The sequence below is a fragment of the Haliotis rubra genome, unplaced genomic scaffold (assembly GCF_003918875.1).
Source record: "Haliotis rubra isolate DU_JTF1 unplaced genomic scaffold, ASM391887v1 Scf791, whole genome shotgun sequence".
NCBI classification, from domain to species: domain Eukaryota; kingdom Metazoa; phylum Mollusca; class Gastropoda; order Lepetellida; family Haliotidae; genus Haliotis; species Haliotis rubra.
Genome location: NW_025767514.1, coordinates 232,478 through 289,359, shown reverse-complemented (window position 1 = coordinate 289,359; position 56,882 = coordinate 232,478). Strand labels below are relative to the sequence as shown.

The 56,882-nt window shown below is 40.6% G+C and overlaps 4 protein-coding genes across 4 annotated transcripts; all 4 read left to right on the top strand.

Annotated features, from left to right (window-relative positions):
* The first annotated feature begins 8,491 nt into the window (after positions 1-8,491).
* LOC124261224 (mucin-5AC-like) lies at positions 8,492-11,253 on the top strand. Its single transcript, XM_046695549.1, has 4 exons — positions 8,492-8,790; positions 9,541-9,706; positions 9,985-10,191; positions 10,620-11,253. Exons 1-4 carry the CDS (start codon positions 8,620-8,622, stop codon positions 11,078-11,080), a joined length of 1,005 nt encoding a protein of 334 aa, XP_046551505.1. The 5' UTR covers positions 8,492-8,619; the 3' UTR covers positions 11,081-11,253.
* Positions 11,254-16,700: 5,447 nt separating this feature from the next.
* LOC124261220 lies at positions 16,701-29,173 on the top strand. Its single transcript, XM_046695543.1, has 4 exons — positions 16,701-16,824; positions 18,259-19,381; positions 25,265-28,420; positions 28,890-29,173. Exons 2-3 carry the CDS (start codon positions 18,270-18,272, stop codon positions 27,912-27,914), a joined length of 3,762 nt encoding a protein of 1,253 aa, XP_046551499.1. The 5' UTR covers positions 16,701-16,824; positions 18,259-18,269; the 3' UTR covers positions 27,915-28,420; positions 28,890-29,173.
* Positions 29,174-40,540: 11,367 nt separating this feature from the next.
* Positions 40,541-51,184, top strand: LOC124261226. The gene is made up of 4 exons (XM_046695551.1): positions 40,541-40,717; positions 43,283-43,312; positions 46,164-46,238; positions 48,663-51,184. Exons 1-4 carry the CDS (start codon positions 40,542-40,544, stop codon positions 48,994-48,996), a joined length of 615 nt encoding a protein of 204 aa, XP_046551507.1. The 5' UTR covers position 40,541; the 3' UTR covers positions 48,997-51,184.
* LOC124261215 (RE1-silencing transcription factor B-like) lies at positions 49,018-51,321 on the top strand. Its single transcript, XM_046695539.1, has 3 exons — positions 49,018-50,152; positions 50,304-50,435; positions 50,483-51,321. The coding sequence occupies exons 1-3, from the start codon at positions 49,018-49,020 to the stop codon at positions 51,319-51,321; spliced, it is 2,106 nt and encodes a 701-aa protein (XP_046551495.1).
* Positions 51,322-56,882: the final 5,561 nt, after the last annotated feature.

The following is a 56,882-nucleotide window of genomic DNA, read 5'->3' as shown; positions in this document are numbered from 1 at the left end:
ACTCTAATTTCGTCTCTCGTTGTACAAGAGTTGTGTCCCCTAGGGAAATGAGCGTATTAAGCAAATGGTTTACAGTATTTACAGTTACACCCCTTTGACCATCAACGGGACGGCTCCTCAGGTCCAGTGAGTTATACAGAAGTAGTATGTAAGAAATGAAGTACACCGACTGAACAAAAATAACATCATCGTACGTGCGCAGCCTGTGAAACCATACCCTTTCCACTCTGAACACATACTAAAATACATAACATAAGTGCATTGAGTTATCTCCCTTAGACCGTAACCCGAACAAGCAAAATAGGTCCACGTCATGTGTTGTTACCACCCTTCAACCATTGTCGCTTACACAGCTGATACCACTGACTTGTCTCCCTTTGACCAAACAAGCACCTTCCATGAGTCGCACCTTCGTTTTCTCTTCGGAAGTTTGAGGGAGTCTTTATCATATAAGTCAGTACTTACATATATCCGAGGTAGAGTTCATTATACAGAAAAGAGATAACAATGGGTTTCTCTAACCCACGTTCCGAAACCAGTTTAAGTTTAAACTCTCAGGAAATTTAACTGTTAGAAAAGATTGTCTTCAGCAACCCATGGTTGTCGTAAAAGGCGACTAACGGGACCGGGTGGTCAGGTTCGCTGACTTGGTTGATGTATGTCTGGACCAGACAATCAAGTGAATGATAGCATGACCATAGATCTACTTAAATGGGATACGATGACATGTGTCAACCAAGTCAGCGAGCCTGACCACTCGATCCCGTTAGTCGCCTCTTACGACAAGCATGGGTTACTGAAGATCAATTCTAACTCGGATCTTCACGGGTCTTCATTTTAGCTTTGCAGAAAGAGTTTGGACGGAAGTGCCGCTGTTCAGGGACTGTGAGACAGACCAAATAAGCCAATACTCCCTGGTGTATTTGGTGCAGAACACAAGAAGGCAGGAAGCAGCTGTTTCCAATATTAATTTGTCACATCTGTGTGTTTCAAATGCACAAATGCTTTTGTAACAATGTTTCATATTATAATATATTTGTTTGGTTATTATGTAGTTCACGTCATCTGACAGACAGTTCTGGTTATGTGCTATACCCACAACACGACCAAAGGTCAATTGATCAACACTCGAACAGTAGACTTCGTGGGTATAGGTAACAGGACAGGAAAGGTGAGGTGAGGTGAAATTGGGTTTAACGTCGTGCTTGAGAATATTTCGCTCATATGACGACGTGCATGCGTGTGTATGTGTATGTGCGGCTGCTTGTACTAGCCCAGACTGTAGCTGGTTTTATAGTGCTAGCCCACTGAGATACCATGCCGCAGTGAAGCATGAATACCCCACTCAGACACATTATACTGACTCCGAGCCGACCAGTCCTTGTTGTACCCATTAATGCCGAACGCCAGGCTGAAAGGAAAGGATGAAGAAGAAGAGAACCCTCTCATGAACATCTGGTGTCACCACTGATATGATCTTCAGGCACGTGATCAACGCCCACATTCGTTTGTAGAATTAGTCTCCAGCAACTCACGCAACTCACGCTTTAACACTAGGGTAGCCTAGTGGTTAAAGCGTTAGGTCGTCACGCCGGAGACCCGGGTTCCATTCCCCACATAGGTACAATGTGTGATGTGGCATGTCTGGTGTCCCCGCCGTGATATTGCTGGAATGTTCCTCAACATGAGGCCGATTCTTGGGACATGGGTTTAAACACCCCTCACTGCCCCGTAGATTTAATGCAGGGAAGTATTTAAAGGGCACATCTGATTTATCTCCAAAACGAACATAAAGGGTTCCGAATGGAAATGAGAAAGTCCATGCTATTATTATATGTTGGCTGCTCAATACACCTTGTCGTTTCTGAGCGTTATGGCATCCAAGAGAGAGTACCATCGAAGGAATGTTCTGTATTAAGATAGACTTTGTCATTTCTAGAGTTAGCATTTATGTACAGTGAATATTGATGGGTTATAGAAAAATTAAAAAGAAGTTCTTTTCACTCTTTCGAACGCATTTTCGATCTTTCTACTTTTGCAATTCGTTCATACATACAGTATTACCAAGTTATATAAATTTGATTTTTAATTGGTAGGTTGGTCTGTTGTTTAACGCCGCACTCAGCAATATTCCAGCTATATGGCGGCGGTCTGTAAATGATCGAGCCTGGACCAGACAATCCAGTGATCAACAGCATGAGCATCGATCTACGCAATTTGGATACGATGACTTGCGTCAACCAAGTCAGCGAGTCTGACCATATATAAATTTGAAATGAAAGACGTCTTTCAAGATAAAATAAGCCCCTAAAATATAATTTACTCATACACATGTGTATAGACATTAGAAACGCGTGTGCATGGGTCAATTAGATTTTAGGGTCTACTTTTCTCTGGGAGCGTTTTGACCAACAGTAAACCATATTTAGAACGGATACGCTTATCTTAATATGAAACTGACGGATGTAACTAACAATGTTTGGCCCCGGTCTCTTGCTGTATATTTTATTGAAATGCGTATAACGAACTACGGTTAAAACGAACTGCGATTAGTGTCCTTTTGTGTTCGACATATCCGTAGTTTACTGTATTATGGTTCATCACAACGAAAACAACAATTGTTCACGAAATTTTGTATCAGATAGATTTGGTTCCACAAACATCTGCGAAAGTTTAAATGTCATTGCTTTTATCTCATGTGATTCTTCAAGGGGCGGAGGGGTAGCCTAGTGGTTACAGCGTCCGCTCGTCATGCCGAAGGCCCGGGGTCGATTCCCCACATTGGTTCAAAGTGTAAAGCCCATTTCTGGTGTCCCCCGCCGTGATGTTGCTATATTAGTGCTAAAAGCAACGTAAAGCCATACTCACTCACTCTTCCAGATCGTATGACATGCACTCGTCACCTCCTGACTTATCCTGTATCGTAATCATCTTGATAGATATTGTATAATTACTCATCTTTGGGTTATTATCATCACAGTAAGCATCCTACTTTCCTGTCGACGTGTTATAATTGCCTGCTCTATCACCGAGAAGCACCCACTCAACTCTTAACTTGAAAACGATCCCACCGTATCAGATTGTACGCATGCTCTCCCATGTGACCTAACTGTCATTGTACTTCCGGCGTCATCACATTATCTCAATAGAGTTGGACAAAGAAGAAGACCTGTCTCACGTCTACAGGTAGTCCCTGTGTTCGACAGACAGTTCGTCAAAATACTTTCATTTTTTAGCACAGTCTGGTTTCCGTGGAGGTGTAAACACCGGTATCCCACAACGCTCTCGGAATGTGACTGTGAAATGTGATCACATGCCCCTTTTGAACTGATATGGCAAATATTTATGGTGTGTGTACCTTGGAGACGTGATATCTCGTAATTTGGAGTGTGATCGTGGTTAATTTACAGTCGTTATGGTGTGCGTAGACTAACGCTTAGTCCCTGAGGTGAGGTGAGGTGAAATTGGGTTTTACGTCGTGCTGGAGAATATTTCGCTCATATGACGACCTGCATGCGTGTGTATGTGTGTGTGCGGCTGCTTGTACTAGCCCAGACTGAAGCTGGTTTTATAGTGCTAGCCCACTGAGAAACCATGCCGCAGTGAAGCATGAATACCCCACTCAGACACAGTATACTGACTCCGAGCCGACCAGTCCTTGTTGTACCCTTTAATGCCGAGCGCCAGGCAGGGACCAACAAGTACCATATTTTAACGTCTTTTGGTATGACGCGGTCGGGGATTGAACCCGCGACCTTCCGCTCTCCGGGCGGACGCTCTAACCACTACACCACGGAGGCGGTCCTTAGTCCCTGAATATATATGATATTGATAGTAACAAATAAACACATTCAAATTGAAAAGGAGCCCCTGTGAGTTGGTAGATTCAGGGAACCTGAACCTGTGGAAATCTAGACTTGCTTCATTTAGGGCTTAAGCATTGCAGGGAGAACTGTGTGGAAGGGAAAATGTGGTTCAGGGACTGCGAGACAGACTATTGAGTGTTCTGTGTATGAAAGTGGGACATTGTCTTTGCTCGCGGTATCTGTATGTTTCTAGTTTATTCTTGATGTACCCTACAGCAATAAAATAATCAGCAACGAACTGCACTTTCTACCAAAGTGTAGCAATAAGTATCTGAAGCAAATATTCAGTCTTGAAAGGAAGATTATGTATGTGATGCATGTAATAACAACTTTTGGCCCTATTTAGAATATGTTTTTCTGGTTTCACCTTAGACTTACGCTCAGTCCCTGAAAATATATAATTTTGATAGTAAATTGAATTGACTAGTAAATTTAAATTGAAAAAGGAGTTGGGAGATTCGCGGGAACTTGGGGAAATCTAGACTTGCTAAGCATTGCAGGGAGGGCAAGGCAGTAGGGGAAAATGTGGTTCAGGGACTGTGAGTCAGACTAATTTCACCTGGGTATTCGGGCTGTTAGGACATTCGATTAACTGACAGAATCTAAAGCCTGTGCTTCTTTAATTAAACATGAATTTGCATTATTGGTTTAGTGACCTAGATAATATAACACTGGGGTAACAGACAGACAAGGTATGTTGAAAGGGCTTTATTTGTGACGTCGTCTATGACGTTGGCTGGTTTGTCTTTAAGACGACCTACCTGTGTATTAAGAGTCATTGATTACCACGATTTACAAACAAGTCAACATGACCATCGTTGCCTGTGAATACACATATATATCTATTGACATATTCAGCAAAACTCCATTAGTCCAGACACTTGACATTACGAAAACCCCGTTAGTCCGGGAACCTGTAAGTCCGTACTATTGCTGATAAGAACGTGTTTATTGTGATGGAACATTACCATATGTCAATGATTAGTTCATCAGTCATATTTAAACACGGATTTACACATAACATATTACAGTTTATAAAGAATACGCTTATAACGATCTGGCGGATTTAGTGAGCTGTTTTGGGAGGTCCCGGTTATTACTTATCTATTTGTCGAAATACGTATAACGAACGAGTTCGCCTTAACCGTCGTCTACTATACTTAACAAAGATAAATAAGCAACAGACACATTTCATGCATATTGACCTCTACGTCGTGGCAAAACGAGTTGTCTGTCTTCTTGTGTTCGAAATATATTGAAGGTAAATGTAACTTTACGATATCAACTTAGTTAGCACAGTGATCTGATATGTCGACTCTCCGCATTTCTCGAATTACGGACAACTCGATGTATTGTTGATTCGACTAAACCATAGTGTGATTACGTTTTCAGTATATATAAAGTAAACTATGTTTAGAAGAAACAGATAAATGTCGACTCTCCGCTTGTCTCGAATTAAACTAAACCATAGTGTGGTTACGTTTTCAGTATATAAAAAGTAAACTATTGTTTGAAGAAACAAAGATAATGACGACTCTTCGCTTGTCACAAATTAAACTAAACCATAGTGTGGTTACGTTTTCAGTATATAAAAAGTAAACTATATTTTGAAGAAATAACTGTGACAAGTCATTTCCTATGAGTGGGGGGATTGTAACATGTTAATTCCAAAAGTAATTCAAACCTTTATTTCCCTCACTGTGAAATATGTTGATTTAATGATATTTCTTAACTTTGACAGATGGGTGCGCTTGGCATTGTGAATAGGTTTTAGTGTTTACCTGTATATGGAATCTAAGATGTTGATTCATGACAAAAGTGGTGTGATTAAACCAGACCTGAAACACACCTGTATTTTGGTGTGGAAACGTGCGGAGGAAGGAATAGAAACCAGACCTTTCTCTGAGTAATTGTAAACAAAGGCCGTATTCTGTATTTCCGCTGTTGACAAACATTGTGCGACATACGTTACTCATCTTGTGGTCGGACTGCAACACGTCGTGGAGACAGATACCTCATTAAGTGTAACCAGGCGTCAGGGCATACTTCTCAGTTTACCACAGAGGGTCACGGTGATCGTGTACCTGATGCTTTGTCGTTGTTAGATTATACTCTCCCCCGACCCCATCCCCACTCGCCCTCTCCTGACTCTCCTCCCTCTTTGACTCCTCATTGCTCTCTCCCTCCTTCTGACTGTCTTCCTTCCTTCTCTCCTCTGTCTCTTTCCCCTGGTTCCTTCCTGGCTCTCTCTCGTTTTCTCTCCCTTTTATTTCTGCTCCTGTCTTTCTCTCCCTTTTCTTTCTCCTCCTGGCTCTCTCCTGTCTTTCTCACCCTTTTCTTTCTCTCCCTTTTCTTTCTCCTGGCTCCCTGTCTTTCTCTCCCTTTTCTTCTCGCTCTCTCCTGTCTTTCTCTCACTTTATTTCTCCTCACTCTCCTGTCTTTCTCTCCCTTTTCTTTCCCCTGGCTCCCTCCTGTCTTTCTCTCCTTTTTCTTCTCGCTCTCTCCCGTCTTTCCCTCCTTAGTGTGTATTACAGACCCCGAAACAAACATATCGAAGAAGGCCCAAGCAAGTCTAGATAATGTGGCAAGTCTAGATTTCCAGTTTCAGGCTGAAAATGATGAAAGTCTCAGGGTTACTTTTCATTATATTCAATTTTTTATTATGAACTTTTTTTTTCTGTAAAATATGTTCATTTCAGAGACTAATTTTTAGTCTATTCCCTCCTCTGCCTGTCTTCCTTTTTCTCTCCTCTGTCTCCCTGCCCACTTTCCTTCCTCCTGGCTCTCTCCCGTCTTTCTCTCCCTCTTCTCTCTCGCGTCTTCCTTCTTTCTCTCCCCTGTCTCCGTCTCCTCTTTTCTTCCTCTTGGCTCTCTCTCGTCTTTCTCCCCCTTTTCTCTCTCCTCTGACTCTTTCCCTTCTTTCTCTCCTCACACTCATCTGACTCTCCCTAGTCTCCGTTTGACTCCCACACCCTGTTGTTCCTACTGGGGCGGTGGGGTAGCCTAGTGGTTAAAGCGTTCGCTCGTCACGCCGAAGACCCAGGTTCGATTCCCCACATGGGTACAATATGCGAAGCCCATTTCTATGTCCCCCGCCGTGATATTGCTGGAATATTGCTAAAAGCGGTGTAAAACCATACTCACTCACTCACTCTTGTTCCTACTTTCCTTTTTCAGTCCTCCTGGTTCTCTCCTTTATTCTCTCCGTCTGACTCTCTCCCATCTCTCTCGACTTTTTGCCTCCTATTGGCTCTCTCATCACTTTGTCTTCCTTCTGAAGAGAGATAGACATAGTCTGTTAGATAGTCAGTAGAAAGAAGAGCTAGGGGGCAAAAAGGCCAAAGAAGTGAGAAAGGAAGAACTGCGTGCGGTTGCTTGTATGGGGGTCGGGTCGGGGACGCTCCGCATTCATTACGATTTAATGATATACTCTCCTAATATTTCAGGCAGCATCGTCAAAGAATACTGTCCTAAAATAATTATTAGTCATAATAAATTCTATAATTGAAACATACATAAGTATATATATATAGTATGATATAACTACGTGCACTTTTAGCTTGGATTAAACTTTGTACTTAGTTCATGATGACCGTCTTCACAGAAAGGTGATAATGAAAAGATGGGAGGTGTGCCGTGCGAATAGGAAGGGGGAGGGAAGGGTAGCGTCCCAACATTGTGAACGTCCACCCTGGCGACAACAGGTAATCATCAACGCTTCTCCAATTTCACAGGCTTGGGTTTTATCACCGATAAACAAGGGAGGGCACATTGCTCCGATATCACTCATATGTTGCGTTGTTAAACATGAAATACGCATTCTAATGAAAATGTCATACCCATAACAGCGTTAAACCGAGTGCTCTTCTGTTTACTGAGTTGGAACAAGTAGTGCACCCGATGTAGATATAAAAGAGCACACAGTTTGTTTGGTATGACTGTGTGCAGGCAAATCTTGTCTTTGATTTTTACACAATTATCGAATTGTCTTCAAAATAGTTATGCTTTATCGCGTCCACTGCTTTCGAAGTCTACGTGCAATCTTCTTTCATTCAATACCATGGCGTATGTGTACTGACTTGAGTCTATGAAAATTAGATGGATATCAGTATTTAGTTTCAGGGCAGAACAGATGACAACCAATATCATTTCTGTTTACGTGAAGAAAGACACAGTAATTGTTGAAGAAAAAACGAAAGGCAGACGTGATTTCCCATGCATAGTGCTGCGATATCGTTAGAACACAACAGTCGACCAGATACGATCTTCATGCATAACATGTGGCTAAGAAACACAACACCACGCGATCACGGAACGACCTCTGCTCGAGTCGATTCCCAGGATTTGAAGTATGATCCTTAAGCTTTGACAGGTCCGTGAGTGGACAAACATATCTGGTTTATTGGACGGAGAGCGGAGGGTGTTACCTATGTAAATTGCCGTATCGAGGGAAGTCAGGTGCGTACGAGCTCTCGAGTTTGAACCTATGACGTCACGTGAGTCATAATTCCGGAAAAAAGAAATCACTGATATTGTCTTTCGTGATGCACATCTGTAATCAGATACGATCTGGGCGTGGCGCTTCGGAGTATATATGGACCCCATTTCCAGTCCTGATTACAATATCTCACCGGACTCCGAAGAGAACGATCCAGTACATCAAAGTAACACCACCAGAGTTTCCAGACACACTGAACGTAACGTTTTATCTTGACCCAGACGACAGTTTCATTGCCGCAGACGACATCTCAACATGCTTCCCACTGTCATCACTCTGGTCTTCTGCATTTGTCTGATGGTTCTTCCCGACGTTCAAGGGCACGGGCGTTTGGTAGAACCCCCTTCTCGCTCTAGTATGTGGCGGTACGGCTTTGACAACCCCCGCAACTACAACGACAACGAACTCTACTGCGGAGGATTTCAGGTGAGCTGGATGTGATTGTTGTGTAGCGATTAATTTTGTTAACTTAGTTTTCCAGTTATTGTTTTATATTTATTTACTTATTCTTGTCAAATTGCTGTGCAGAGTTCAGTCGCTTGTGCATTTCAGGATCCTATGATAACGATTTCCAATATCAGACTCGACCTAATACTAACCATTAACTAATATTCTACACACTAAGACATTCACGTAGTTCTTGAAATGATGTTTTTCGTGTCAATTTATCTGAAAGTAAAGTTTGCCTTTGTGGTGCTCTGGTGGAAGATGCCAATCATTTCTTTTAAAATGCTACCGGTTTCATTTGATACAAGGCTTTAATATCCTTAAAGTTAGCTTAGATATTAAGAGCATACTGCACGGCAGCCTTAGTCTGTCACAAACTATAAAGGAAAGTTCATAAATTCATTGTACGTAGTAAGCGTTTCAATTAATGTGTAATATGTCTTGCTTCTGTTCAGTGTCCATTACATGTATTTTCTCCATGTAATTTTCGGGAGCGGGCGTTAATAAGCTGAATATCTTGTGTCCAATCCCTTTCGATACTGAATAAAATATAATCAAACAAACCATTGGTTTGTCAATACGAACCGTGTTCTACCGCTACCTGTGGGATAACTGAATCTTGCAATTATACTTATAGTAAAACACAGGTTTTCATGAAAGTATATATCTGTATGTCGTGTTTTCTCCTGATAACATACATCTGACTGTGAAGGTTTTTCGGATTTCTAGACACAGTGGGGTGTAAACGGTGGGAAGTGTGGTGTTTGCGGTGATCCTTGGAACGCAAAACGCGAAAACGAGGCTGGAGGAAAATATGCCAATGGCATTATTGTCCGGAAGTACAAAAAAGGGGAGACAATCACCATCAACATTGATCTTACAGCCAATCATTTGGGTAGGTTTTATATGGACTTCCGGTCTCTAACCTCTTCAAGAAATACTATATTTGCATAAATAAGATATTAAGATAAATGCATAATACAAAAAGAGAATTAAAATAACCCCACTCATATTTCTTTAGATTCTTTTTAGTCTAGTATGACATTTACCTGTGGTAATTTATCACATCCAATTTCTACACCAACTCAAGATTCTTAATCAAAACTGGCATATATTTTTGAGCGGGTCATTTCATTACAATTATAATGACATGATTTTTTTTCATTTTGTTAGGGTACTTCCAGTTCCGCTTGTGCCCTCACAATAGCCCACAGACTCCAGTTAAACAGGAATGTTTGGACAGGCATCTTCTCAGGCTAACAGACGGAACTGCCCGCTTCAAAGTCACCACTGCACGACGGGGAATATACACCATGACGGTCGTACTTCCAGAGAATGTCACATGCTCTCAGTGTGTCCTTCAGTGGAAATACAATACAGGTACTAACATGTTTTATCATAAATGAACTACCCGTGAAGATCAGGGTTAGAATTGGTCTTCAGTAACTCATGCTTGTCGTAAGAGGCGAATAACGGGATCGGGTGGTAAGGCTCGCTGTCTTGCTTGACACATGTCATCGTATCCCAATTGTGTAGATCGATGTTAATGCTCTTAATCACTGGATTGTCTGGTCCAGACGCGATTATTTACAGACCGCTCACTCATGAATGAACATACGCCGAATGTCTAGACTGGACATGTAAATAGGGACATGCGTGTTTCGGCGAGTGTTTTTAGCCAACGTTTGTAAATATTTTCCACATTTTAAATGTATACTTTCGTTTGTCCGACGTTTTACGTTACATGTGCCCTTTGCACAGTGAAAATGCCGTGATGATAGCCGCTTTAACGTCTGATTTGATTGCAGGTAACTCTTGGGGATGTGAGGGCCCAACTTGTTGCGTTGGTTGCGGGCCCCAGGAACAGTTCTACGGCTGCGCAGATGTCGCAATCTCTGCAGACGACAAAGACCAGACGACATCGCCACCCTCTACAAGCAAGACCTCTCCGTGTCAGGAGACTACGAAACCCGTCGTCGAACAGACGACATCTGAATCACGAAATATCACAAAACCATCAACCGACACTACAACGACTTCTACCTCAGCGACAACAGTCACTTCTTCCCCATCATCAGCTGCGACGTCTGACACCACCACAAGCATTACCGACAGCACAACGGACAAGAGCGATGAAAATAGCGACGACTGTAAGGCCACGGGGGTTTGGGAAGGAAACCCAAAAATCACTGTCTGGTGTCTTGGCAACTGTGCACGTGGCTACTGTCCTGAGGATTATTGCTCAGAAGCCTGCCGCCAGTTGAAGTGAACTGAGGAGAAACTGTTGTCATTACACCAATCAGACAAGTTTGCGAAAAACGTGTGCTCAATCATCTATGTTTGCGTTTTGTAGTCTTTTTGTTCAAACACCTTTGAGATATTTTATTTTATATTTTTATATAAATATTTATTTTTACACCGAATAAAGAGCAGTTTTTGCTTTACACTAATGAGTTTGTTATCTTTAATATGTGTTGCAACTTGCTTATTTGGTCTTCTCAGAACATGGCTAAACACGACTGTTCCTCTTGCCTCAGAATTGGTCACGGTTCATCCAGGCGTAACAGTAGCGTTAGAAAAGCGTAGGTCGATGCTCGTGATGGCAATCACTGGATTGTCTGGGTTTACTCCCACTTTTGGAAATGGGCAGTGTTAAAACAACAGATGGATTAGGGTATAGTCAGTATCAGGCTAGTGGGCAGTGGTATATAGTATAGACTACTTAACTCTTAAGTCATAAACTACATACGTAATTCATGAACTAGTATGTAACTGGCATTAACTCAGCAAGACATAAGTGTAATGAGTTTGAAATAATAATTTATCTAGGATCTATCCTGTCGAACAAGGTCCTTGATATGAGTCAAGAACTTGTCAGCAGAAAGTCTGTTTGGATCGACCTCCAGGTAATGAATGTTGTTGTACTTAGTGACAAGTCCTTCAGTCATATTCAGTGTCGCTCGGCAGTCTTTGACACAGCATCTCCGGTAGACTCTATTATTCTTTCGGTTGTTAACCCAAAACTTATACTAGTAGTTGTCATAAATCAGTTTTTGTCCACCCTGTGCATTATCAATGTACTGGACGTCAACTTGAGTATTAGCCATGATGATGAATGATGAAGTAGGGGGTTCGTTTTATTATATATATACATGACTGTGACATTTGTTAGTGTTCACCAATTTGTTCTGAAATGTGTTCACCTATGTATTCAGACTTGTGGTCACGGTGTCACCAGATTTACCTTGAAACAGACTATAACTAATCCCTCTATTGTTCTACGGGTGACTGCATTTTGTTGTTTTAAGAAAAGTGGGCACAGTGGGGGTACACCGATTGTCTGTTCCAGACTCGATTATTTCAAACCGTCGTCATACAGCTGGAAGTAGACTAATGCTTAGTCTCTGAATATATATAATTTTGATAGTAACAAACAAGCCCATTTAAATGGAAAATGAGCCCCAGGGAGACCAGAGATTCAGAACCTGAGGAAATCTAAACTTGCTGTATTTAGGGCTTTGGCACTGCAGAGAGGCTTGGCAGTAGGGAAAATAATGTGGTTCAGGGACTGTGAGACAGACTAAGCTGGAAGGTATCCTACCATTTGTCAGACAGGATAAAACAACAAACTATCTGGTTCAGTGAACAGCTAATCCCCTGCCTGTTACCTCCTAATGAAATAGGAATGGCCCATAAAACAAATAACAGAATTCAGAAATGTAATTAATCAAGTAAGCCCTTTTTAATAATAATGATAATGCTGAGTGTGGCGTTAAACAAAACCAATTGCATATGATAGTCACTGGTTTGTCTGATCCTAACTCGACCTTGTGACCGATTTCAGGATACTACGGAATTACACAACATTACTGCACCCCTCATTTAACACTTAAAGTTTCAAAGTTTTAGTAATATCTGTTTATTTGAAAGAGTTAGTCCAACATTGTCAAATGAATGTAAGGCTGAAATTTACGAGTTAAATACTGCAGAAAATTTAAAGGCACGCAAGATCAGGGACTGGTCATTAATTACAGGGAATATCCTGCAATAAATGGGCGATCCCTCAGAATAACTCTTCGTTTACCATGACGAACGGCTGATCACATACACCCCTTAACCTCGACCACGATGTCAAACTCTTAACGTCTTTTTTGTAAGTACTAGGGGCGGTGGGGGAAGCCTATTGGTTAAAGCGTTAACGAAGAACGAAAACGTGGTTTTGCGAATGGGATACATACACAATTTTCAATATACAATTTATGCTTTGTCTTACACCGAGCGAGATTAGGCTGCCAAAAGATCATGTGGCCGGTTTGAGTTGTCTGTCTTACCACAACGCGGTACGCCGACGACGTCCTTCACAGGTTTGTCAGCCCCAGACTTGATCAGGCATTTACCAACCGCAGTAATACAGCTTGATAATTGCAGAGTAGGGCGTTAAACAACAAACAAACTTCTTAATGTTGTTTCTCAATCGTTGGTTTCACCTATGTTGTAAAAATGCCTGTACCACTTGGGAATTTCTTCCAGCTGAAACACTGTTGCGATTAAACCAACATACAAACTCATTCACACTCTCGGTCAGTCAAAACAACACATTCAAATATGTTTGGCATATTTACACACGAGATTGAAAACTACGGCACACAACACACCGACGCCCCATGGAAATATGAGTCAATGACCCTGCTGGTTTAGCAGAATGAAAAGAGTCAATATTTATGACTACTATCAAGTGTTTACCATGACGAACGGCTGATCAGACGGCTGATCACATACACCCCTTAACCTCGACCACGATGTCAAACGCTTAAGGTCTTTTTTTGTAAGTACTGGGGCCGGGGGGAGCCTATTGGTTAAAGTGTTAATGAAGTACGAAGCCGAAAAACCTGCTTCCATTCCCCACATGGGCACAATGTGTGAAGCCCATTTCTGGTGTCAATATTGCTGGTATATTGCTAAATGCGGCGTAAAACTAAAGTCACTCATTCATTCTTAAGTATTTCCCAACGAGCTATAATTTGTCAGTTTTGTTTGAGCGTTAGAATTTAAATGTGCCTTATTACAAATACTTATACATGTAAATACAAATACATATATTCATCGCAAAAGTAAGGTCGAAAAGTTTACTTACCTAAATTCTAATTATTTTCGAGAGATTAGGGATTGACTTAACTAAAATAGTCAGGCTGTGGTATGTCTGTTGCCAAGACATGTTTTAAGAATTATTGATTGTATAGTTTATATGTTTCAATTTTAAGTATTTGTATATAGTGGTTGGATAGTTTATAGGTTTCAGCTTTTAATCCTACGCTAAGACAGTCAGACTGTGTTATGCTTGATACCCTACACAGTCTGGCTATGGTATGATAACGATCCCACAAAAAGACAGCAATAGTATGTTGCTGTAACGTGTTGGTTCCGAAGTTGAAACTAATACAGCAGTTAACTGGAAGTCAGTCCGCAAAAGAGTGAGTGAGTTGGGATTTACGTCGCTTTTAGCAATATTCCAGCAATATTACGGCGGGGGACACCAGAAATGGGCTTCACACATTGCACCTTATGGGGCATCGAACCCGGGTCTTCCGCGTGACGAGTCAACGCTTTAACCACTAGGCTACCCCACCGCCCCCGTCCGCAAAACACTCGGTGTGAAACCAACATAAAACAAAGAGACAGGATGTAATTAACAATTGTTTTCTAAAATGAACTTAGTTAATTTTTAACAAATTAATGAAAATCACAACAACGGTATTACGGTGGCAGTACAAAATGGAGAGGCATTGCCAATTCAAAGTTAGTAGAATACAATAGCAGTGACTACAGCAGTAAAGACACCAATGCACCAATGGCTGGGTATCAAGGGTGCTGCTGCACTTGTGACTTGAGATGAAATGTGGGGTGAAAAGCAAGAGTTAGCTCCCCTTATATGCCAGAGAACAATACTACAAATGTGGTTTGGTTGGTTTGCTGTTTAACGACGCATCATGTATCTGCTGTAATAGAAAAGGCCGCAAAAATTGTTTCCTCATTACGGACGCTAAAGTACGTATTACCTAGATATATCCTTTCTAGTATGTACGAAATGTATATTAGGCCTATTTTAGAATATGCATCTGAGGTCTGGGATAATTGCCCTAGCTATATTTGTGATAAACTTGAAATGTTACAACTTGAAGCAGCAAGAATTGTAACCGGATTGCCTAAATTCGCTTCAAGGTATAGTTTATACAGTGAAACTGGTTGGTTACCATTGAAAGTTAGATGAACACAAAGAAAACTCTGTACATTCTACAAAATTGTTAATATGCAAGCTCCTGATTACCTGATAGATTTACTTCCACCTTTTACTGAAACTATTTCCGGATACAACTTGCGTAACAAATCAGATTTGGCTGTTCCTAAATTTCGCACCTCAATTCTCCAAAAGTCATTTATTTATGATTCTGCAAGTTTATGGAATGCTCTCTCCTCTACAACAAAATGTACAAATTCATTATCATCGTTTAAATCAAAGTTATCTGGAAATAATGACAAGGTTCCAAAATATTTTCTATTTGGTGAAAGAAAGACAAATATACTACACACGAAGTTAAGACATTCGTGTAGTTCATTACAAGCAGATGTGTTTCGTGTTAATCTATCAGAGAGTAGAGCTTGCAATTATGGTGCTCCGGTGGAAAATGCTAACCATTTCTTCTTAAAATGTCCAAAATTTGTCAGTTGCCGTTTGGATCTGAAGAAAGACTTTGAACTATCAAAAGTTCAGTTAGACATTAATACCATTCTTTATGGCAACCCTGCTCTGCCAAATACTATCAATAAAATATCTTTAGACATGTGCATAAATACATTGTACGAAGTAAGCGCTTCAATTAATCAATAATATGTCTCAATATTATTATGTCCATCCATTACGTCCAATCATTATTGTTCATGTTTTTGATGGTAGCGGGCGGTAATAAGTTACATAACTTGTGCCCAATCCATTTCAACACTGAATAAAATATGTTCAAACAAACTCAGCAATATTCCAGCTATATGGAGGCGGTCTCTAAATAATCGAGTCTGGACCAGACAATCCAGTGATCAGCATCATGAGCATCGACCTACGCAATTGGGATACGATATTACACGTGTCAGGCTCCTGAAAATTATTCAACTCCCTTGGTCAGAAAACAGTGGAAAGACCAATGGGGTGGCGTAGTAGAACGCTGTAGAACCTTCCGTCTTATATATCACACCACTGTCCTTCGCTGACTATCCATAAAGACAATGTATTACACTTGGAACATTCTTACATAATAAACACTGTCACATATCAAAATGAACCTACCCTAAGATAGCGAAACTATTGTAATATAGTGATCTTATACTCTGACCAGAGACCATATAATAGATCTATTATATGGTCTCTGCTGTGACTAAGACAGCCTGGCTATGATTGTGATACTATACATTAAGGCAGCCAGATTATGGTACGTCAGGCTATGGTGTGATGACGATCCTATTCTGGCTATGACAGACTGAATATTACGACATATAATTATGTGTTTGAAACTCATCGAAACAGTAAAACAGCTGTTCGGTTGTTGAAGCTCACCAATCGATCTACGTTTATCTTATTTTCGTATGAAATCAATCGTTATTAGGTAATTATTTCTTAAATGGAAAATAAAAATCTTCACTGCTGCCCACACTCTGATTATAGTAACAGTTTCAACGATACAAGAGTTTGTGTAATGTGTAATTCAGACCCTGTTTGTGTAATGTGTATACACATTACAATAATCGATTTGTTATGTTTCTGACGTCCTGAGCCAAACACGAAAGTTGAAATCCGTGTTCATTACTTTTTCGTTCCTACTTTTACTCACCCAGCACTTCCGTCTACATACTTCCTGTTAATATAAGATATGTAAACAAACAAGGGAGATTGGCGTTCCTCGTCCAGAAATGTTTTTGTGCCACCGCACATTCTGATGATATCAGTCACTTGGACCTAAGCAGAAGGTAAATAATTACGGTTTAACTTCGGAGCTTTTAACAAAATGTGACTTAAGTCCCCCCAACGGACTCGTTTTGTGGGAGGGGCTGTGATCAACGAATGTGAATCAAAACGGACTGCTGCAGACCGTGATTAGAATTAAATATGGCGCGCCAGTCGATTTATGTCATATCCGGTGTTGAATTTCGCCGATTGTTTGTCCATATTACTTTTCAGAAATATGTCAGGAAACGCTTCAGTAATATAACATTTTTGTCTATATCACGAAATGGCTTGTCGCTGATCACCTTGGAGATTTTTATTGATTACTTTCCATAAATCGGGGACATTATGAAATCAGTAAAATCGGTAAGTGAACATTCCCAAATGCACATACATGTTGACACACCTTCCCTTTCCCATTCCTCGTTCGTAATAACAAAGTTCCTGATGCAGTATCTGATGTTTCCCAAGTGCAGTGTTGGTAGTATGTGGTGATCAGGTAATCAATATTAAGATATTATATATGTTTAACACTGGCTCTCTCAGCAATATTCCAGGTGTGCTGGCAGTCTCCTATTATCAAATCCAGAACAGACAATCCAGTGATTGACATCATGAGCATAAATGCAATGACTGACTGAGTTTGGTTTTACGCCGCTTTTAGCAATATTCCAGCAACATCACGGCGGGAAACACCAGAAATGGGCTTCACACATTGTACCCATGTGGGGATTCGAACCCGGGTCTTCGGCATGACAAGCCAACACTTTAACCACTAGGGTACCCCACCGCCCCATAAATGCAATGTAATGTTTCACTGAGACTGATGACATGATCCATTCACCTCTTTAGACAATCATGGGTTGCAGGGTACCTTAAATCCCCATGTGTGAATATCAGTTGTAAACAATGTAACATTCTCTTATGTAGAAACCCTAATTCAGACCCTGTTAATTCACAAACAACAGAAAGCTTCCTTGTTTACATTGTAGATATATTGTAACATGAACAAAAAAACTGTCTCATATATTTGGTGGTAGGTTGGATGGTTATTTAATGCCCCAATATTACAGATATATGTAGGCAGTCTGTAAATAGTCAAGTCTAGACCAGACTATCCAGTGATCAATAGCACGAGCATGTACCTACGCAATTGGGATACAATAACATGGGTCAACCAAGTCAGTGAGCCTGACCACCAGATCCCATTAGTCGTGACCATGGCTGCTGAAGACCAATTCTAACCCAGATCTTTTTTGGTGTTGCCATGATTTAATTCTTTATGTCAGGGAGACATAAAATGTTCAAAATATATATATGCTTTCATATATTCATTTGATGACAGCTAACTTTGAAAATCTTCATTAATATATATCAGTGTAAGTTCTAACTCATTCTTTACTATTTGTAATCCTTGTATACACAGTATTTAATTTGTATTCTATTAATTATTTCAGGTTCTAAAAGAATGGACACACACAAAAAGCAGTTGGACAGTATCTTGGCAAAATGTCAGAATGGAAGAAATATGCTTCTAATATCAAAGAACAAATATGAAAAAATTGTCCAGTATTTGAAGTTAGGCACAGGAGCTTCCTATCGGTTCAAGAGTTGGATCCAGCGCCAACGCTTCCAGCTCTTGCAGCTGCCTGATGAAGACCAAACTGAGGTACTTGTGGTGCCTAAGGAAGGGAGCACATCCAAGGGTTATGTCAGGGTCTTGCATGAGAATCAGATCTATGGGAAAGTACAAGATATTCATGTGTATGTGCTAAATCATGGAAACTACACTCAAACACTTCAGTCTGTGTCTGACCTTTATTATGACATTTCAAAAGATTATATTTCTGAATTTGTGAAAAGATGTGACTGCTGTCAAGCCGATTCTACAAGTGATAGCATTTCAGACAGTCATCTTCAGACTTCTTCCAAAATGAAGGCATCAGCCAGACCCATAAAAGTGATCAACAAAGCTGATTCTTGCTTCTTGCAGGATGTGTCTGTCAACATCATAGATATGAGACTGAAACCTTCAAATGAATTTTACTTCATTGGTCATGTTGAGGATCAATTTTCAAACTTTAGTGTCTTGTTTCCTTTGAAGAATGACAGTTCAAGGGAAATAGCCAAAAATTTAAAGAGATATTTTTTAAGTTATTTTGGTCCCCCTAAGAATTTTTCCAGCGTTGATACACCAAATATTACCAAGGTGCTTGATGAAGTTTCAGACTCCTGTAAAGGTAGCAGTCTTTCGTTTGTGCTTGATGGCATCAAGATTAAAACTCAAGATTCAGAAACAGAAGAAAATGATGAGGTAGCGACTTTTATACATGACAGCATTTGCCTTATTGCAGCTGAAGGCTATAATGAGAGAGAGTGGTCAGATTGGCTCCCAGAAATCATGTTGAAATTGAATGTGGCAAGGAGGCCTTCAGCTTTTCAAGATCCTTACACTGTTGTGTTTGGTCAGCCAGCATTGGTTTTGTCTGAATTTGATGAGTTTCTACCTGGTCGAGATGGCAGTGATCTGTCTGCGCAGGAAAACCCTCATGAAACTATGAAGAATACAGAAAGTAATAGGTAAGGAAATACATCTTTACATATAAACGGTAATCACAGTAATACTTTTGAAAAGGGGAAAGAATGACTATGAAATTACTGTTGTAAATAAATTATATGTTAACTGAAGTGCTTTGGGCCATCGAATGTATGTCAAGTGGTGATGTTTGACTGAAGTGCTGATACTAATTATGGGGATACACTTGAATCATGTAAGGAGATTTTTTGTAGCAGACAATTTTTTCACTGTACAATACCAGTACAATACCGAAACAACTTGATGTTTGGCATGCTAAGTTCAATGTTGCAGTTTTAATGAAGAGGATACCTATTTTACATGAAATATAATAATTATTTTTCCTTATCCTGACTCATGCTTATTGCTTGTCTTCTTCCTCTTGCGAACTTAGTGGAACACTTGTATCTCCTATTGAAGCTCCCTTCAATAAAACAGACGTAAAATCACTACTCACCAGAGTTGTCTCTATCTCAGTTTTGGCGGGAAACTGTGGCGCCACCGTGCTCCACGCTTCACTCTCTCCTTCTTCGCCCTGTGAGCAGGTTGTGAGAGCGCCTGTGTCTCCTATACGGCACTATATCCTTTTATTTCTTAGTTATTCCCCTCTATATTACTTTTAGAGAGGTTTAGTTAGTATCCTTCAACAATATGGTTTGATATTTAGTTGTATTTAGCACTGTTTGTTCACGGTTTTGTCCGTGTTTGTTCAGTTGTTTACCTTTCATGAAAACCTGTTTCAATTGTAGACTTCGGTTCTCTGCTGCTGACCCTCATCAACTGTGCCCTAGCTGCATTCAGACATGTTCTTCCAGCTCGCGCTGCATTCATTGCCAGCATTTAACTAATTTTGAATTTAATAAATACCTTCTTTGCGTCCTTAGACGTGCTGCAGATAGGTCGAGACGGGTTTGTCAGGTCATGGATAAACCAGCTGAGTCCCTCACGAGTCAACTGATGTCAGACAACCCCCTTCCGTCTGGTGATACGCCGGAGACTTCCTCGGGGGACGGGCCTGGGACGATGTCCGCCACCTCCAAGAAAAGGCCTGCTACTCCGGACGTCCCTTCGTCGCAGCCTAAGACGAGGAAGTCGTCATCTACCCAGCGCTGGCTCCGCACCCCCAGGGCGTCGACCACCTCTACGGGGAAGTCAGCGCAGACCACACGGACATTCTCGGCCGAGATTGTCCCGTTGTCGGAACGGGGACTCTACGATGAGCAGCCGCTCATCATCCCAGAGATACTTCACAAGAAGAGGCCAGTCTCAGCAACGGTGACTTCAGCGCAGATATCCACGCAGCCCGAGGTATCTACGCTGACGGCAGATGAGCGATCCTTGGGCCATATTGCTATCACCGCAGAAAGGGCAGCTCTTCTACCACCGCAGACCTTCAACCCGGGGGACTTCATGCAGCAGTTTTCCCAACAGATCATGGAAATGATGGAGCAGCGCTTCGACTGGAGAGGGTATCACAGCCAGGCCGCAGAGAGGACCCGAGCCTTCAGCGAAGGCTCCAACGCAGACAACGCTTCTGAGAGGCCCTCCACCAACGTGGCGTCTGGGAACCGATCTACCCTTCAGGACCAGCCTGCGCGAAGGACATCTCACCCATCCCCTGCTGCGGACTCGGACGATCAGCATTCGCGAAGGCAATCGTGAAGGACGACTCGCCCATCCCCTGCTGCGGACTCGGACGATCAGTATTCGCGAAGGCACTCGTGCGAAGACTCTCGCCCATCCCCGGATACGGACTCGGACGACCAGCATTCGCGAAGACACTCGTGAAGGACCAGTCGCCTATCCCCTGATGCGGACTCAGATGATCAGCGTTTGCGAAGGCACTCACGAAGGACTTTGGATACAGTCTCCAAGGCCTCTTCCGCATCCTACGCAGATCGTTGAGGGATTCTCAGAGGCATTCGCGAACCAATAGTCGCTCATCTCCGCGCAGGTCTCCCCGCGCAGGTCACCCTACAGATGCAGTTCTCCGGGCTCCTCCCCTCGCAGGTCTCCACGAAGGTCTCCACGAAGGTCTCCACGCAGGTCCCCGCAGTCGCAAAGTCCCCGCAGTCGCAAAGGTCACCACCCAGATCACCGCCGGAGGAGGAACAACATCCTTTACTCAGCAATCCTGTCACTGAGGACGACGGCGGGATCATCTTCTCTGACTCCGAGATATGCTACTGGATGGCAAACGGTCTGGACTTGGCGTCGCCCTGTAAGAACGAGAATACAGCTCATACCTATCTCATGCAGGATGAGGACGTCGACACGATCACTCTCCCACCGATTGATCCCATCGCAGCGGTTCCACAGAATTTGGATGCGGCCTTCAAGAATGCCACGAAAGCCCAGGCACCGCATCTGCCACAGTTCAACGCCAAAAAGTTCTCATCCCATAACATGGATTCGTTCCTCAAAGCACAGGACATCGACGAGAACTTCAAAGTCATCAGCGATGCCAAGGCCAAGGTCTTATAAGATCGAAGACAAGAAGTTGGCACAAGTCGAAACGATGACCAGGAGGATGTTCTTCGGCCTTAACAGATCAAGAACAGTCAACGAAACACTCATTGCTAAGTTCCGGGACTCTACTGCGGAAGAAGACAGGATGATATACTCTGCACTCCTTATGCAGAAGAAGGACCAACAATTTATGACAGACCATCTCTCATCGATCTCCGCAGCGCTGACACTAGCCTCCTGCTCCTGGGGTAAACGCTTCACCAAGTCACTCTAAACAGCCCCGTGGTCAACTCCATCCATCTTCGCTGGAGAAATTGACGAGGTCGCCAAGGAAGTTACCAAAGACTCCAGAGAGGTCCTCATGATCAAGTCCATAGATACACTGGCCAGCGTCATCAGGCAAACATCCCAGCGCTACTCGGGCAGGTCGAAGTTCGCTGGGATCCAGAAGGCACGGGACAAGAAAATGAGTACCTCCAGAGGCGGAAAAGATTCTTTTCGTCACCCAGCCGGCACCTATAGAGGACGACCCGCTAGACGAGGCAGGGCACCCAGAGGCGTCAGGGATCATCGACGATGAAAGAGGGGTTCGGAACGACTGGAGTCTTCCACCCCCAGCCGTTCCCGTACAACCTTCACAAGTGGGTGGACGTCTTCAACGGTACTGGGGAAACTGGGGAATACTTCAAAATCCGTTTGTATCCAACATCCTAAGAGATGGATATCGCATACAACTACAGGCAGCTCCGCCGCTTACAGTCGACCCTCACAAGTTCGACTTCAAGACCCATCAGACAGAGAGGTTACGAGAGGCGGTCACATCTCTACTAGAGAAGCAAGCCATAGAAGTCATGGATCCAGCCCACATCACACCAGGGTTCTACTCCCCAGTTTTCCTAGTGCCCAAGAAAAACTCCAAAGAAAAGTTCCGACTTATCTACAATATGAGGGCGTTCAACAGAGACTATCTAAGCAGACCTCCCAAGTTCCGCATGATACATCTACCTCAATTACTCCACCTCATCCGTCCGATGGACTACATGGCCAGCATAGATCTACAGGACGCCTACCTGCATATTCCTGTACATCCGGCCTCGAGGAAGTACCTCAGGTTTACACTGGACGGTCTACACTACCAATGGAAGGTCCTGCCATTTGGAATATCGTCGGCCCCCTGGTTGTTTACAAGGGTGACGAAGCCCATAGTCGCATACCTACATCATCGAGGTCTACGCAGTGCCTTCTACCTCGACGACGGGATTCAAGTACATGATGATCCCAAGCGTCTCAGACTACAGCTGGACTTCACCATCAGACTGCTTACACAACTGGGGTGGCTAGTGAATCTACTCAAATCGGACCTAGAACCTACGCAGGACCTGCAGTTCCTAGGCATCAGATTTCTCACGACGCAGAACCGCATCGTCGTACCAGGGACCGCTGGCTCAAGATTCAACAGACAATCTCACAAGCCCTACTCTCTCCGTGGCCACTACGACAATGGCAGAGTCTGTTGGGTCTCCTCACGTCCGCACAAGACATGACAGCCAGAAGGAGGTTACAACTACGCCCGCTACAGGTCTTCATCAATGCTCATCTCAGACCTCATCGACTATGGTGGACGACCACGGCCCCACAAGCTTCAACAATCAGCTGACAACATTGTGGCGGAGATGGAACAACGAGGAGAAAAGTCTGCACATCAACATGCTGGAAATGAAAGCAGTAGTCTCACCAGTACCAGATCCACAGTGGCGTTTTACATAAACAAGCATAGATCAACATGGACGCTCTGCTTTCTCAGCATATCCTGGCAAGGACTAAACGCAGCGCCCTCTCCCATCCACTCAACCGTCTCCAGCGAAATGGATGTTACATCGAGATAAACAGTATCAAGGAGATGGGAGCACTGGAAATACATGCTCTGGACTACTGGGAGAGAACATGCTTTGATGAAAATCAAAACACAGTGCATATGGGACCTACGATGGGATTTCATCGCAAAAGAATCAACTGCCAGGTCAACTGGACAGACAATTCCGCAACCCAGGAAGTTCCGACTACTGCGCCCCAGCATTATCCTCCGTCCTTGGACCACAAGATACGCGACCTATCCTTGTGCCCAGTGAGAGCATTAAAGTATATCTACACAATCCAGAGTCAGGAGACGCAAGTTCAAGCCGACTTTTTAGTCCCGAGATATCAACAGCTTACACAGACGGAAGTCTCCCTGTACTACGATATCAATCTGGATTAGAACTGTCATACTCACGGGCCTACAAAGCAGCAGGACTAGATCCTCCCACACGGTTAGAGCCTCCAACCTCACACGAAGTTAGGAGCCCTGGAAATCCAACACTGTTTTGGAAATCGCAAACATGGGAATTGCTGAGAATTGCTCGCTCAAGACGATAATGGAGGGCTGCTTTTGGAAATCAGACATGGTGTTTGCAAACCACTACCTGAGGGACATCGCCACAGAGGACGTCTCTGGCATTCACCATTTCGGCCCTCTGGTTGTAGCACAACAGTTGACAGTCCCTCAAAGGCGTTGAGACAAAGTCTCGCCCTTTTATCACATGACTTACAAAGCCTACACTCAGCAGAGTTCTGCTTAAGTCTCAATGCACGTCTAACGACTAGCATAAGTGATATGACCCAGTACTTGTAAGGATACTCGTACAGGAAAGGGTCGCTTCTCCACTTGGTGCTTGCATCAAAAGATGGAGTCGCAAAATCCACATAAAATGTTAACAGAAGAAAGGACCAAAAGTTAACAATTGTGGTCCCCCCATCAAAAGGCAGCTGGAAGGACAGGGTCGCAACAGCAGCAGAGATTAGCAGTAAATACAGTGCCAATACGAAGTTCCCGCAGGGGGGTATAGCTGACGTAAATCACTACATGAAATCCTAAAGTAACTTTCCCGCCTCCAATCCGTCGGATTCTACAAGCAATAAGCATGAGTCAGGATAAGGAAAAATATGTAATTTTCTGAATAAAATTGATATTTTATACTTATCCTGACTCATGAGGTAAGCCCTCCCAACCTCCCCACTAGACACTTTGGATTTCCCTGCAAATTCAAGTGTCGGGCTCATAGTCAGGAGAGAGCGAAGCGTGGGAGCACGGCGCTGGCGCCACAGTTTCCCGCCAAAACTGAGATAGAGACAACTCTGGTGAGTAGTGATTTTACGTCTGTTTTATTGAAGGGAGCTTCAATAGGAGATACAAGTGTTCCACTAAGTTCGCAAGAGGAAGAAGACAAGCAATAAGCATGAGTCAGGATAAGTATAAAATATCAATTTTACTCAGAAAATTACATTATTGCTCATGGTTGATATCTCTAAATAATAGCAAACATGCTGAATTGCTCTGAACAATGGCTATAGATTCTCACAGCTGTATATTTTTCCTTCAGGCCTGAAACATCAAATACATCATTGAGAGATGACCCTAATCCCTTGACACCCATGCCGTATCATGTACATGTGAAGCAAGAACCTGCTTCTGATGAGGAGTCTGGAAGGGCACTTTTTCCAACAATCAAAGACAGAAATATTGGAGAAACTCTAACTGTGTCTGGAAAAAGGAAAAACCTTCATCAAGGCATAAAAGTTACTGAAAATACAAGTGAATATTCAGTGAGGAAGACAGTATTGTCTTGTGACAATTCAGAGATTAAGCAGGAAGAATATGTAGATAATGCAGCAGTTCCTCGTGAGTCTTCAAGCTATGTTCCTGTGGACTCCAGAATTGAAGATGATGGGTCAATAGAATCTCCACATCAGAATAATGATAGCTACAACACTGACGTAAACAGTCACCACCATGACCAGGAGGTTGGTGACACTCGTACCTCTGTCCAGATTCCACCAGAAACTCTACCTTGGCTTAAAGTCAGCAAAAGGAAATGGCATCATCCAAGGCAAGCTTCAAAGGTAGCTGCTTCAAGGATGGATGCTTCAAAGACAGATGCTTCAGTACCTCATGTTTCAAGGAGAGATGCTTCAAAGACAACTGACAGTGATCCCAGCTCGATGGAGGATGGTGTTGATCTGATGACAAGATATACTTCTGGAAATTGGGATGAAACAAATTCTGTGAATTTGGGTCACTATGTAGAGATAGATATTGCTGAAGATGATGACACCTCATGGGACCCTTGTGCTGAAGAAACCGGTGAAGGTTATCAAAAGAGGAAACCAATACATCCTCCTCCCAAAGAATCACCGGAGATAAGAAAGAAACTCACCAAGGAGGATGTCTGCTTTATTGAAAGATTAAAGAGAGAGAATCCAATACTGACTCTCTCCGAAATAAGAAAACGTCTCGGCATCGAAAGAGGTGTTGAGGTTCATGTCTCAACTGTCTCCAGAGCAATGAAGAGGAAGAGTTCCGTTCAAGAAGCAGCTTTTCTAAATTCTCAAAGAAACATAGAGTCAATTTGCCAAGTTGAATATCTGGAGGAAAAAGCCTCACAATCTGAACATAGGTCTAATGGAAGACACAGAGACTCTGATAATTCAAGAAATAAGGTGGATTTGATGAAGGACAGGAAACAGTGGATTCATAAGAACTTCCTACCCCAGGATGAAATGTTCTTGACCTATTTGTTGAATAGGAAACCATATTTAACCAATGAGGAGGTCAGGGAACAGTTAGAAAGGCAAAGGGGCTTGCTCATCTCCTTGCATAATCTAACTACCAAAATATCAGCAATGGCTACCCATCGTAATATCCGTGAGAATCCAACAGCCCAGAGACAGGGAAGGGTAGATTCATCAAGGAACAGGGATGAAAGCATAGTGGTAGGTTCACCCTCTGGAGCACAGAGTTCTGTGACTTTGCATGGTCAGCACATGATGCTGCACCAAAAGCAGCCTTCTGTCATGAAGAAATGGACTTCAAGAGGCATCAATGACAATGTCACCATTTTTGGTGAAAATGTTTTGAAGCAAGCAACAGTTCCTCAGTCAAAATCATCGCCTGTCTATAATGAACAGTTACACTCCAGACATTTGTCAAGGAAAATGCGGATGCCCACCAAAAGAAACATTCATGATAGTTTGGTTGTAGATTTGTCTGACAGTGATCCACAAGTTCTGGAAAATGGTAGGAATAATTATTCAAAGAAGTTTTGTCATGCAAAAGCCCAGAATTTCCATGCAGGATGTGAATCTGTTAATCAACATGTGACAGATATTTCAGTGAACGATAGTATGTCATCAGGGATGTATGATGAGGACAATGAACTGATGGTTCAGAGCAATATTACATCACCAGAGAAGAAGGAACTGGGGAGAGATCAGGGCAGCTTCACTGGTTATGAAACCAGGAATGACATGCGTCATAAACATGGTAAACTGCAGCCTGCTGATTTGGACTTTCTAGAATGTTTAAAGAGACAAAACCCTTGTATCACCTTGACTGAGATGAAGTATAGGCTTCTTGATGAGAGGAATCTTGATGTCCATGTGTCATCTGTCTGCAGAGCTCTGAAGAAGATCGTTCACACTCAAGAAGAGATGGAACCTAACTACTTAGTCTATATAAACAGTCACGAAGCAGGAGGTTCTGCTGAATATCAAGTTGATAATGAGGATGATTCTATGTTGGATGAATCTCAGTTTGATGAATGCTCAGAGGCCCAGGTGGCATATTCTGATGAATGTGTTCAATCTAGCAACAGTGATAACTTCTCACACAGGACATCATATGATTTGTCAGGTAATTTGTATTCAGGATCACCAGATTACATCCTCCAAGAAGATGCTGAGGATGAGACATATTCTGGAAACCAGCTGAAGGCAGTGGTGGATGTCAGGATGGAAGGGGAGTGGGATGGTCTGGAGGTGACGAACAACAAGAAGCTGACGCTGAAGGACATGCAGCTCATTAAACAGCTGAAGACAGCCGACCCAACCATTACTCTGAGGAACATCAAAGCCTGGCTGTTGAAGGAGAATGATAAGGATGTGCACCTTTCCACCATAAGTAGAGCTCTCAAGAAGATGAATGGGTCCGTGAACCATGGGAAGACCGGGGATGTTATCGACCTTACATTGTGAGCCAATGTTGATAGGATCATCAAAGCCTGGCTGTTGAAGGAGAATGATAAGGATGTGTACCTTTCCACCAGAAATAGAGCTCTCAAGATGAATTGGTCCGTGAACCATGGATGGTTATTTGCTCACCATCTATGGAGCTCTCAATGGTATCAATGCTTTACTGAGCCAGGGGAGTCCAGGAGAGTCTATTACTGATGAACAGTATTAACATCAAATAGCCATGACAGACAAGAAAACTGTTTGATGCTAGGAAGTCATAATAATCTCATGCCTAAATTCAGTGAAGGTTACCAATCAATACCAGTGGTCCAGACTCAACCATGGAGGGTTATTTGCTCACCATCTGTGGAATTCTTAACAGTATGAATTCTTTATTGAACCAGGGGAGTTCAGGAGAGTCTATTACTGATGAACAGAATTAACATCAAATGGCAATGCCAGGCAAGAAACTGTTTGATGGTGGGAAGTCATAATAATCTCATCATACTGATGAAGGTTACATACCAGTCAGTCAATTCAGTTCAATCTGTGGTGGTGGTGGTGGATTGGGTTTAAATTTCGCTCATATGACGGCGTGCAGCGTCGTATGTGTGTATGTCGCGGCTGCTTGTACTAGCCCAGACTGAAGCTGGTTTTATAGTGCTAGTCCACTGAGATACCATGCCGCAGTGAAGCATGAATACCCCACTCATTATACTGACTAACCGCATCCTGCCTACCCATTAATGAAACATGGATTTTGGTATGGCGCGCGTCGGGATCCCCATATTCTGGATTTAACCACCACTGTCTCAATCTGAATACCAATGACCCTGCCTTTGAGAAACATGGATCCATCTCTGCACTGGAAAAATGAGCACTGGAAAATGAGTCACTGTATCATTAGCAGTGGATGGGTGGGGGTGGGGGTTTTATGAGCTCAATGGGTTTGTATACCATGATTGAGAAGGGTTTGAGGGTTTGAGGTACGTCAAGGAATTGAGGAATATATCAGGATTATCATCGTGGGGAACACCAGAAACAGGCTTCAACATTGTACCCAAGAATTTATCCAGGGTCTTTGTCATGATCAGCTAAAAGCCTTAACCACTAGGCTTCCCAACTGAGCCTAGGCTACCCAACTGAGCCTATATCATCTAGAGTTTACAATATATGAAGATTATTTGGGTTAAGTTTGTGAGTGAGTTTAGTTTTACGCCGCACTCAGCACTTTTCCAGCTGTAAATAATCGAGTCTGGAACAGACAATCCAGTGATCAACAGCACGAGCCTCGATCTACGCAATTGGGATACGATGACATGTCAACCAAGTCTGCGAGCCTGATCACCCTATCCCGTTAGTTGCCTTGTACGACAAGCATGGGTTACTGAAGATCAATTCTAACCCAGATCTTCATGAGTCTATTTTGGTCAAGTATTTGTGTGTGACATTAGACTCTGTGTATGAAGACTGTAACAGGTTCAGCTGAGATGCTTGGGATGTCATGTCAACGAATAGGATTGGGCTAAATTACAATACAGAACTGAAGGTGCCCATTGATATACCCAACTTTCTGTCATCCATGTTTGCTATGCACAGTTGTGTTCTTTTTGCATGCATGTGTCTGAGGTTTTAGTCATTCACATTCTCTGTGCACAGTGGAGTGAGTGAGATTGGTTTTACAACGCTTTTAGCAATATTCCAGCAATATCATTGCAGGGGACACCAGAAATGGGCTTCACACTTTGTACCCATGTGAGGAATGGAACCCTGCGTGATGAGCAAACACATTAACCACTAGACTACCCCACTGCCCCTGTGAACAGTTGTGTTCTATTTACATGCATGTGTCTGAGGTTTTAGTCACTCAAATTGACTGTGCACAGTTGTGTCTTTTGGTTTTTTGTCATGGATGTGCCCAACGTCTCAGTCATCCACATTCACTGTGCACAGTTGTGTAGTTTTGTCATGGATGTGCCCAACGTCTCAGTCATCCATATTCACTGTGCACAGTTGTGTAGTTTTAGCATAATAGAAGGGTTAGGTCTTGTGTTCAAATCACAGTTTGCGTGGTTTTGTTTCTTTGTGTTTAAGCACCATTCACATGCTTAAAGTGGTAAACATCTGGCACCTACATCACATGAGGCTTTCCTCTCATGTTTAGATAAAACACCTGGTTATAAGTGGAATAATGTTTAATGTGTCATTATTCCCAACTCACGCTCACTCACAACTGAAAAAAGAGTGTAAAAGATTTTTAGGAATACAGCATATGACTCCAAACAGATGTTGACAGTTCATTTCCTCAGGGGCAGATGAAGATATATTTTTGTTTTCAAATGCTTGTGATAATACAAATATGGAATCTCACAATATGCCTCCGTATGTATCAATACATATCTCAGTCATGGAGTCATGATAGGCATCCAGAGATTTGTTTTGTGTTTAAAACTAAAGTCCTTGGCAGGCAAAATGGAGACAAATATTTTGTTAAATATGTTGTTTTTCAGTGTACTGTATTATTGCATTCAGTGCTGTAATGAAGAGTTAAGCATTAAAGCCTCTTACCCTTTTGGGGTTTCAAAATACACAAATAAAGTCACCTGTACAGAGCCATCACAGCCATGTTAAAATCCCCATTCAGGAATTTTGTAGTGACATTTGCTGTATACCAGGAGTAAGTGTGATTAATTTGGCAAGAGGTTGTTGGTGTCAACCAGTTTGTGTTTAAGTTGAATGACTGGATTATTAGATTTGTTGTTCATAGTGATTTTATATCATATACATATTTTGTGACAGATTTTAAGGTAAGCTTCAATGAAATTCAGACTGCCTGCACTAACTATTAATTTTTTAAACCAGTCTGGACTGAAACATAAGCTGCTTCAATGATGGTCGTATCATATATCATATGGTACATTGATATGAATTATGGGTCTAATTTGAGGGGCTGAGGGTCTTGTGAATCTGATTAGGGTTATGTGAACCTAATATGGGACCCTGTGAATCTAATTGAATTTCAAGTGCAGGGAAAAGGGCCCACTTCCTTACTGTCATGAGTGCCTTGTACATGTTTCATAGCTGATCGTGTGATTCTCTGGCCAGAATTTGTAGCTTGGTAACAAACTTTTGAAAGTGCTATTGATGCTATTTTTGCATTGGTTTGCATATATAAATCAAATATTGTCTAACTATTGGTATGTTGCAAAATGAACTAGCAATGTGTATGTCTGTGTGTTTGTGCGTGTGTGGCATTTACATATAAAGTAGCAAAAGAAAAACTGTTAAGTCAACTTGTTTATTCAGGCCAGTCTGTGTTTATGTATCATTATCATTATTATTATTGTTTAAAGATGTAAGAGCTTTATTAATTTCCATAATACTGTTTAACCATCATTCTGTTGGTCATTTCTTTGTTAATGAATTATTATTTTTATGAACACCTTTCACACCTGTTATTTATCATAATAGCTTGCATTCTATGATGTCTGTATTTATATCCAATTCACCTCATCTTGTGATAATTAATAATGATAAATAAAACATACATTAACCATTGTCTCTTGTGTAATATTAACACTTATTCATACTGTTTGTTTCAAAAGCAATTGTCGTGATTCTAGTTTATGACTCGGATGGGTTGATGGCTGGGGGGTATGATTTTTATGGAGAAGCATGTACAATGTGAATGGCCCCCCTAAAATTTATGTACTGATAAGTGACCCCCCTGCATGTCATGTACAAAATCAATGCACACCCCACCCCCACCCTCCTCATAATTTCTAAGCACAACTTTAAACATACTTTTATGTACAAAATTGCTGATCCCCCTAGTTCCCCAGAACAAAATGGGTGACACCCCCTCCCCTCTTTAAAATTATCATTAACCCAACACACACATTATTAAAATGGGGATTGGTTTGTCGGGTTCTCAGGTTTTTCAGTTTGGGATTTATGGACAGGTTTGTCCATGCCATACCTGTGAAACGTCTGAGTGAGTGTGAGTGAATGAATGAGTATAATTTTACAGGGCTTTTAAGAATATTCCACCAATATCACACCAGAAACAGGTGCTGGTTGTATCCATGGTGGGAATCAAATATGCCTCATGACTGGCGAACATGGGCACAGCAGAGTGCAAAGCAAAGGGTCATTTGTATTATACTTGCCAGACCCAGATGTTTGATGAGTTCCAAACCAGTAATGAATTGCAACCATGGAGACAACACACTGGAAAAACACACCATTTTTATGCAGTTGCTTTGCATATTAGCATAATCTTGGCCATTGCTGGTAGCTGAGCGGCCCAGATCTTGGTCATCCCCAATTAAGGCTCCCTGTTCTTGAACTGGTGCCCTCCTCGTCTCACGTTGATACCATGTCCCCATGTAAGGCTGTTGGAAATTAATTACTGTTTCAGTCGGAGATACTCAATTACAGCTTTAATCACATTGTCCTTTTTCATTAACAGAGAATGCCTAATAACTTTGATACTTTGTTTTATCTGTAAGCATGTAATGTGTGCTAACTGTGCAGATATTGTATATCCTTCATAGTTAAACTCGCAGAACTATGGTATGACCAGAAATTATTGAGAATTTTAGGAATATGTTTAATTGGATTTCTAGTATAAACAACCTTGACCAGCTATCAAGTGCTTGGTTTCATTCAAGAGAAACAACTCCGTTAATCCTTTTTCATTAGTTTGTGAAGAGTTACCCCCCTTTGTTTACTTGCTAGCAGACGACATTTTGAGTGATCCTCAGTATGGATGATTTAGAGAAGAGGAAGTTGATTTTAGAGTATTATAACAAGGACATCAGATCAGCTAAAGTGATTTCAAGTAGAACAGGCATCCCTTTGTCCACTGTTTATGTGTTTTTACAAATATTGCAAATGGATATGGCATTGAGCACCAGTGAGGCACAGGTAGGCCCAGAATATTGACTGTCGGTGACAGGAGGCGGCTTGGTATTCTTGTTTCTAAACACAAACGAAGGAGTTTAGAAAACTTAAGGCTGGATATGATTGATAGAGGAACTGTGGCTGTCTGTAAGGAGACAATTAGAACTGAGCTGCATGCAATGGGTTGGCAGAAAAGTCGAGGAATTCCATCACCGATCATGAAACCTGAACAAAAAGGAGCGAAGGTTGAACTGGTGCTTACAGCATAGAAATTTTAACTGGGACAATGTGATTTTCTCAGATGAAAGTTCTGTGTGGCTGTTTCCTAATACACTGAAATTCTGGACCAAACAAACTGAAAAATCTTTGTATCAGCGCCCAAAGTACAGTCCGAAATGTAACGTGTGGGGTGGCATATCTGTGTTAGGGGCAACGCCCCTCTGTGTATTTGAAGGGAATATGAACAGTGATCGGTACACAGATATTCTCGAGGGACATTTACTTCCATCTGCTCACGTGTTCTATGGAAAGTTTTGGATTTTCCAGCAGGACAACGACCCAAAAAATCGTTCAAAGCATTCACAGGCCTGGTTTCGGACCCAAAATATGACATTATAAGATTGGCCAAGCTATAGCCCTGACCTAAATCCAATAGAAAATGTTTGGGGACTTATGAAGGAAAGTGTCAACGAGAAAAATCTGACAAATATTGCTGAAATGAAAGACTGACTTACTGAGTTTGGTTTTACGCCGCTTTTAGCAATATTCCAGCAATATCACGGCGGGGGACACCAGAAATGGGCTTCACTCATTGTACCCATGTGGGGATTCGACCCCGGGTCTTCGGTGTAACGAGCCAACACTTTAACCACTAGACTACCCCACCGCCCCCTGAAATGAAAGAAGAGGTGGTCCGATATTGGGACAGCATGGACCACGACTTTCTAACTTCTTTGATCTGTAGTATGCCCCGCCGCATTGAAGCCTGCACAGCTGCCTATGGTGACTTGACAAAATACTAACTGTTCACCTGTCTTTGAATCTGGAGTTATGTTCTGCTAATATTCACATTAACACGTGAGTAATGAGTGAAAAAAAAAAAAATTAAAATCTTTATATTCTCAATAATTTCTGGTTGTACTGTAAGATTACATGCAAACCAATATATGCACAGTGTGGAAACAAAGTCAAAGTACACACATGGACTCGACATGCACACTCAAGACGCAAACACAAATTACATAATATGGATTTGATAAAAAACGAATATGCATACACAGAGAAATAAATCCACAAAGGAAGAGTGAGTGAGTATGGTTTTACGCTGCATTTAGCGATATAACCACTAGGCTATATCCCATCTCCAATGACAGAGACTTGTAAATATCGAGCCTGCAGCAGATAATCAAGGGACTGATACTGTAAGCAACTATCCATGCCGACGAAATATTACCCTGAGCACCCTCAAGATCACATACGAAGCCTAAGACCCAAGTATTTTATAGGAGGATCCATTCCCTCCAGTCAGCTTGTGGTTGTGGTCCTGGCTTGGGGACGGTGTGGCTGCTTGTTCTAGTCAAGCTTTTGCCATTGGGACGGTGTGGCTGCTTGTTCTATTCAAACTTATGCCAGTTTCATGGTGCTTGCCCATTGTTACAGAGCTGTGTTCCTGCGATCAGGAGGCCATTAAATAAGAATAAAGTAGTACAGGAAAAAGGCACAGTTCACAGCAGCCGAATGTAATTGAAGACAAAATGTCTAACCCTGTCAAGGGCCGATGATTAACAAACCATGCTGATTAGCTGAGCACATACACATACACACACGTGCACGTCGTCATATGAGCGAAATATTCTCAAGCACGACGTTAAACCCAATTTCACCTCACCTCACTAAAGATCTCTGACAAGACAGCCGGCAAGATGCAAAAACAACCATTTCAGTCAGCTGAGGGCAATTGTCAAAACTCGACTCTCAATGGAGCCAGTCATACCCTTGGCTTGGTGAGTTACAGAGGAAATGAACGCTGCGACCCAACCTCTTGGAAAATACTAAAAGATAGATGATTGGACTGGACAGGAAATTCGGGACTTCTAGAACATACGGGTACCTGATCTACAGAGTAACTTGACTCACGACAATAAAATGGTACTTGACCTATACTAAGCAAACCTGAAAATTGGTTGCCGACGGGTTACTATAGAAAGAAATATTAAAAAATATAACACACCAACCAATAAGTCAAGCTCAGTTAGACCTAAGTTAGAACAAGATAATACACGTCCATTAATATTCACTGGCGAAAGTTTCGACATGACCGCCTAGTAAAAGCACAACCCGTATACGTAACGGTCTAGCAAGGGTTACCAATGCTGTTTATATACGTTTGAGTTGCTGTCCATCTCTCAGAAATAATTGCTGCATGAGTGAGTATGGTTTTACGCCGCTTTTAGCACTATTCCAGCAATATCACGGCGTGGAACACCAGAAATGGGCTTCACACATATGTACCCATGTGGGGAATCGAACCCGGTCTTCGGCGTGACGAGCGAACGCTTTAACCACTAGGCAGCCCTCTCTCAGAAATAGAGTTTGTTTGGCCTTCGCTTTTACATCTCTTGGCTTGGAGATCTACGACAAAAGAGGATCTAACTGCAATTCGTGTTTTAATCGAGCCTGGGCTGGGGCATGGTCTTGACATTCCAGTACCCAGAGAGCAATGGATTCAGGCTGATAGCAAGGTTGGCATACCTTGTCATAAGGTCGGCATACCTTGTGACCGAGATGAGATGCCTTCTTCAACTCTTATTTCATTTTAGTATGTGTATGAATCTTAGCGGATTGGGTAGAATTTTGTACAGCCATCTGTCGATCTTACATGAGTCCCACTGGGCCTGCCATCTTTGGGCTATGGGTGCTTTGATTTTGCTTTTTATCTCTTGTTTTGTTGTTGTTTTTCTGAAGGGAATAGACTTTCTACAGACAGCTTCGATAGTGTGTCTAATTTTATCATTTCTGCGAATATCGTTGTGAGACGAGATCCAACCCATCTCCCCAAGTTGCCTTGGTCCGATGGCTTAGTATATTGGTATAGAATATCGTTGACTGTGTTTGGTTAAGCTTAGCCATAGGCCCCTTAACCAGAGGCACGGACGCCGGAGGGAGCATCTGCGCCTGCGCTGCCCCACCGGGAATAACCTGAACTGTGTTTTCTAAAATAAGGAAAACACAACTAGCAAACTAACAACTAACCCGCTATCCAAGATGGAAGTACCAAAATATAGAGCTGAACATAAGCTACCCAAAGGTAACAATAAACAGATACAGCCGGCTATGTACAAATTCGTAAAGTGGCAAAAATAACCCCATATACGTGAGAAATATCCACATCTACAAGGTGATCTACTGCGTGCAAATCCAAGTGACTATAAAACACCTCTAAGACATGAATAAACTACCAGATAACATACAATATAAAATGCACAGGTGCTCTTTGGGCAATATTTTCTTAATAACAACGTAAATATTTTGAAAAGTGTTTTGATTTGCGACAGTTTCTGTGACTTTCAACATACGCATGATGAATGTATGCGATTAAAATTTGAATTATGTTGTTTGGTTGTATACGGAATTAGGAATTATTCCATTCACAAGGTGCTATGAATTTCATGCAAGCACGCAATTTCGCGAAAGCGTTTTTGTGTTTTTGTATGATGTGCACGTGAACATAGTCGGGATAAAATTCCAAATTTACCGTAAAACGTGTCAGTGTGTTATTCTACATTTCAGTGATAAAAACCAGACCGAAAGTTGTTTTGATATTGTTTGAAACGTATTTTAACATGCAGCGTCTGACAGGAACAGCCACGTGTAAGCGGGACGTTAGACGTTTGAAGTAGTAAGAGTGAGTGAGTGAATATGATTTTACGCCACTTTTAGCAATATTCCAGCAATATCACTGCGGGGGACACCAGAAATGGGCTTCACACATTTTACCCATGTGGGGAATCGAACCCGGATCTCCGGCGTGACGATCGAACGCCTTTAAGTAACCACTATATTATAGGCTACCTCACCGCCCCGAACTGGACAGAGCATTGTGGTCCGAGCTTAAGTTCACGAACGAGCTTCAAAGTCAGTAATTTAGTAATTTACAATCCATATATCGACAGACAGATAGAATTAATGACAGACGTCGATGTGGTCGACCAGGGGCGACAACTGGCGCACAAGACCGTTTCATCGTTGACTTTTTGGATACCCGATTTCTCGATCGCAAAGGTGTTCAGATTCCCTTTCGGTTTTTGCAGCTGAACTTTTGTCCACTTTGCAATCCTTGAGATAGGTAGAAGAACGACCATGAAGCAGTAGTTATCCTTATAGGTTCCATGGCAGCAATTAAAGCTATAGAAGCTGGTGCAAATGGATCCAGAGATGACATTGTTCATGAGATATTAAAGTTGGATGCTGGACATACTGGAATACATGGGAATGATATAGCAGATAATTTGGCCAAATCCGGATTACTGTAATGTATATCCTGAAAACGTTTTATCGAAATATACTCAGTAGCAAAAAAACGTCAGTACGAATTCAAAATTAGATAGGCATTGTAATCAAATCATTGGCACCTGGAACCACACTCTGAGAAAGGCCTGGTGCAAAAAAATCGGCTGTGTTCGGCCTTGGTATGACATTATTCAGTCTCCTCTGAATTTCATCCAAAACATGTTCAATTGGGTTTAAATCAGGACTAAGGGCTGGCCACTGCATAATGTTGACATCGTTCTGCTGTAGGAAGTGCCGTGTAGCTCTGGCAGTATGGGCCCGGGCGTTATCATGCTGGAAAATGTTGTTCCGGTGACGTGCGAAATGTGGTATGACGTGGGGTCTGAGAGCTTGGTCGATGTAGCGCACCGCTGTGATGCCGCCTCCTCACCCTGGACCAAGGTTCTGGAACACCATATATAGGACACCACTCTCTGGTTCAGGCCTATTCCACCCCATACCATGATGCTTGCACCTCCCCATGAGTCTCTTTCCATAACACATTGGTCTGAGTAACGCTGGCCACGTCGTCGCCATATTCTTGTTCTGCCATCTGCAGTTGATACGCAGTACCGACTCTCATCTGTGAACAGAACAGTTCTCCATTGCCTGTATCGCCAGTACTGATTGGCCTTCCGTGTGTTCCCACTGTCTGGCGTGCTGTTTCGGATGCCTGGATGAAGGGATTCTGTACATGCTGTCGCACAACATGGCGGTCTTGTCGTTTTGTGGTGAGTCTGGTGACCCTTGGTCTACCAGTACAGGGGCGATCATTTGTGGCGATGTTGGTGGCCCGGAAAAGTTGCTGCAGCCTGTAGATGGTCCGAACGTTGATTGGCAACGGCTTGTGCCATGTGGCCAGCTTCAAGTCTTCCTAGCGCCTGGGTCCTCTCAGCTGTCGCGGCATCCTGCTGACGTTGTAATGTGAATGTTTCAACCAGGTTTGGGGGTGCATTTTATAGGGCTGGTCCTTGTGAACAGAACGTGCAGCAAGAGTTGCATGAAAAACATGGAGAACACCGTACCATCTCCGAGATCAGGTTGCGTTTTTGAGACCATTTCCTGGGTTCCATTCTGAGTTTGGGAAGGAATGTCTTTGCTCAGGTAAAGTTGGAGATGTTGTCAAAAATATACAATCAAAACATTAAATGAGTTTACAGTTATCCGTTTCGGCGAAGGAAAATTCCGAGCTGACGTTTCTTTTGCTGCTTAGCATATGTTACAAGTAGCAAGCATACACTCCGAAACGTCGTGTTATTCACAATAAAGAAGTGCTGACATCCTTAAATCTTGCTTTTCTTATGTTACAAGGAGTTGGCAACAGTTATGGGATGCAGGTACTACCGGCCGACATATGTACAAACTTAGACCATATTTAAAATCTGGTCATAAAAATTCGTCGTCGTGAAAGGCGTGATGAGATCATTCTGACGCGTCTCCTACTTAGACACTGTGGGCTAAATGCCTACAGGAATATTATTGATAAGACTGGCTCTTCTAAATGTGGCCATTGCAATTTGGAGACGCCTGAAAATACTGAACACTATCTAATTACATACCCTGGGCACTATGATAACAGCATAAGACAAAATCTCAAAAGGTCTGTACTTGAAGTTGATGATAGGTTTTCTTTAGTAACAGTATTGGGCCCCCAACATCATGTATGGGTCTATGCAACGGGCAGTTTGAGAGTTTGTCTCATCATCTGGTAAATACGAATGCAATTTAGACAGGTTCTCAAATGGCTTAGTTCTGTGATTTTAAATAATGTTAACACTCCTACTGCTTTTTAATGAATGAGTATTTCCTGTTTCAGAAATGGAAGTGATTACTTTTACGTCTCGTTTATGTTATCTAAACGATTCCTTTCGTCGATAATAACCTGTGATTTATAATAAATCAAGTCAATGTGTTGGGCGTAAATAGGCCTCTTATTGGCACAACACACGTCGCCCATAAACTATAAAACCAACCAACCAATGTTTCATCAGAACGGCTGTGTTACGAATCCGTGGTCAAAGTGACTCTCAAAGTGAAGATGAGCTTCACAGAGCTATGTACAGGTGTTAAAGTGGGTAGACAGACGATTCGTAATCGGTTGCAATGGTGGAACTTGCATGCCGACGTCCACGTTTGACGGAACGTCACATGACTGCAAGACGTTGGTGTCAAAAGGTGCAGCGCTGGGCCAATCGTCGTTGGGCAAACATAATTTTTTAAACCCAGGCGTGTAGCAATTATAGCAAACCAATTTTTTCGTGTAAACCCGATAGGTTGCCTTTCATTTTTTATGAGACCTGAAGTGTTATCGTTTGACGTTTGATGATTTCAATAACTTCAAAATGTTGTAACTTTATCTTATCACTGCAGGGAGAATGGGATGGAATGGACCAAGTTGACATTGGACGCTGACTAGGAGTATGGCTAAAAAACTTCGGGGTTGCCATGAGAACAGGGTAGGATTCACGCGATATATTTTGATTTGGCAGTCATTGAATTTCCTCTTTAAATAATCCTACAACCCTAATGAATATCCTTTTAAATAGTATATTTTTGTGCGTTTGGTTGTTAGAATTAAGAACTGAAATGTTACGGACCATTTGCGGCGCTGCTTCAGCAAGGATGGAGAAAGGTGACACACCAAATTACTTAAATTGTCTTGAAAAATAATTAGGATTTGTGTTTTTTTGTTTATATGATTGATTTCTAAATACTATTTTCAATACTGAAGTGAAAGTACTAATGCATATTTTGTTTCTGTGTTTTGCGTGAAAGTATTGAAAAAAATGTGTTTGATATTTCTTTATGATCAAACTTTACAAATGCATTTTAATGTTTAAAAATTTAGCGTTTTTGTTGTACATCGTATATGCAAAGTTGAAAGCGGATTTATACACGGCTCGAAGAGTAGAACTGTGTAAATGTACGTCGTTTATAAATTTCAATTTGTTTTTTTCACGATACAAAGGAGTCATCTCCCCTCTTTACGGAACCTTATTTGGGTTCAAGATATTTTTATGGATTTTTTGGGTTGATTAATGAACTGAAATGGGCTTGATTGAATATCTTGTAATACGCATATACCATTAAAATGAAGAACAATGTGTTTCTTTGCAATAAAGTCTAGGTCATTGACACCGAAAAAATTGAAAGTTTATAGCGCCTGCGCAACCGGAAGTAACGAGGGTATTCAATATGGCGGCGGAAGGACAACTTTCGCCTGCCGAACCCGTACCGACAGACTCAAATGCACCGGTAAAGGAAGAAAATACTGCGATTGATATTGGTGCACAGTATGGCAGATGGATAGAGTTGAAAGAAGACTTGCAGTGTGGAAATGACACCTTGGCAAAGTTGCTTCTTGACATTTGGTACGCTGGTTGAGGTGGAAGTTCTATAAATAAACTGGGATTGTTTGGGTTTCGATTATTATATTTATGCAGTCAGATCCCTCTCCATTCATGCATTTTGATTATATCTGTTTGCAACAAAACATTAAATTATGTTGAAGTCAGATTATGTAATTTGCACTGGAAACAAAAGAAAATAAATAATTTAGAAAGTAAATTGTGGAGGAGACCTAAAATATATTCCCGTTGTTGTCTGATTACCTGATATGTCTGGGAAAAACTAAGTTCATGGCCATACCCGGTAAAGACAGTTTGAAATTTTGCCAATAGTTACACATTCAAGTTAATTCAGCTGTTTCTGCCATAATCACATTAGCTGTCACCTGAAAGAATAATATATATTTAACATGCTGAATCCATGTTAAGTCAGAACAAATGTCCTTTTGTAGTGTTTAGGTTTCAAGTTTGCTTTTCATGTGAAGAAAAGTGCACTTTGCAGAAACAGGAAAATTCATTTGAACACATATATAGTATGTTTGCTGTTACTGACAGATGATAGATTATATATGTCAGAGCATGTTATGCCATCAAGTTAGAGAGCTGTTCATTGTTGATATTCTGAGGTACTCATATAGACAAGACGCTAGGACTGCACGTTATTACCAGTTTACCGGTATACCGCAGTGTGCTTTTCAAATGGTAGGGTATTGTAATATTTCTTCTGAGAACAGGTATATTGGGTAAAGAAGTTTTTGTGATTATCTTTATGGTTTAAATTAAAATCTGCACAGACTTTCCTTCACAACAGATGTTTTACTTCCTTATTCAATGACAAAAATATAAATTTATAAAAAAAGTCAACAGAGTCCTTGGCTATGCAACCTAAGTTATCAGAGCCATAACAATTATTTTTAGGGACTGATAATGTAGAAAATTGGATCGACATGTACAATTAATGTCACCTACTGTCAAACACCTTAGTTCCCAATATATTGCAATACATATCGCAATACAGGTACCTAAATCGCAATATGTTGCAAAACAATTTATTTGCCAATACACAGACCTACAAGACAGACCTGCTCGGTGCTTCATCACAATACCACTAAAATAATATCAGCAGTAAAGTCGTCACTTGGGAATTACGACCCATTTGTCTGGGCTTATCTTTAGTCATAGATACAAAGCATCTATGAAGTGGATTCAGAATTGCCTTTGTCAGATAGAGCTCAGTGCTTACTTAACTACAGGAAAAAAAGAGTCAAGAATCACCAATATGTCAAAAGTGTAAAGGTTTCTGTTTATGCTATTTGGCTCACTCATTCTAATAAATCATTAGAAAAGGAAGATATTAAGATATTTTCCTAAAATAAATATGACTTCTATGGAAATATGTTTTGTTACTATAGACTTTTGTGATATAAGGTTTGCTAAAAACGTGTGAATACTCCTTAACTTAGATTGTAAAGTGTCATGTGCAGAGTTGTATCCCTTACCTCTACCAAGTCTGGGTCTACTTGAAATATGATTTTTGGGTAATGAGCACCATATTTTGAGCTGCTTTCCTAATGCTTTGAATGATTATACTCACACACCTACATAGTGTGAAATAATGTTTAAGCTGAGTTTATGAGACAAAGAGAAATTGGCTCCACTGAGGCTTCAGACCATCGGCAATCACAGACTGAAGTATGACTGGAGTAACATTGACAACTTTCAAGTTTGTTTAAAAAAAGTTTATGGTGTTTATATTAATAACAATTTTGGCACAGTGTAAGTCTGTTAATCTGGACTCAGAATTTTCCAAAAACATGTGGCTTTGTCAATCAGAATTAGATTCCAGTACCCCACGTTTTTGATTAAACTGAGGCCAAACTGTTGTTTGAGATGGAGATTTACAGACTTTATGCCACCCAAATCCGATTGATGTCAAAATAATATAAATATAAATATCTATTTTCAAATGTGTTTTTCTGTATATTTCCCCGAAATTCTAAAGTAGATTGGAAAGGAATATGTTTTTTCAGTTTAGAATTGAATTTTCTTTTTTTGTTGATCATGTTTATAACATCAGGAACAACATGTACTGAAGTCTGCTTTCCATTTTTTGGACATATAAACTTTCAGGTGGTTGGCATTTTAATGAATTTAAAAAAAACCAAAAACCAGTCTGGCCTGAGGAATAGGTTATTCTGACATGAGACCTTGCAGAGTGTGTGTCATCAACCTCTAGTGCATGAATCCTGTTGGGGTGGTGGGTGGCCTAGTGGTTAAAGCGTTCGCTCATCACGCTGAAAACCCGGGTTCGATTACCCACATGGGTACAATGTGTGAAGCCCATTTCGATGTTCCCCGCCGTGATATTGCTGGAATATTGCTAAACGCGGCGTAAAACCATACTCACTCACTCACTCACTCACTGTTGAATCCCCTCTTGTGCCATCAGCCACAGTTTTGATTTTTTTCTGGCTTCCTTGTCATAGCTGGAATAGTGCTGATTTATGTAACTTTGAATAATGCAACATTTACTATGTCATGTACTAATTCACTTTTCATGGCTGAATATACTATCCTAAATATTTTCAGTGCAAAGAAGTTCAGAAACAAGAAAAACCTGTAAGTGTATTATTTTTCATCATGGCTTTTGTTTTATGTTTATTTTCTCCACAACAATGTTGATAGGGGATATGGAAGAAAGAGTTTGTCTGTTAGTCATTTTGTCCCTCTCTTAAGAAAAAAAGAAAAGAAATTCGACCCGTGAAAATCCGGGGTAAAATAGGTCTTCAGCAACCCATGCTTGCCACAAAGGTGACTATGCTTGTCGTAAGAGGCGACTAATGGGATCGGTTGGTCATGTTCGCTGACTTGGTTGACATGTATCATCGGTCCCCAATTGCGCAGATCGATGCTCATGCTGTTGATCACTTGATTGTCTGGTCCAGACTCGATTATTTTACAGACCGCCGCCATATAGCTGGAATATTGCTGAGTTTGGCGTAAACTAAACTAAAAAATTCCAATGTGCAAAATATGTGCCATTACAAAAGAAAAACGTAGAGAAGTCTTCATAGTGATGTGCAGCACATTATGCTCTGTAGTGGTGTTCCAATTAATTGAAATAATCGAAGATTGGTCGCAGTTACCAAAAGACCTAGCAATCGATCACATTTTTCCATAATCAAACATAAACGATTTTGGAACTACTGTTTTAGTCTTTGAAATACTTGACAATGGAACATATCTTAGAAGTAGTCAGGGCCTGAAAACATGTTTAATTCTTAGAAAACTCACTTCACTAACTAAGAAGGCATGACTGAATATTTCTCTAAGACTCCAGGAAGTTTATGTTCATGATATATTATCTTCGAAATAAAATGGAATCTTCCAAAGCGTGCATGTGAAGATATTTGAAAAGATAAATACAATACTCCACAAGTTGCTAATATTAATGAAGTAGTAGTCATTAAAATATATTGTGAACATTCTTTTGCATAATATATAATTTCCTACCTGAAGAAAAGTTGGGCAAAATGTACTCTCTCTCTCTCTGACCGTTGCACGTTGCTCTAACTGACATGTGCTCTGTGAGCGCATCACCAGTTGCCTAAATGGCTTGTTTATAAGGGGAGATAATTTGTAATCAATAATGTCTAATGATGCAAACCACTAAGCAATTAAAAGAAGTTTCTACGGTTCTAGAAAATACATAGCATATTTTGTTACTACAGTAGAACATGGATATAGCGAACACCGATATAGCGTACAAACGGATATAGCGAACAAATTTAAAAGTCCCGTCAACAGTCCTTTATAATATAATTAAAACTATACGCGAATAACGAACTCGTGAGTAGCGAATTAACGGCTATAGCGAACTGATTTACTACCCCCAAGACCCAATTAACGACGGGATTAGCGAACTCACTCAGTGTCAGCTCAGCCACTTAGGGGTACAGTATACATCAATCTTGTTGGCGGTGAATCAACATTGATTGATGGTCATTAATTAATTAACAAAACAAACATATCGTGTTTAACCCATTCAACAACCGTTTTTGTTGACGAGGACGGTATCCATTGCCATAGTGTGATTGGCTGCCTTAGGTCACGTGTCTGATTTTGACCAATCACGATCCTTATAGCAGACTGTGGCGAAAAAGCGTCATTAGAAACCAATCTTTATCCAATAAAATCGCTTCGAAAACGGAGGTATTTCCGTTGTTGTGTCATGTTAACGAACGGAAAGCCTGATTACATAAAAATGAAAATATAAAAGAAAAAGGCAGGGGCATGTTATGACATGTCACAAATGGAAAAAAAATCGCTACAGTTTTTGCTTCTTTCGTGGTTTATCTGGACATTATAAATGTTAGCTTGCATTTTCATTAAAAAATAAATTTATTTAAGTTGTAGTTGTATTATTTCAATTTTATTATTAAAATAAACTTCATATTTATCAACATGATATAAGTAATGTCTGTGAATGTCTACATCTCTACAATCCAAGATGGTGGTCAAATGTGAATAACGAACAACGGATATAGCGAACTAAATTTCTTGGTCCCTTGGAGTTCGTTATATCCGTGTTCTACTGTAGTTTCAAATGAAAGTGCCACCAAGCAAATCTGTACTAGTTTACACCTCTGGCATACATTTATAACACTATAAAACACATGATACACGAACGAACAGTGTATACAACTTAAAACTCAGTAATCATAATAATATTCAGATTTCTTATGTTTCAGAACACCTGTTTAAACAGTATCTACAAAATAATATATGTTACATGAAGTCATCTCTCTGGGAAATAGAAAGATACATATCTCAGCTACAAATGACTGATTTCATACAATATCACCATACTCACTCACAGTGATTTTCCTAATAATAATAAACGCAAAAATTATTGGTGTATGCATTTCTAACATACAGGTAAACATGATTGTCAATAATCCTCTGGTACACAGATTCCATAAAATTTCAGAACATACACTGATTCAACAGTATCCTGCCACAATATTTGTATGGGTTTGTTGTGGTATAACTGAGTGTCTATACTTCAAATTGTCACTTGAACGATATTTAATCAGTGGATTCCACCTCAAAAAGTTTGCTAAGTAATTTCTCGCAGGCTAATTAGTATTAGTATATAATCAGAACTGACTTTGTAAATATTCTTAGCAGCACACGCCCTTCAGTTGTATTTTGCATCTGTTTGACCATTGTTTTGCCATGTTTGACACTTAGCATATAATATGTCACTTCATGAGATCAAGTGTTTGTTGGTTGTTGTCATGTGTAATGGTTTTGAAAGCATGATATGTAATTGTAAACCATGAAAAACAAGCAAAGGCAATGTATTTATGTTTAAGGTTTGTATTTTATCTTGGGTTGGATGAACTGTATTTTCAGACCAGTAACCATGGTAACAGTGTTGAAATATTTGTCTCATTTTTTGTTTCAGGTATGAGATCAAAGATGAAGAGCTTGAATCTAAGTCTTCTATGGGTAAAGGCAGCACTCGGATTACTGAGCAGCGGTAAGTGTACTGATGAGTGATCAAAGTGTATTCTGGTAATCAGTACAGCTGCAACAAATCCACTGCAGCCTGATAATTATGAGTTGTGAGGAACATATAATCTTTGTGCCATATAGACAGTGGCTAATAATAACATATGTAATGGCACTTATTTGATGCAATGCTTTTCAGATCAGGCCAAATAAAAAAAATGTTGTGGTTCCAATTTTTTTTTTTTACATATTTCTTTTAGAAGTAAAGTACAAACTAATAACACATTTATCAATGTGTAATTGTTTATTCAATCAAGCTTGCGGCCATCATATCGACTTTCTCTATCAGAATGACAGATATCTGTTGGTGCCGGGGAAAAAACAATGAAAGCTTATTTTATTCATTCTGCTTAAAACAAATATGGTCGGCACCAGAATTCAAGGGTCGGTCGGGTAATCGGAACCACAACATTTATTTTTTTTAGGCCTCAGTGGAAAAGTCATTTAATGTTTTTTCATTTTCTTGGAAGCAGGAGGGATGAAAAGAAATTTAAATTTAACTTTTGAGTGAGTGATTTGTGTTTAAATTTGCCATAAACAATGTTCTAGTTATGTCACAGTGTGTCGTCAGGTAAATAATGTTGGGAGATCTGAAACGATTCACATCTGTGATGTTTATCATGGGTATGGTGCTGACAATCACAGCTACATAATTGGGTCAAACCTGGATTTAAACCCATGATCATGGGTTTTTCACATGCCCAAGGGATGAGACTGCACAGGGCAATGTGGTGTTTTCGATGGCTGAGCAACTTGTGCCCTCTGTAACACTTGAAGTAAACATGGAGAAAGTTATCACTTAAATGTAAGAACTACAGATAATGTATTAAGAAGGTATCTTGCCAAGAACAGACTGAAAATAGTGTTAACTTATTTGCCTTATCGGACTCATATATTTTTATGCCCCCACCATATATGGCTGGGAGTACATAAGGTTACCCTCCGTGTCTGTCCGTATGTCCGTCCGTACGAAACAGGGAATGTACTCTATCTACTTCTCCACAAAAAACGCTGTGTGGAATTCAATGAACTTATACATGGGCTTTCTTGGGACTCGAATGGTGTGCATCTCATATTTTGTTTTTGTATTTTATTGTTTTTTTTGTAAGTTTAAAAACATTTGACCTTAGGTACATTTTGCCTAATTTCTCTATGATGATAGTGTTATAGGGGATGAAGTCTATCCACTTCTCCACAAAAGCTGCTCAACAGAATTGATTGAGCTTCTACGTGTGTTTCATTGGGACTCTACAGGTGTGCATCTCATACCTTGTTCATCCAATTTCTTAATTTTGTCACTTCTACAGATGTTTGAACTTAGTTGAAGTTGGTTCTATTCATCCTGTTCGTATTTATTTTATAATCAACCATGATATTTATTTAGTAGAAATTAATCACCAGAGCACACTCGTGTAGGGAACTCTTCCTACAGCAGCGGGGGCATCCGTGTCCCTGAAGAGGCTGAATATTGAAGGATATTCATAAAAATTCAGCTCCTAAAATACTGCATAAGGCACTGTGATTCTTCACACATTGTATCCATGTGGGGAATCGAATCTGGGTCTTTGGCATGAAGATAATTCAGCTCCTAAAATACTGTAACTTAGTCAAAGGCACTTCATTTCAATGTGTGGATTTGTGTACCAGAAACCTATAATTTAGGCTCATATCCTTTGTGGCAGTGATTATGTTTTTTTGTCGGCACCAGATCTGGTCTGATGGGTTTTACTTCACTGGTAAAGGTGGTAAATGTCTAAGACCTACACCGCTGCAGATTTTCCTTCAACATCAAACTGACACACTAATATTACTGTTTGAAGAGGACCTGTGAGGATCTGGGTTAGAATTGATCTTCAGTAACCCATGCTTGTCGTAAGAGGCGACTAATGGGATTTGGTGGTCAGGCTCACAGACCTGGAAAGCATTTCACAACCTCAGATAATAGTTTTGTTCTTCAAATTCTAACTAATATTTTGACCCTTAGAAAAAGAAATTTATATTGTGCTTTTGTAGATTTCACAAAAGCATTTGACACAGTCTGGATAACTGGGCCTCCTTTCACAAAGAACTAAGGTGATCTTAAGTCACTAAGGTAACCTTAGTGCAATGTTAAACAATGGGAGTTAAGGTTAACCTTAGTAAAGGTTGCTTCGTGAAAGGAGCCCCTAGTTGACACATGTCATCATATCCCAAGTGCATAGATCGATGCTCATGCTGTTGATCACTGGATTGCCTGGTCCAGACTCGATTATGTACAGACTGCCGCCATATAGCTGGAATACTACTGAGTGCGGCGTAAAACTAAATTCACTCATGTTTAAAGAGGCATGAAACCCTATTCACACACAAGTACTGACACATGTAAATCCTATTTTTATTTGCTCTGCTGCAGGAAACGGCCTGCCTCGATGCCAGGGACTGGTGCTCGGAGCAGTCTGACATCCCATTCTGGTAACTCGTCTCTCATGGATTCACAGGACACCAGGGACTCAAGCACCTGTTCGTTGTATGGGGATGTCAGCGAGAACTTTGGTGAGAGTGCATCAGAGAAAAAATCAGAGTCCAACAAAAATGGCTTCTCTGAAGGGTACAACAGCAAGAAGTCATCAAGAAGAAAACAGCCAAAATCACGAGTTTCTAGATATCTTGAGGATGAGAATGAAGCTATTGCTGCACATGAGAGAGGTGAAATGGAACCTGGACTGGAAGGGTATGATGCTGAATGACTTAAATGGGACCAAGATGATATGGAAAATGAGGAATTGGGTTCAAGAGACTCTTTAGATGCAAAGGAAGACAGAAGTCAATTATCAGACGATGAAACTGAAGAAGATGACCCAGACAGAGAAGAAGGAAATGAATTTCTGTCAGAGGAAGAGCTTGAGAAGCTCCTGAAAGGCAGTGAGTCAGAGTCAGATGCCAAAAGGTCGAAGAGAAAGAGGGACTCTGATAGTGATTGGATGCCTGCAATAGAAGAAGATAAGCCTCGGAGAAGACGATCTCGACGGGTGTCTAGACAGAACTCGAAAACTGCCGTTGTGAAAAGTCGAAGGTCTCTGAGAAGGAGGGTGAGTACGTCAGCTGAGGAGTCGACTGAAGTGGAGGAGGAAGTGGAGGTGAAGCGGGAGAAGATTCCAAGGGGAAGACCAAGAAAGACCAGGAAGGATAGTGTTGGTGAGGAAGAACCGAAACAAATTCCACGTTCACAGAAGCCAAAACTTATGAAGAAGTCGGGTGTTTTCAGTTGCACTGTTTGTGACAACAGTTTCACAAACAAGGAGGAAGGCAAAGAACACTTGGAATCACATTATGTCATCGACTGCAATCTGTGTACTCACAAATTCTATTCATTGCAAGCGCTTGGTCATCACCAAAGTAAAAAGCATCCTGCAAATCACAAATGTAATCATTGTTTCTTCACAGGACGGACGCGCATGGAGCTGAAGCGACATATGAGGAAAGAACACCAGGATGAGCAGACCATCCCTGGAACCACCTTGTGTCACATCTGTGGACAACAGTTCCGTTTTGTGGTCAACGTCCAGAAACATTTGATGGATGCCCATGGCATAATGGAATCGAATATGAAAACCTACATGTGTGATCAGTGTGGGAATGAGTACTTCTTGAAGCACTCACTCCGGAAACATATGCTTACTCACAAGGAGAAGAACATTGTGTGTGATTTTGAAGGCTGTGCAAGCAAGTTTTCCAGTGATGCTCAGTACAAGCGCCATTATAACACTGTGCATCTGAAAATCAAAAGACATGCCTGTCCATATGAAGGCTGTGAAATGAAATTTGCATTTAGGAAAACTATGGCTACCCATGTGAACATGGTTCATCTGAAGCTTCGTCTGTTTCCGTGTCCGTGGCAAGGATGTGAGCGAAGCTTCTATGCTAAGAAACACCTCACTGTTCATATGAGGATTCACAATGATGAGAAGCCATTTAAATGTTCTGAGTGTGACTATAAGTGTAGGCAGAGGGCAGCACTAAACTGGCATTTGAAAAAACATGGGATTGTTCCCAGATCATCCAGAAAGCCTGGAGAACGAGAAGAAGAACAAGAAAGAAGGATTCCCGGTCAACTTTAAAAGAGGTCGGAAGAGAACACGGTTCAGGAAGTCCAAAGGATTGGACTATACCGATGACCAAATTGCAAGTATTAACCAAAGATATAGTGAAATGGTGACGGGATCATCACAACAGTACCCAACAAAGAAGAGGACTCATCCGATGGAGAAGTTGATGATCCTGATGACGTACCTAAAGATACTGGAGGAACAGCAGACCAGGCCAGTTTCAGTGAAAAATTTGCTGGTGGGCAGTCAGTAGGTAACAATGTGGAGGACTTCAGTTTCGTTGAGCGGAGGGAAAGTCAGATTGTCACGCGGCCTGCTGACCTACCGCCTGGGTATGTTGGAAGGGACTTCAATTCTAATTCTCCTGCTCAAGAAACCTTCACACCAGAATTGCCAAAACGCGAAGTTGATTACACACGGCTTGATTACGACACATCACAGGCTACCCACAATGATTTTACATCTAAGCAAGTTGTTAGGGATGGAGAGTTTCAGTCAAGGGAATCAGATTTCCATGCAGCAAGAGATCCAGAATACCAGTCTGTGCAGGAGGGGGACTTTCAACAAAGTCGAGACAGTTTTTCATCTGTTCGAGAGACAAGCTTTCAACCAGTCAGAGATACAACTTTTCCAGCCAGTCGGGAAGGTAGTTTTCCTCCAATCAGAGACACCGATTATCAAGTCCGGGACACTCAGTCAGATTATCGTGGATACCCTATGAAAGAAAATCTTGACACTGATCGAGCTGGTGTTTTCCCACGATTTATCAGCAAGGATGTTTTTTCAAGCACTATCCACAGAGATGGACATTTTTCTCCCCGCCCTCCAATTAAAGAAGCATACATCACAGGCCAAGCTTTGTCTGAAGTTGATTATTCACGTTTTGCTGCCAAAAACGAGCTTTCTGCTCTTACGCACACTTCCACCTGGGTTTCAAGGGCAAATGGAAGTCCCGTCAGAGTTTGATCCTCGATCTCCAGTTCATGCAGTCATGGGAGGCAATTCTGGAAGTTACGGACAAGACCTTCACTTGTACAGTCGTGAATATAAATAAGGCATATGGACATGGCTGATGTTATATGCATGTCTTTGAGTTCCATGTTTGGAATATTATTTTTTTTTGCAAGAGTTTTGTACGTGTTCAGACTTATTTGTATTTGTGAGATACTCTGTTTTGTTGTCAGCTCAATCAGGAATGATACAGAACAATTTAGATGTTCATTGTCAAGTTCGTGAGATTATTTGGTCACGATAAAGGTGTTTTTGTTTTCATTTTGTTTATGGATGAATCGACTCCTCAAATGGGGGAATAAAAACTAATTACACGAATATTATAGGAACAGGGTTGCCTTTTCTTCTACCCATGATTTCAGAAATTTCAGTAATAAGAAAAATCGTTCCTATTCATTAATGAATGTAAGAAACTCTTTTAGTTACCGGTAATGCAAAATGAGTCCAGAAACCAAGTAGTTTTAAAAGAAAAGATGAAATAAGGCAAAAGATCAGGCATGAGAAACATTGTTTTGTGTACACATTTTACCAATTTGACAAAGTAAGTGCAGTATGAAGTCTTAACGTTTCATACTTCTTCATTCTTTTTCACTGATTCTTGCACTGAAAATATCCTGTTCAGAGATGGTACAGACAGCATAGAGAAGTTTGGAAGATACTGAGGATATATCTTGACAAGTAGGGGGCGGTGGGGTAGCCTTGTGGTTAAAGCGTTTGCTCGTCAAGCCGAAGACCCGGGTTCGATTCCCCACATGGGCACAATGTGTGAAGCCCATTTATGGTGTCCCTCAGCGTGTTATTGCTGGAATATTGCAAAACACAACTCTCCGACTCACTCTTGACAAGTTTATTGAAACTGACAACTGAAATACAATTCTTTGTAGTTTTGCCATAATTTGATATTGATATCATCAGTGGTTGAAGTTCTTGAACGGCATATAGAAGTTGGATGAACATGAATACAAGACATGTTTTATTGGTAACAACTTTTTAAAATTCTTTATACTATGTTTCAGAGCTAATTTTTGCTCTTTCATCAGTGAATGCACGAGTGAATATAAAAATAGAACATGATTACACAACACAAGGTTGGAGAATGTACAAAGATAACAATGTAGCCTGGTGGTTAGAGTGTTCGCTCGTCACGCCGAAAACACGGGTTTGATTCCCTACATGGGTACAATGAGTGAAGCCCATTTCTTGTGTCCCCCGCCATGATATTGCTGGAATATTGCTAAAAGCTGCGTAAAACCGAACTCACTCACTCTCGAACATTATCTCTCGGTAAACATAATCCATCTGTATGTACTTCACTCTGTGCATTTACTCGGCCTTCTCCTGAAAAAGGAGCAAGAATTAGCTCTGAAACGTCATATAAAGAGATGAAAAAGAATTTGTTATCCATAAAATGCATCATGCATTCATCACTAACTGGTTATTACACTTTTATTTGTTTGATCACAGATTTTTTGTTGCCACAGAGATTTGAGGTGTCATCAGTCTCTATGAGACACCTTCAATGTCAACCTTTTGTTGTCAAGGACAAGGTACAGAACTTAACCGGTACTGTCCAGACAAAACTTACACACTAAGTAATCACCAACTACTTTGAATGTGTGACACTTTGAAACAACTAGTGTATATTGTGATTCCAACTATTTTTTATACAAATTATGCCAGGCGATCTGTGATCAAATAAATCCCAGAAAATGTCCTTAAATTGTATTTTTCCTTATCCTGACTCATGCTTAATTGCTTATGATAGTGGAATACTTGAATCCCCTTTTGAACAAATGTGGAATGGAATTTCTGATTATGCTTCCTGTACAAGTACATTTGTATTTGAGGTGTCCTTTTTCAAAATGTCTGTAAAAAACCAAGAAGTGTCATGTGTCAAGCTCTTATATTATTTCTGTTTGGCATTATTAATTGTGTTTATGTAGTAATTCATGTACTACAATTAATTCCAAGTAAAGAGATAAGCAAATGTGTTTGAATTAAATGAAATATGCTTGCTTGTTCTCCAAGTGGCCAAAATAATCGACCTGTGCATCCCAGGGATGTACCGGTACTGCACATGTTCAGTTTACAATGAAAATGTCATGTGTATCACAGAACCTCAAGCATATTCTGAGAGAGGACTTTCATAGCTAAGCAAAATGGCAATAATTAGACTTTTCTGGTCTTTTCTGAGTATTTGTGTCATTGAAATAGATAGGGCATTACAAGAATTATAGGCCAAAGATTCTAATATTTCATTATGATTTAGTAATTCTGTGGGATGCAGCAATAATTTCTGTAAAAAAATATTCTCATATTTTGAAAAGAACTTGCTTGTTACTTTTTTTCTTGCAAAGTGCAACACAAGCAAGCACCTGCTCTGTCCATGAGAAAGACAGGTGTGAAGAGAATTCCTGTACATATTTTCTTTGTTCTGATCCTGTTGAGCATACAGTAGACTTGATTTGTATAAGATATATTTCCTTTCATATGTCAATATGTACCTTTTAACCTTATGTTATACCAATATTTCTTTGTTGCAGATCAATATCTAAGCTTTTAGTTATTAACTGCCAGTCATTTTGCATAATTCAGTAGTGATTCCCCCTCTGTTGTTCATATGCTTTGATTACTGCTGAGTCTGTGTCAGGGTACCTTGTATTTCCTTTCATGAAATGAGGCACTGCTTGAATAATTGTGTCTGAATAATAATATAATGCATAATTTCTGTCACTAATTTGATGTCAGCCAGTAACCATGGTAACATGGTGATTGTGAGGAAGCAAAGAGGAATAATACTGCAAACTCCTTCGCTGGTAGATGGCTGGTCCCGTGCTGACTTCTGCCATCAACCAACTTGTGGTTTGTCTTTTTATGATCTGCCTTGGAACATGTGTCATGTAGGAAATACCCCAAATAATTAGTGCTATTTTACTTTCATGTGTTCTATTTTATGAGGAACTCCTGTAGTTTTCCCATCCTGTGAGTAAAATGTTATGACAGGTGTATCTTCATAAACACAACTGTACAAAACAATTGATATTGATACTTCTGGATCAGAATATACATCCCCAGCAAAATTTTGTGAGTGAGTGAGTTTAGTTTAACGCGGCACTCAGCAATATTCCAGCTATATGGCGGTGGTCTGTAAATAATCGAGTCTGGACCAGTCAATTCAGAGATCAACAGCATGAACATAGATCTATGCAATTGGGATACAATGACATGTGTCAACCAAGTCAGCGAGCCTGACCACCCGATCCTGTTAGTCGCCTCTTACGACAAGCATGGGTTACTGAAGATCAATTCTAACCCGGATCTTTACAGGTGCAAAATATGGTGGTCATAGCAGGACAATAAATGAGATTGTCGGACTCATTGACATTGTTTAGTGCAGTACGCTGCAGATGTGTAATGTGAATCAATGCTCATGGTATCAGTCACAGGATTGTCTGGTCCAGATTTTAATGTTTACAGACTGTTGTTATCATTAGTGGGATAATGCTGTGTGTTGCATTAAACAGCAAACTAAATGATTAACACTGGATTCATTTTGACAAAGTCAATTATTTTACAAATACATAAGTGACCTAAAATTTTTAGACATGTTAGTAAAAGACGTATTCAGTTCATGATATGATGCTGTTTATAAGGAATAAATAAGCTCTCACAAAATAATTCTGTGCCAAGACGGGCAGACAAAATCATAAACTTTCCTGTAATACGTGCCATATGACCCAGGTTCGATTCCCACATGGGTACAATGCATGAAGCCCATTTCTGGGTTCCCCACCATGATATTGCTGGAAGATTGCTAAACCCATACTCACTCACTCCTATATTAAATTTATGAGCCATGTCATAACTGTAATACTGTCCATAGTGGCATTAAACTATATATATATATATATTCTTCAACCAGGTGTTATAATTTTCTGTTAATATGACAGCATCACTAAAATCTTTTCCAATGATCAGTGATGATCATTGCCATAATCAGTTGGACACAATGCAAAAACTATCATAATATAACATTATCCAGGCCCAATTATGATATGTGTAACAGTGTCTGGTCCATGATATGATATGTGTAACAATGTCAGGTCCATGATATGATATGTATCACAATATCAGTTCCATGATATGATATGTATCACAATATCAGGTCCATGGTATGATATGTATCACAATATCAGTTCCATGATATGATATGATATGTATCACAATATCAGGTCCATGATATGATATGTATCACAATATCAGGTCCTTGATATGATGTGGTTCATGATATCAGGTTATGATATGATATGTATCACAATATCAGGTCCATGGTATGATATGTATCACAATATCAGTTCCATGATATGATATGTATCACAATATCAGGTCCATGATATGATATGTATCACAATATCAGGTCCATGATATGTATCCCAATATCAGGTCCATGATATGATATGTATCCCAATATCAGGTCCATGATATGATATGTATCACAATATCAGGTCCATGATATGATATGCATCACAATATCAGTTCCATGATATGATATGTATCACAATATCAGTTCCATGATATGATATATATCACAATATCAGGTCCATGATATGATATGTATAAGATATCAGTTCCATGATATGATATGTATCACAATATCAGGTCCATGGTATGATATGTATCACAATATCAGGTCCTTGATATGATGTGCTTCATGATATCAGGTTATGATATAATGTGTTTCATGATATCTGACTCATGATATGATGTGCACCATATCTGATGTATGATATAATGTGTATCATGATATCTGGTTTATGATATGTGCATCATGATTTCTGATTAATGATGTGCTTCATGATATCTGATTCATGATATGATGTGCTTCATGATATCAGATTCATGATATGATGTGTTTCATGATATCTTATTCATAATATGATGTGCTTCATGATATCTGGTTCATGATATGATGTGCTTCATGAAATCAGATTCATGATATCATGTGCTTCATGATATCAGATTAATGATATGTGCTTCATGATATGATGTGCATCATATCTGGTTCATGATATGTGCATCATGATTTCTGATGCATGATATGATATGCTTCAAGATATGATGTGCATCATGATACCTTATTCAGGATGCAATATCATCTCAATATCTGGTCTATCACAATATCCTATCTACGATACTGTATATAACTAATATATTTCCAGGATATTATTGACTAATATACATACTCAGTACTGTTTATGCAGATGAACAGATAACATGGATAAAGATGGAATAAAACAAATTGAAGTATTCTGTGTCATTTAATTAGTTTTTATGTGATTTAACAATCTTAAGAGGTTTGTGCTTATGAAGTTCAGTTGCCGTATCTGTTGTTAATATGTGACTTGTATATAAGAACTGCTATCCCATGTGCTTTAATTTGCATTTGATGCTTTGTATTGTTGTTGATTGTTTACATACAATTGTTTTATTTGTTTACATTTGTTTACATTATAAGG

What these genes read in the sequence shown, in the direction of transcription:
- LOC124261224 (XM_046695549.1), top strand. Translation starts at nt 8,620, where the DNA reads ATGCTTCCCACTGTCATCACTCTGGTCTTCTGCATTTGTCTGATGGTT. An exon ending in TCTTACAGCCAATCATTTGG is followed by an intron (nt 9,707 to 9,984) that starts GTAGGTTTTATA and finishes TCATTTTGTTAG; the next exon opens with GGTACTTCCAGTTCCGCTTG. An exon ending in TCAGTGGAAATACAATACAG is followed by an intron (nt 10,192 to 10,619) that starts GTACTAACATGT and finishes ATTTGATTGCAG; the next exon opens with GTAACTCTTGGGGATGTGAG.
- LOC124261220 (XM_046695543.1), top strand. Translation starts at nt 18,270, where the DNA reads ATGGACACACACAAAAAGCAGTTGGACAGTATCTTGGCAAAATGTCAG. An exon ending in AAGAATACAGAAAGTAATAG is followed by an intron (nt 19,382 to 25,264) that starts GTAAGGAAATAC and finishes TTTTTCCTTCAG; the next exon opens with GCCTGAAACATCAAATACAT.
- LOC124261226 (XM_046695551.1), top strand. Translation starts at nt 40,542, where the DNA reads ATGGCGGCGGAAGGACAACTTTCGCCTGCCGAACCCGTACCGACAGAC. An exon ending in AAGTTGCTTCTTGACATTTG is followed by an intron (nt 40,718 to 43,282) that starts GTACGCTGGTTG and finishes AAATATTTTCAG; the next exon opens with TGCAAAGAAGTTCAGAAACA. An exon ending in ACTCGGATTACTGAGCAGCG is followed by an intron (nt 46,239 to 48,662) that starts GTAAGTGTACTG and finishes GCTCTGCTGCAG; the next exon opens with GAAACGGCCTGCCTCGATGC.
- LOC124261215 (XM_046695539.1), top strand. Translation starts at nt 49,018, where the DNA reads ATGGAAAATGAGGAATTGGGTTCAAGAGACTCTTTAGATGCAAAGGAA. An exon ending in TCCGTGTCCGTGGCAAGGAT is followed by an intron (nt 50,153 to 50,303) that starts GTGAGCGAAGCT and finishes GATTGTTCCCAG; the next exon opens with ATCATCCAGAAAGCCTGGAG. An exon ending in TACCGATGACCAAATTGCAA is followed by an intron (nt 50,436 to 50,482) that starts GTATTAACCAAA and finishes TCATCACAACAG; the next exon opens with TACCCAACAAAGAAGAGGAC.